Below are 55251 nucleotides of genomic sequence, written 5' to 3' on the forward strand. Positions count from 1 at the left end.
AATACTTCTCGAAATGGCCAGAGGCAGAAGCAATAGCAACAATCACAGCCAGAAAGATGATAGATTTCGTATGGGGGCATATCATCTGCAGATTTGGCATACCCAGAGTGCTTATCTCAGACAACGGCAGACAATTTGACTGTAACACTTTCAAAACCTTCACGACGAACGTGGGCATATGGCATAAGTTCTCCTCCGTGGCCCATCCTCAGACCAATGGTCAAACGGAAGTCACTAACAGAGCAATCCTCCAAGGATTAAAAAAGCGGCTGGATGGTGCAAAGGAAAATTGGGCAGAAGAACTCAATAGTATCCTATGGGCACTCCGAACTACTCCCAGAGCACCCACTAAGGAAACACCGTTCACACTCGCTTACGGTACAGAGGCCGTAGTTCCAGTTGAATTACAGATCCCCACTCATCGAGTTCAATTTCTCAGCGAAGACACTAATGGGGACAAGTTAAGAAGCAACCTGGATGCTCTTGAAGAAGTTAGGGAAGAAGCACAAGTCCGAACTGCTGCTTATCAACAACGAGCGGCAAGATATTATAATCAAAAGATCAGAGAAAGAAGCTTAAAGGTGGGAGACCTGACTTTAAGAAACTTGGAAGCTACAGGAAAAAGAGCAGCCGCAGGCAAGCTAGCACCGACCTGGGAAGGTCCATTCAAGGTGACAAAAGTGGTTAAGCCCGGGGTATACCGAATTGAAGATATGCAAGGAAACCCCGAGCCCCACGCCTGGAACATCCAGCACTTAAAAAGGTACTTCCCTTGAAATATATGTAAAGAAAAATATTGTACTCTGAAAGGCACAAATAAATAAAATAACGCCATTCTTTACGCAATGATGTTATCTCCATTAAGAATGTTACTTCTCTTTGAAAAAGAAAGAACAAAACTAGAAGACCAGGATCCCCAAGATCTCCTGGCAAAAGAAGACCTCCTTGAGACATAGAGACCTCCTGGAGGTAGAAGACCGGGATCCCCAAGATCTCCCGGATGCAAGACCAGGATCCCCAAGATCTCCTGGCACTAAGAAGACCTCCTTGAGACATAGAGACCTCCTGGAGGTAGAGGACCAAGGTCGTCCCGGAATTACAAGACCAGGATCCCCAAGATCTCCTGGCAAAAGAAGACCTCCTTGAGACATAGAGACCTCCTGGAGGTAGAAGACCGGGATCCCCAAGATCTCCCGGATGCAAGACCAGGATCCCCAAGATCTCCTGGCACTAAGAAGACCTCCTTGAGACATAGAGACCTCCTGGAGGTAGAGGACCAAGGTCGTCCCGGAATTACAAGACCAGGATCCCCAAGATCTCCTGGCAAAAGAAGACCTCCTTGAGACATAGAGACCTCCTGGAGGTAGAAGACCGGGATTCCCAAGATCTCCCGGATGCAAGACCAGGATCCCCAAGATCTCCTGGCACTAAGAAGACCTCCTTGAGACACAGAGACCTCCTGGAGATAGAAGACCGGGATCCCCAAGGTCGTCCCGGAATTACAAGACCGGGATCCCCAAGATCTCCTGGCAAAAGAAAACCTCCCTCAGACATAGAGACCTCAGTAAAGAAGAAGATCTGGATCCCGTAGAACTCCCGGAAAAACAAAATAAAGGATAGCCGGTGAGGCCCCAAGATCACCCCGGCACAGCCAGGATCTCGTAAGACCTCCGGAAGGTAAGAATAGTTGGTAAAGGACTTCAGGGCACCCTCAAAAAAAAAAAAAAAAAAAAAAAAAAAAAAAAGGGGGTCGAGCTCCCAGCTCGGACCGATAAGCCCAAGACCGAGCTCCTAGCTCGGATAGATTCATTTCTTCCAAAGCTCAAGATACGAAAGCCAAAAACAAAGGCCGAGCTCCCTCCATAGAAGAACTCATAAATCCTTAGGAGGATATTCAGGCTATAATCAAAAGCCTAAATCAGTTTATTTAAAATAAATATACAAAGTCACAACGAAGAAAAAAGGACTAGAAGTCAAAAACTAGCATGACAGTTGCCATCAAATGGGTACGAGATTTGATCTCTCAGACGACAGCTAAGAGCTGAACTCACAACTTAAGATTAATTTAGAGCTTCTGAATAAACATATGAAGTCTACATCACACATACGAAGAGTAAAGATAAATGTCAAAGAATATGAAAAACAAAAAGGAAAACTAATATTCCATTAATAATTATTACAATTTATTTCTCCGGTGAGGAAGGAGGATGAATAGTCCTTAAAGGACTTACATCAATAAACCCACCCTCACTATTTCTATTTACAGCCACCCCTGAAGGAAGCTCGGTGTCCTTCGGACCAGCGCTCTCAATAGTAGGGGCAATTTCTGACCCAGGGTGAAGGCCTTCTTTCACAGAATCAGGATCGTCCTCCTCCGACCCTAGCTCGGATCCCTTTGAAGAAGACTCAGCTGGCCGATCTCGGTCCCTCCGGCAATCTCCTCGGGGCAAAGGGAAATCATCCTCCCCGTATAGCACTGACTCGCCATCTGAGTCCACTTCGCGCCTACGAAGCTTGGCCAAAGGAATATCAGGAGCCTGTCTAGCTTCTCTTAAACCGCGATTGTAGCCAGTTACATACATGCGGTAGGCCTTATCAAAGATAGCCTGTTTCATTTCACTAGAAGCTTTATACTCATCAAGATGTTCTTCACAAGCCTCGGCTACAAATTCCTCAAACTCAGAAGAATCTTTGTAGTCCTGAAGATGAGCTTCACAGGCCTGATCAATTTTACCCTTTAGCTCATCAGACTCCTGATACTCCGCTATGTACTGATCGCGCTTCCGCTGAGCCTTCTCTTCGGCATACTTTACCACCTCAAGCAGGGCTAAACATTTACGTTCCAAAACTCTGACTTCATTTTTCAGCTGTTGTTGGCGAAGGTCGAACTCTTCAGCCGAGGAAGTCAAGTCTCTGATACGGTCAGAGCTTGTGCCCAACTCCTGCTCAAGGACCTGCACCCGAGCTAAGGCCATCTCTCTCTGAGCCTTTACTTCCTCCAGATGAGTCTGAAGTCCTTCGAAATCAACCTTTAAGGCATCAAATTGGCGCTGGACTTCAGCTTTCTGGCTAACGGCCTCATCCCTCTCCTTGAGAGCCTCTGTCATAGAGGACAGCTGCTCTAGCACTCCTCTACAGCGAACCTCCAAGGTAGCTGCCCTCTCATCAGCCTCCTGGAGAACATTGCGAGTCCGAGACAACTCATCTTCTAAGGACGAGGTATGCTTGGCCGTCTCGGCTGTTTTCTCTTCAGCCTTTTTGAGGGCCTCCAACGCAGAATGTAATTCCACCTGGAGGGACTGGATCTGCTCCCGAGCAGCTACCAAATTGCCCCTCGCATCACTGGTGGCAGATATATTCTCCTCCAGACGTGCCTCTTCAATTCGGCGATCTACGGACTCCCGGAGGGAGCGATCACGGATATCCACCTCCACAAAGAGGCCCGTCACCTAACATGAAAACGCAACCATCAAGAAAAAGAAACAAAGCAAACTGAAAGGAGGGGGAAAAATGACTTACCATTAGAAGCATCTCCCTAATGGACGATCCGAGCTCCTCACGAGAGCGAGACTGGAAGGATGCTTGCTCCTTGGTAAAGCTGGATAAAAGGCCGGTCAGAGCAAGAAGGCGTGGATCCGAGGCCTCTGTGGCTCCACCAAACATTTGCTCCCTAAGAAGGTCGGCAACAGCACTGGCCGGAGACTCGGATGTAATACCTGACGTCTTTAGAGAATTGCCAGGAGAAGGCAATGACGGGTCAGCAGCAACACCTTTCCCTTTCCCAATGGGAGGAAGAGCTGGAGAAGATCCTGTTGCAACCCTGGACTTCTTCCGGACAGGAGAAGAGGCAGATTTTCCAGAAGAGGCTGGGCGCTTGCCTCCAATCTTTGCTGGAAAGCCCTCAGAACCCTCAGGTTCAGTCCTCACAGGGACAGGGGCACTTTCACCAGAAACCTCTGGACTTTGATCCCCTAGGAGGATGATCTCCATCCCCGTCCCAGAGGTCTCCTTGTCTTCAGCAAGGGACTTAAACTTTCCCCTTGACACCTCCTCAGTAGATTGGGCAGCACCCTGTCCCACTTGTTCAGTAGACTTTGAGCTCAACCCACCACGGCTAGATGGCTGAGCTGATTTAGTGCTGTGAGAGCTCGGCTTGGAAGCTCGAGAAGAAGCTTTACCAGACGGCCGGCTGACCTTCTCGGAGGAAGCGACCTGAGCTAGCTCTATAGCAATCTCAGTCACAGAACGCCCATCCCCAAAGGCGTCAAAAATTGCGTGCATGTTCTCCCGAGACAGGTCAAGGTTCTTGGGGAATTTGATGCCGTCCATTTTAACCTCAGAAGCTGCAAAAAATAAGAAATTATACAGAATCAGCATATTATCTGATATTCTTAACAACGAAGAAACAGAATAGCCGGACAAAGCACTATACCTGTGTCCTGGATATCCCTAAGGTTGGCCGCAAACATACACTTCTCGACATCATACTTCCTCTCAACGGAAGTCAGTCGAAGCAGCCCAACCTGCTCAATAAGACTCAATTCGGGCAGATCATTACAGCCCGGAAAGATCTCCCCCCAACTTAGGCCCACATCCCACGATCGGCAGGACCCTAGTTTCAGCTCCGCCACAAGGAAATTCTCTATCCACCCCTTTATAGAATCCTTGTAGCCCGTAAGAAGAGATAGCCCATTGCGGGGGGAAAAGTAATAGAAGTTTTGCTTCGCCCTAACCAGGCGGAAAAAAGTAACAAACAGACAGGCCGTAGGTGTGAAACCCCAACACAGACAGATAGACTCGAAACAGGACATAAATAAAATGGAATTTGGGGATAACATTCGAGGAGTTACCCCAAAGTGTTCAAAGACCTCAACAAAGAAAGGGGAAAAAGGAAATGGTAGACCAAATTCTCTCTGCTTTAGGAAAAACACTATGCTACGACCCTCTTGGGGATCCACTAAACCAGGAGGGGGAGGGTAGGGAAGAACTATCCTCTCATTTGGACGAGGTGCTCGAATAAAATACAACGGAGTATCTAGAAGCCTCCGGGAGATGTGATCAGTTATATTGGAAGAAGTAATACGTGACTCAAGGTTAACAACATCAGGAAGCTTTGAACTTGCCATTGAAGAACAAGGGAGCGTACCTGAGAACACAATAAGATGAAAAACGCAAAAGGAGTCGCAGGAAGCCAGAGAGCAGAAGAGAGCTAATTTCTTCGGAAGACAGAAGGAATTCGAAATGAAAGGCAATGATGAGACGGAACGTTGATCTGAACAGTTTTGTCTTGGAGCGGCGCGATCATTAATTGCTCTCGAAGTTTACCCTCTCAACGGTTAAGTAATAACCGGAGAGAAGGTAAAGGGGCAAAAGGATGATCGCTGGGCTTGTCTACATCTATCAAGAGCCAGGTCCATAATGATAGCCCATCACTTAAAGGCCCAGGCAAGCCCAACTTGTTCAGACCTGATCTCCAGCCAAGACAACGTAACCCACAAGATTCATCACTTCACCACATCCACGGCAAGTATCAAGGAAATGGAAAGAAAAACTCAAAGATGCAAGCAGATGAAAGCATGATAAAGGTTAGACCTACTCATCACATAGAATATATAAGATTTGACTTGTTAAAACAAGGGTACCTCGGATCTATACTGAGCTGAGAGCTTAGAGTTCGACTTATCAGAAGCCGAGCTCATAGGTCGGAATAGTCCAGCTCGGACAACATGACCTGAGAGCTCGGCCAGCTAACCCAGAGCTCATTTCACTAAGCGAAAGACAGAGCTCTCAGGTCGGCTAGTCCAGCTCGGACAACGCACCTAAGAGCCCGGATGAAGGAGACTCAAAGCTCAATTCATCTAAGTAGAGACCGAGCTCATAGATCGGTCAGACAACCCAGTTTGGAAATATGAAAGCCCAGTTGGCTAAATGGGTCCGAAGTCCGGCTCACGAGTACAGTTAGTTCAGCTCAGAAAAAACAAATTTCAGTTAAAGCTACGAAGAAAAGCAGTTTCAGTACTCCATCCATGGTAGAGAAAGAACAACTCAAGTATGAACGAAAACGAGAACTTCATTAAAAGAAAAGCACATTACAGCACGTTACAAAGGCCTACACTACGGGACGAAAGACTATCCTTAAAGGATTTACATAGCCACATGCATCATCATCAACAATTACATCGTTATCACCTATCCTACTACTTCGGCCTTCGGTTCGGAGAAACTCTCGCAGCTCGATATGTGAGTTTGGCAGAAAGAGCTGCAGAAAGCCAAGAAGTTAATCCTCATAAGCGTTTCCCATGGATCCTCTGTAGGACGGCATTCGGTCGCCCAAGTGTGATACGCGTGACAAACTCACATGTCATATGCTGTGTGTATATCACGCATAAAAAAACACGGGCTTCAGATTACGACCTCAGGAGGATCGCCGGGCTAACGTGTGAAGGTACCAGCAGAAGCTTGACTGAGTGTAGCAGATCTCAGTCTCGCGTAATACTGGTACTTCACATCAAAGAGACTAATAATACTGGTGCTTCACATCAAAGAAAACAACAAACCGAGCACTCGAGCCCCTTCCATTTATATCCAAAGAAGGCAGCAACGGGGGAGGTCGGCCAGAAGATCTGGGCAAAATAATTTCAGCAACTTGCCGACTGGTCCCACCCATCAACCGCCCTACCAGACGGATCCCCAAAGCAACATTCAAACTCCTTAGAGGTAACATCCACTCCTCTGAAATTTTGAATTGACTCATCTTCATCTCAGGTACTACGAAAAAGTCCCAAAACAGAGATAAGTTAGCACAATTTTCCATCGAGATGATAAAAGTAAGATTAAAACAAATTCCTGGGGCAACACAGCAATGTAATATCAAGCTCGCCTTCGCCCGCTTGAAGAAGGCACCAAATGGATCCTTCACAGATAAAACAAGAAAATCTCTCTGTTCCAACAAAGTGCCTGGGAATGGTAAAGAGGTGAGGTTAACATATATATCCAAAAGTTTATGTTTTGCAGGACAAGGTAGAGCCGAATTCTCAATTAATGCTGTCAGAATCCTTCAAAGATATTCATGAGAAAGGAAAGAAAAGACATGTCCAGATAACAATGACAGGAAAGCAAAAATAACCGAGAACGCGGAGAATAAAGAAAAGTCCGAAAGAGGAAAGAGCAGATAGGATTCAGAAACTGCGCAAAGATAAAAAAATGAAAGAGTATTATAAAGACACCTGGACACGAACAGGCGCGGCCATGATGGTTCTTGATATTCACCCCCTCGGCAGTTGGAGCAATAACTCCCGAGAAGGTGAAGGGGCAATTGATGACCGCTGGATTTCTTCACCCCAGAACAGGGGCTTGACCCCAGCCAAAGGCCCATGACACAGAGGCCCACGTACTTGATACCCCCCAACAAGCCTGGCTCATCCCAGCTTCCGGGCCGGGCTCGACCAAGCTTCCTCACTCAGTCCAGCCTGATCCCTGACCAGCAGACCCCTCTCAGGCCCAGCGTCCAGCCCAACTCTCGGCCCAGCCCGGGGTCCAGAACAATATTCACCCGACAGCCTGGCAGATCCGCTCGAACGTACGCACGAGGAGAATCAGAGGCCGTTACGCATGGAGCAGGCGGCTGATACCCTAGTACCTCCGAATCCGCATGGCAGAGACGCGTGGCCCAATCCTGGAGAGACCTTTACACGTCACCAGCAAGCAAGACAATGTATAAAAGAGGGGTCCCCTCCTCAGAAAGCTTAAGCCTTATTCAGTAATACAAAACCCTTGTAAAACCCTATTCAATTGGATCTCAGATCATCAGTGGTTATGCGTCACCAGAGAATAAGGGAAAAAGGAATAAAAGAGGGAAAGGTGACCCTCCAGACTAATCTTACACTCACTCTCAGGAACCCTATTTTCTCTGAATCTCATAACATAAAAAATGAACCTTAGGGGTTATTCATGTGATTTACGAACATGTTATCAATAAAACTATGATGTATTCTTCAGCCTTTTTGTTATATGTAAATCAGAAATGATGGATGGACGTAAGCATAAAGATAAGAATAATGCCACAAGGCAGGTATCTGCCAGGCGAGCCACAAAGTGAGAATCTGCCGGGTACATTTCCGAATATTAGTTTCAATTGACTAAGACATTTTATGTCAACGCCACAAGGCGAGTATACTCCGGGTGAGTCATAAGGCGGGAATCCGCACATATTTGGGTGTTAGTCCTAATTAACTAAGGTATTTTATACTAACGCCATAAGGTGGATATCCGCCAGGCGAGTCAAAGACGAAAATCTACCAGGCACATATCCAGATGTTAGTCCCAATTAACTAAGGCATTTTATATCAACGCCACAAGGCGGGTATCCGCCAGGTAAGCCACAAGGCGGGAATCCTCCAGGCACATATTCTGGTGTTAGTCCCGATTAATTAAGGCATTTGATTCCAAGCTACAAGGCGGATCTCCACCAGACCATAATCCGGGTGTTAGTCCCGCTAAATTAGGCATTCTATGCCAAGCCACAAGGTGGATTCCACCATGCCATAATCCGGGTGTTAGTCCCGCTAAACAAAGCATTTGATTCCAGCCCACAAGTCGAGTCTCTGCCAACCTTTAATCTAGGTGTTAGTCCCGCTAACAAGGCATTCGATACTAGGCCACAAGGTGGATCTCCGCTAGGCCATAATCCGGATGTTAGTCCTGCTAATCAAGTCATTTCATGCCAGACTACAAGGTAAGCTCCGCCAGGCCATAATTCGGGTGTTAGTCCTGCTAAACAAGGCAATTGATGCCAAACCATAAGGCAGGTTCCGCTAGGCCCTAATTCGGGTATAGTCCCACTAAATAAGGCATTCGATGCTACGCCATAATTCAAATATTAGTCCCGCTAAACATGGCATTTGATACCACCATAATCTGAATGTTAGTCTAGCTTCACAAAAAAGTTTATAAGGCATTCTTTGTCAGTCCACAAGGTAGGTATCCGTCAGGCTACGCGACCGGGTGTTAGTCCCGCTTCACAAAAAAATTTATAAGACATTTTATGTCAGATCACAAGACGGGTAACTACTAAGCAAGTCTTCGGGTGCTAGTTCCAAAAGATAAAGGCAAGTTTTTGTCAAAAAAGTACCACAAGGCGGGTAACTGCCAGACGAGTCTTCAGGTGTTAGTCTCAAATGACAAAAGCTAAATTTTTGCTAAAAAAATGACACGATGCGGGTAACCGCCAGGTGAGTTTTTGCGCATTCGTCCCAAAAGATGAAATCAAATTTCTGCCAAAAAGCGCCACAAGGCGAATTTCTACCAGGCTAAATGACCAGGTGTTGGTCCCGATCGAGTGTTAAGTTCATTTTATTATTCTTTTCCAATTTATCCCATAGTCACAAGGCGGGTGTCCGCCAGACGAATCACAATACGAGTGTTAAGTTTCATTAAAAAACTTAAGTTATTTTATGATTAGGAGCAAGCAGAGTAACGCGAGTGTGAAAAGCCAATCTAGATATACTAAGTGCCCAAAATTGTGAAGATAGTTGTCACATTCGAATCTGAAAAATCGAATACCAGCGAGGGATCTTTAATGTAACATAACAATCTTTCAAAGTAAGTCATGAGTTATCACCATAAGACAGGGTTATATGGCAAAAGTCTAATAAGTCAATACGCGGTCCCACCTATGAGAAAGAAGATTTGGACACTGTAGTACTCAATTTTTCATCAAGACTTGCCCTCTCTTGAATAGGTCGAGTCTTTACATAAAGTCACCGTTAGCATTTATTATTCAGTAGATCCTTATTACGTCTGTAATTACTGGATATCCTATCAATTAGTCGACACCGGTTGGATGAAAATATTATAATTAACTCCATCTTCTTAGAATATAAAAACTAATGATCGCAGAGATAAAGATATGTTTTTTTTTTATACAACTACTCTTGAATTTTAAACAATATCTAATAATCTCTCTATTTTTAATTTACTGACTTGAGTGTGGAAGTAGCTGTTATAGATGCCAACCACCTCACATTCTCTTTCTTATAGGATTGACCAAACGCATCAAACTTTATCTTGGCCACATCAATGACAAAACTCACTAGTTGATCCATTTATTTTGAAAAATACATTGAAATATTTATAACATTTTAAAAAGCTTCCTAAATAGTCACTCCGTTAATTTTAACCATTAAATATTATAAAAACTATAAAATACTTTAATGCGAATGGACTAATTAATAATTTTTTTTAAATCGAAGAGGGTAATTAATAAATTTTTTAAAATTATAAAAATTAAACAATAAAATATTAATGACTAAAATTAATGAATAAATTAAATAGTAGATTTTTGAAAATATAAATATATTTTAATATATTTTTTTATCATAGTTTAAAAATAAATAGTAATTTTTTCTTACATATATCACGATACCCTAAATAATAAAATATATTGATATGAACGAGAAATATATTTATTAATTATATCATTGTCTGAATCATTTAGTCATAATTTATTATTACAATTAAATTGAAATATTTTTTATATTTGTATTTATCATTTTTAACATGGTAAAACACTAAACACGTTATAACAATTCGCAAATGAAATTACTAAAATAGAGGAAAAAAAAAAAAAAAAAAAAGAAGAACAACTTAATTTCAAGAACTGAAAATTAGTTTTTTTTTTTTGGGAAAAATTAGTTTGTTGAGGATTGTAAAGGACAAAGACACTGCCAATAACTAACCCGGAAAAATATGCTTTTCAGGAAGTAGTAAATTAAAATAATGAAGAATTTATTATTTAATAATTTTTTTAAATATTAATAATATTTTATTATGTTTTTTAATATTAAAAAATTAATTAACGAATTTATATACTAAATAGCAATTTTCTCAACTGGATCCAGATATATGAAGGGAAGCACGTGACACCGCTTGACACACACGTGTGCTAACAACCTAATTGCAAAGTCTAACTATCTATCTTAGGTCAGATGAAGAAAGAAAATAGAAAAGAAGAAACTCGTATTATTAACAACATCGTAATCATGCAATAAACAGCCTGCAACAAAATAATAATAATAATAAATAAAACTAACTCTTATATTACACCAGACAGATGGAGACACAGACAAAACAAACCTCTGATCGTTGGATCATGGATGTCCTTAACAATAACTTCCATCTCTACCTGCAACTCTATGTTCCTCTCTTATTTATATTCCCACTCTTTCTCTCTGTGACCATCAACCTCTTGTTGATTGAAAGCTAAGTTTCTTGTCTCTGATGCAAAGCCACAAACACCAAGTGTGCATTTCAAGAAAATGCACGCAGCAACATCCATGAGTGCAGTGTTTTTCTTCTATCATCATTTTGGCTTCTTCTGTGATCTGTGTATGAAGAGCTGATTTCTGGAGCTGTTTTTTTGCTGCAATATTGTAGCTTCAGTTGGTGCATTTCCGGGTCTTCTTCTGGTTTCTTTTTTCTTTTGGATGGATATGGCTCTTTTTAGGAAGTTCTTCTATCGAAAGGCACCTGACGGGCTTTTGGAAATATCTGATAGGGTTTATGGTACGATTCTCTAGAATCAGGTTGCTTACTCTGGAGTTTAAGTTTAGTAGTTTATGGTTATTTTCTTCTTCTTTCATTTGATTTTTAGCTTTTTCGATGAACAAAAATGGTTCATATTTTTTGCTAGCGTCCTAATAATTGCCTTATTTTTGTTTTATTTCATCTGCATGCCTTGAGTTTTCTTGCATTGTTATTGATAGTTGAGTAGTTTTTAACTTCTCTACCTTTGAAATACTGGATGAATTCTGACATTCACCTTATGTTGAATTGACCATTTGGACATAGCTCAGACTCTGTTCAAACTAGATTTTGTCTGTAGTATTGTAATCTCCAGCTATTAAATTATATTGGTTTGCCACATTTATACGGTTGCATTTTAAAGCCCAATAAGTTATAATATTTATCTGGAACTGAGTGCAAGTAATTCATTTCATATGTTTTAGTTTTTTTTTTTTTTATATGATCCTCTGATATCAGGGTTATGGTTTAATATATTGTATGCATTTAATTGTAATCAAAATCAGTTAGTATTTTTACGTTGAAGTTTGAAGATTATTTCATTTTCCCTTTTTGTTTGGGTCGACGGATGAGTTCTTCTTAAGCCATAATGCAAGTAGCTTCTCTGTTCATTTCAGTATTGATTATGCAATGACACTTGTCATTTTGATTGGTTCCACAGTCTTTGGTTGCTGCTTCAAGACGGATATTTTGGATGATGATGATGAATATAAAGACTATATAGGAAGCATAGCGAGTGAACTCCATGACTACTTCCCGGATTCTTCATTCATGGTCTTCAACTTTAAAGAGGGAGAGAATCAAAGCCAGATTGGGAGCAAATTATCTGAAAATGATATGACTGTAATGGATTATCCTCTTCACTACGAAGGATGCCCATTGCTCACCTTGGATATGATCCACCACTTTCTCAGATCAAGTGAAAGCTGGCTGTCCCTTCAGCAACAAAATATGCTCCTGATGCATTGTGAACGAGGTGGCTGGCCAATTTTGGCTTTCATGCTTGCTGCTCTCTTGATACATAGGAAACAGTTCACGGGTGAGCAGAAAACCCTAGAAATGATTTATAAGCAAGCACCTAGAGAGCTTTTGCAGCTGATGTCACCCCTCAATCCATTGCCTTCACAACTAAGGTACCTGCAGTATGTATCAAGAAGCAATACAGGCTCACATTGGCCTCCGATGGATAGGGCACTTACACTGGACTGTGTTATTCTTAGAGTTATTCCCAACATGAATAGAGAGGGGGGTTGCCGTCCAATATTTAGGATTTATGGTCAGGACCCTCTAATGGTTGCTGATCGAACTCCCAAAGTTCTTTTCTCAAGACCAAAAAGGAGCAAACTTGTTCGGCATTACAAGCAGGTAGCTCAAGTGTCTCTGTATGTCTTTAAGTATCTATACAACTGCTTTATGTTTTGATCCAAAATTTGTTCTTGCTTGCTGAGTGAAAGGCTATGTTTTCATTTTTTAGTTGTTTCTAATTACTTAAAACTAGATGCTCTTGCAAGACTTTTCTTACGCGGAAGCAATTTTAATGTAACTGAATTTCCTGATAAGAGTCTTGTGCATTCATTTTTCTTCGTCTCAATTATCTTTTGCAGATAGTACTGCTACTTCCTTTTCTATAAATATGATGGTTTTTCATTGAAGGGGTCTTCTTCCTAACTTTAAAGGCTATATTGGTGATGCATATCAAAATTCCTATTCTAAATTGGATGTTACATTGTTCACTCATTCCCGTCATTTGCAATTTGTGGTTCTTGGTTGTTGATTTACCATTTGATAACAATGAATATGACGAATAAAGTTGTAAGCGTTCTAAAAATTCTTCAGTTGTTGCAGCAGGAATTTCGTGATTTAATTAAAATAGACATTCTTTGTCATCTTCAAGATGATGTTGATGATGGAGTATACTAGTGTGGAGAGTGATCTTCTATTTTTAGTTCTTTCTAAATACTTAAAAAACTAGATGTTATTGTAAGTTTAATGTAATTGAATGTCGTGATAAGAGTCATATGCATTCCTTTATCTTTGTCTCAATGATCTGTTCAGATATTACTGCTACTTCATTTCTGTATTATGATGCTTGTTAGTGAAGGGGTCTTCTTCCTTAATTCTATTGTTATATTGGTGATACTTGTGAAAGTTTTGATGCTAATTTGGATTGTGTGGTTCATTAATTCCTTAAAAAGTGCCTCATTTGCATTTTGTGATTCTTAATTAGGGTGTTTTTAATTGTTTTTTCTAATTACAATGAATATGATAACTAAAATTATAGACTTATAGGTTCTCAAATTCTTCATTAATTGCTGCAGGAATTCTGTGATTTGATAAAAATAGACATCCATTGTCATATTCAAGGTGATGTTGTGATGGAGTGTATCAGCGTTGAGAGTGATCTTGAAAGGGAACAGCTGATGTTCCGGGTCGTGTTCAATACAGCCTTTATAAACTCAAATATCTTAATGCTTAACCGTGATGAAATTGACACATTATGGAATGTTAAAGATAAATTTCCAAAAGACTTCAGAGCAGAGGTATCCACTTGTATTCCTTCTTCTTTATGTGTTCAATGCTATGTCAAATTTCATATGGTCTGAGTCAACTTACTGTTTTTCCTTTTCCAATTCTATAATTGAAGGTTCTTTTTTCAGAGATGGATTCGACTTCATCTCGTACTTCAATTGATTTGCCGGTTTTGGAGGGGAAAGGTGGCCTTCGCAAGGAGACATTTGCTAAAGTTCAAGAGGTTTTCAGCAATGTGGGCTGGCTAGATACAAGACCTGATGTGGCATTAAATGTGCTTCAACATATCACTGCACTCCAAGAAGATTTGGAGGCTGTTTCTCCGCAGAAAGCAAAAAAAGGCAGCAATATGCCAGAATCAAATGTTGAAAAAGTTCAAGATGAATCATTCTCAGCTCCCCATCCCCCTCCCCCTCCTCCACCACCTTCGTTTTCAGGACCATCTCCATTATCCGCAATCAAGAAATCACATGCAACTCTCCTTCCTCCACCACCTACTGAGGTTGCTTCATTAGTTGCTATCTCAGTTTCTTCCCCACAGCTTGTAACAAACTCAGCAGTCATTTCTGGGTCTCCTCCACCTTCTCCTCCTCCATTTTCTGGGTCTGCATCAGGCTCTTTCTTTTCTGTTAAAGTACCACCACCACCTCCTCCTCCTAGTTCTGCTCGAAATTCATCCAACAATTCTGCACGTATTCTTCCTGTTCCACCACCTCCTGCTCCTTTTTCCGAAGAGTTGTCAAAGCAGTGTGCTGCTTCTTTGCCATCTTCTCGAGTTAGCAAAGGAATTGTGCCCTCTGTTCCTGGACCACCTTCTGGTCCTCCATTTAGTGTAAAGGGGCGAGGCCTTTCACGTCCAAATCCAAGAAGTCAGGTCCAACCTAAAAAGGCCAACCTGAGGCCTTATCATTGGTTGAAATTAACTAGAGTCATGCAAGGAAGTCTTTGGGCTGAGACACAAAAATCTGATGAAGCTTCCAAGTATACATCTTTTTTGTCACCTGTTTTTTAAGAAATGTTTTTAAGTTACAATTATTCTTTCTGCTTTTTTTCATCCTTACCCTGTTTTTTCTATGCTAGGGCTCCGGAATTTGACATGGCAGAACTTGAGAGTCTTTTCTCAGCAGCTGCACCTACTGGTCAAGGAGGCATGGAGGGGAAATCAAATCGTCGCACCTTGGGACGTAAATCTGATAAAGTTCAGCTGGTAAATAGTGTGTTTTTGTAGGAAAGGACTTGATTGTTTTGATGTCATCTAACCTTTTTTTTTCCCTTTTCATCTTCAAAAGCAATCTTCTTTGGTTCTTTTGTTTGTTTTCTGAACTAGAGCCTTTCTTTTTCTTTTACTTCTCTTTTTGCAGCAAGTTTGCATGTTTAGTGCATGATCATTTTTATTTGTCTTATTTTTGTGGGTGTATTCTTGGTGTACACTTAATAATTATTAAAACATCTATTATTTCTTTTCTCACAAGGTATTTCCTGATTCTGCAGATTGAGCTTAGACGGGCATATAATTGTGAAATCATGCTTTCAAAAGTTAAGGTTCCTCTGTCTGACCTAATGGTATGCTTAACCTTTTTTGCTTTTTTTTTTTTTTAAGTTAATGCATCTCAAAATGATTTGAGTTAAAAAAGTGAGGTTGAACAAATTTATACTATAGATCATAGTTCATGAAGTAAAAAAGCAGAAAAAACATCATTATCATTTTCTGTATAAAGGTTCAGTAAATTCGTATGAGACTACTTCTATGTATGTGAGTGATTTCATGATGGTCATTGATTAAATTTTTTTTACATGACATGCTTAAATGTTTCTGCTTATGCCATGTACCTTTTTTCTTTCTCTGTGCTTCATCCAGAAATTCCATACTATAGTGCTTAAGGCTTTTATTGCCATTCAACTGAAATTTAATAATTATTAATGGTGATTTGTAATTTCTTTTATATTTCATAACAATCCTGGAGCATTATTATTCTTGAGAACAAATTGAATATGAATGGTTGCAGATTTTATTTTTCCACCTGAGTGTGCCTTGTGTGCCCTGTTTTCTTGTGGTGATTGAAATATTACTTCATATATTTTCCTTTTCATTTGACAATCTGAGGACATGTTAATTCTTGTAAATTTGACTAGCCCCTGATCCATGTTCCATTTCTCCCCTTTTTCTTCTGGAACTAGTTATTTGAAGTCCTGTAGCTTTGTATGGATCAAGGATAAGGATTCTAACCTATTTCATGATTTATTATTGGCCTCTTAACATTTTGCACTGCTGCCAATGTCTTGCAGATTTCAGTCCTTGCCATGGATGATTCAGCCCTTGATGTTGATCAGATTGATAACCTTATCAAGTTCTGTCCAACAAAAGAAGAGACGGCATTGCTAAAGGTATTGAAAAATTGTTTTCATATAAAATATTTCGCATCTTCATTAATATAGTTAGAACTTTAATATGTTGTGACCAGTTTATTTCATTTCTAGCTGGTCATACAGAAAAAACTGTATCAGTTCAAGATGCAAGTGCATTCTTCTGTACCTATTTGAGTAATAACTAGATTTTTTATTATAAATATTCAGGGTTATAATGGAGATAAGGAGAACTTGGGAAAGTGTGAACAGGTGTGGCATAGTCATTTTCATTTTAAGTTTCTCTTTTACATTTATGTTAACTTATAGCCCTTACACCTAATGCCAGAAATTCAAATTGTTAATGGAAAAAAAAAAAACATCCTTTTCATGTGGATTGATTTCCTTTAATCTCTCTAATGAACCAATTGTGCAATTGGGAATGTACTTCATATATATGGTCTTCTGTCTGTTTCCTTTTTTAATTACTCCTCAATTAAATGACTTACGTATTTTTATGGCAGTTCTTCTTGGAAATGATGAAAGTGCCACGGGTAGAGTCAAAGCTAAGAGTCTTTTCATTTAAGCTACAATTCAATCACCAGGTTAGAGGACAAAACTTACCTTAGTATGCTGATTTTCTGATGCTTCCTATTGTTATTATTTTTAATTTTGCCTTGTTTTACACCTTTTTCAGGTCTCTGACCTCAGAAGAAATTTGAACGTTGTAAATTCAGCTGCTGAAGAGGCAAGTCTTATATTCTTTTTATTGCTCTGTCTACTTCTATTGAAATTTTTCTCTGTATTTTTCATTTCTTGCACCATTTTCAATATGTTCATCAGATCAGGAGCTCAGTCAAGTTGAAACGGGTCATGCAAACTATTCTTTCCCTGGGTAATGCTTTGAACCACGGAACTGCAAGGGGTGAGTTGCAAATTCATTGGTTAGATTTTGTTGTGACTTCCATCAAAAACATTTGGAATTTGCATAACAGTAGATTAAGCAAATTAGGAAACTCAAACAAATAAAATTTTGTGCCAAGTTAGAGATGGAGCCATTCCATCTTTGGATATATATGTCTAATTATCAATAATTTCTTTTTTCTTTTTAATTCATTATGTGCGTCACGTGACTTTTTAAGAGAGGACCGCAGTATAATTCTGAACTTTCATGTTACATATATAAAATGCCAAACTTCATTCCTACTCCTAAAATCCTTTCCTTTTAGAATCTTGAACCTTTCACCGTAAGATCCAAATTTTGCTCTATAAAGTAGAATCCCAAATCTTCTTATTGTAAAATACCAAGCTTTTCCTGTAAATCATTCTTATTAAAATATGTTGCAGAAGTGATAAAGCCTGATGATCTATGGTATCCATAGCAAATATTAATTGTGTTCATCCAGGTGATTGTTGTATCAGAAGCGATAAGGCCTAATGATGTATGGTATTCATGGTTTCATACTCTTTGATGCAGTCAAACTCAGTATAGAAGGATGACCCAGGGGATTATTACCCTGCACTTGATCAGACCTAGTGAAAATGATGTGGAGAGGTCTTACACCATGCTATAGTTAAACTCAACAAACTAGGTTATTCAAGGGGTTTTGACCAGGAAAATGATCATTTTAATTTTATGGTTACTATTCCCATGAGGAATATTGTTATTGATAATGGATAGACCAAATCCATTCTTAAACAAAGTCCAAATCTTGAAGAAGTTTATCAACTAAGACTAGATTTTATCTGCAATAAATAGATTGCATTTATCTAGTAGTTTCTTATCTCTATATCCATTATCCATAACAAATATTGCATTTGTTTCATTGTCAGTATTCACATTTTACACATTGTTTGTATTAAACTGGATGCTGTGTGCAACTGAGTAATCCTCAGATTTTTCTACCTTCTGATGGAATACTAGCATAAGCAACGATGTCTCTCTGAGACTGAATGTTTTCTCGTTTGATGAGATTAAATTCAATATTTTTTGGGTTACCATCTTTATCCTGTTTTCCACTGAATCTTTTATAGAGTTTTGATGCGACTCCCTTGGGACGCTGGGATTAACAATTTATAATTATACTGTTTTAGGTTCTGCTGTTGGATTTCGGTTGGACAGTCTCCTCAAACTCACAGATACACGAGCTCGGAATAACAAGATGACGCTCATGCATTATCTCTGCAAAGTAAAATGTTAACCCTTTCTTACTGCTCCCTAGAATGAATTTACTGATTCCAAATCTTCATCTTGTGCATATTGAAAATAAGAGGAGCAACAAAACAAAATGGAAAACTGAATTAGGGCTAAAAACTGTTGTTTGGGTTCGGTATTACATTCTTTTCAGTGAATAATAGCGGAACGTGGTAAATGAACATCTTCATGCATTGGCAGAAAGTTATGTGTCATTAAATTATTTTTGTGGGCTTTTGACCTGTAGATGCTTGATGAAAAGCGTCCGGAGCTGCTGGAGTTTCCAAAGGACCTCACAAGTTTGGAGGCTGCAACCAAAGTGCTCTTCTTCTTCTTCTTCTTTGTTATTGCGTTTATTTTGTGAAAATATCCCATATCTGTTTTATTAATCAATGCTTTATTAAATGTTTTGATGTATAAGCAGATACAGTTGAAATATTTGGCAGAGGAAATGCAAGCCATTAGTAAAGGGCTGGAGAAAGTTGCACAGGAATTGATTGCTTCAGAGAATGATGTTGAAGTGTCAGAAAATTTTGGCAAGGTTAAGTCTTACATATCGACAACTGTGGTTCATATGCATGGATTAGGCTTTTCAGGATTATGTTTGTTGGAAGTTCCTATTTGGAATTGAAGCTTGCAAGCATACAATCATTTTCTCACACTTTCTTTTATTTGCTTAAAGTTGATACCATAGCAGATTAATATTTGTGAGTTAGATTTATGCTTGATCTAGCATCAGACAGACAGGATGCGTCTTTTTATTGATGGAGAGAACTTAATGTCAATTCAAGTGTCTGATTATGAGAGGGGAGAACCTTTTTTTCTTGGGTGCACTCACCATTTCACCTAAGAGTCAAAATTTAAGTTGAGTGGTTCTTTCATGTCAAAGCCTTTTTAGGACCTAGTTGTCTAAATACAATTTCTGACTCTCCTATTCTTATGATAAAATTGCAATACGAGGTAAGCATGGACAATACACTTTACCCAATAGGCTTATGGTTGAAGGTGCATGTTATGTTTAGCACTTCAGGTTCCATAGCAAGGCTAGCAGATTCCTCAATTCTTTATTATTATAAAGTTGGACTACAGCTGATTTTGGTTATATTTCACGTATTTTCAATTTATAAATATAAGAAGTGTACTGACATTTTTTTTTTTTTTTTTCCGTTTAGTACCATGTCCAGATTCTAAGGGCATTTCTAGATTCTGCTGAACGTGAAGTGAGATCTTTGGCGCCACTTTTTGTTACTGCGGTAATGCCTAAGTTGCTTCTTCATGCTTTTAATATTTAAGGAACCTGCTTTTCAATATCCACAGACTACAGAGTGCTCCGGCATTAGATATTCTCGGTATTAAGACTTATTCTGGATTTGAATGTTTTCAGGGTAGAAATGCAGATGCGTTGGCAGTTTATTTTGGAGAAGATCCTGCCCGGTTCTCATTTGAGCAAGGTACTTAGAAAGTTTGAGATCTTATTGTTCTTAATCGAGTAACATAGTGTAAATGCTAAAAAATCAAAAGGATGTGTTTGTTTTAAGATGTTTTACTCTGTGTATTCATTCTACAGTTGTGTCTACGCTGCGTAATTTCGTGAAGATGTTTGTCCGGGCCCGTGAGGAAAACTACAAGCAACTTGAATTTGAAAAGAGAAAGGCAGAGAGGGAAGAGAAAATGAGAAGTTGAAGATAGGTTCTTACAAAATAGAGTCTGAAAACTTGATGCCAAATACTATCAAGAGTGGGAATATCAAATGATCAAGTGCTATAAATGTTAATCTATCGATCAAATCAGAAAGCGGTTCCCATGTAGATAAGCCGCATTATACTAACGGATGAACATCCATTTGAGGACAAGACGCAACCAGAAACAGGGAATGAACAACGGAAAAAGGAAAGCATTTTGCCTTGCAGCAAGAAATGCAGGAGAAGATATGCAGGCGCGTATTATGGGTACAAAATCTGCATCCGAAGCTGCAAGAGAACTAATACCTATTATGGTTTGTGTTTTTCTTCTGCTCTTCTAGTGAACCCATGATCTGATATTTTGTTTGTCCATTGTTTTAACAAATCTCTATTTGCTTTAATTTGGAGCAGAGATGGTGGTGAGACGGCGTCTCGTTGGAGGAACCACTTGCAAGATATGTCGAGAATTTTGTCGTAAAAATATTTTCTTACACCCTTTCTTTTCATAATTCATATAGGAGATATATATTTGATTAAAAGGGTTGTATATTTCTTCTGTATATTTTTAGTCATAGTGATGTAAATATTTAAATCTAGTCAATCAATGTTAGCATACATTGTGTAATTTCATGATGGAAATCGAAGAAAGCTTCACTTCCACTTCCCTTCATACTTCTCTTCTCAGCTTTCTTTGTACACAATTCTAGTTGATACAATAATGAAAATCATTTTCTTTATTTTTTTATTATCTTTTGTTAGTTTTTGCATTAAAGTTTAAATTCAACTTGAAATCTTTTAGTCATGTCATTATACTGAAATAACAAATAAGCCGTTAGAGAATTCCACATACGTATAAGATGAATATAAATAATTGAAACTTGTAATAATTCCACATACGTATAAAGTAAATATAAATAATTGAAATTTGATATTACAAAGTAAGTAATTGGATTATAATATTAAATTAATTAGTTATTTTGATATATTAAGTAATTCAATCGCTTATATAAGTCTGTATAAAATGAATCAACATTTAATATGTTCAACACTTTCTCTAAATTTAACATGGTATTTTAAAGTTCAATTCGTGTGGGATTCAATATTGGACTAGATATTTAACTAGTTAGAATTTAGTTTGTCTTAAAATATTTTTATTACGGTTAGTACATGGTGAAGGATTTTTTTTAATTTGCTTTGATTAATATTAGCGAGAGTTCTTTACTCAATAATCCAAATTACTTGTTTTATCTTAAAAATTGATTCAACTTATTAAGTATAAATTTGTGACATTAATTTAATTTTTATTATTTTGTTTATACTCTTTGTTATCAATTCTTACTCTTTGGGATGAAGAGTTTTGTTAGATATAAATATTTTTTTTAATTTATTTTATTAATATTATTGAGAGTTTTTTTCAAAATAATCTAAATTGTTTATTTTACCTTAAAAATTGATATAACTTATTAAATAAATATAAACTTATTGCATTAATTTAATTCTTATTACTTTGCTATTAATTCTTTGCTAATTTGGGAGAAGAGTTTTATTAGATTGATCGAATTTAAATTTGGTAACATTTATTAAAATGGAAGTGATTTTTGCTTGATAAACATATAAGAATGTTAAGGTGAATGATCGACTTATATAAACTCGAATAAAATAATTAATATTTAATATGCTCAACACACTCCCCATATATTTAACATAAGCTAATTCTTGTGCTGAGTAAGCCGGTAACTCTAGCATTTTTGAAGTACTAACATTCCATTTTGGAAGAATAGATTCCTGACTCATGTACAGCAGAAGCACAAGGATAAGAGAATGAGAAGAACTACTAGTAGCTAACAAATTACCAATTCCCTTTACGTTTAAAGTGGAGACATTTCACAATACTCTTGGTGTAGATAAAGAGCGAGCTACAGCTGCAGCCAAAGCAACCGTAAAGCTTGGATCTTTGGCGAGGGATGCCACATACTCTTCAACCTTGTTAGTGTTGCTGCTGATGTTGTCTTCCAAAGAAGTTTGACGAGGTTTTTCCTTGTGATCGTGTGTGGGACTTGAAAGGGTAAGATCAAGGGCTACCTCTGTTTGAAAAGGACTACTTGTGACTGGGCAAGAAACTGTGCTACTTCTCGAGCTTCTTGATAAGCTATCCGGAGAGTACATAGAGTGTCCAGGAGATCCATTGGGATCATGGTTGTGCTCTCCTTCATAAGTAGCAACCAGAAATGTCTTGTCCTCCGCACATCTTTGAACCTTCAAAAACCCAAGAAATTAACACTTAGCTACTCATGTATATGTATATATATTTGTGTACAGTGTTTGAGTATGCAGTGTAGGAGTTCAGGCGGCCTAAAAAAAAAAGAAAAACGTCACTGCTACATAATGGATGTAAGACAGCGGCTGCAAATTGCTATGATATATACTTAAGTTACAAACACAGTAACACAGTTTAAGCACCATTACATATGCTTTTATTGTCCTAATATAAAGAAGCGGTTTGATATTTTTTTTAATAATATTTAAATAATAGTTTTATATTGTTGCTAACAAACTATTACCTCTCTAAAATGTAGTAGAGCGTCTCCTAATACAATTAAAGAAGAGATTGATTGGCGAAAAAGAGAACTTGAGATCAATGTATATGTGAGTCTATACCTTCTTTTTGACGGGGCAACTTGGAGCCATGGAACATCTGAAGTAAGCTCTAGGTGATGGATTATCTTTAGTAACCTTCTGCCCATACTTTCTCCATTGGTATCCATCTTTTAGATTCTAAAATATTCACATTTCCCCCCTGATAAGTACTGATATATAAATATATACGCACACAAACACTTGATCCATGCACAAACGTGATCTACACTTACTAGGCTCTTGTCTTTGGGGTCGGTTTTGACTAAGATTTGCGAAGGTTTGGACATGGGAATCTCAATCCTCGGTCTCTTGTTTAAGCCATAGAGCTCATAGGGTGAGACACCACTCAGTGGCGAGTTGCTGCCAATTTCTTGAACATTTGATCGAAGGGCACTGAGCTTACCGCTCATAACTTCAACCATAACCTTAAGAGTTTCATTCTCTTTTCGGCTACGTTCCAATTCATCTTGAAGAGCTTCCACCTGAATTAAATAACCATATATATGAACAAAATCATGTCATAAAAGAAAAACCCATCAATGGCATAAAATCTAGCTGATGATGCCAGTTTGGCAATAAATCATGCAGGTTGGCTTCACCCTTCAGTGCAAAGAAGAAGCAGAAGCTGAGGTGATCAAACGCATGCAGTTTCTCAAGAAAGCTAAAGCTAAAGCTCTCTTGAGTGCAAATCCCACAACCTGCAGTGCCAAACTGGGCTTTAATTTCAACTCGATTTGAAGCCCCAGATGATGAAAACTCTAGTGAAAGAAGAAAGCAAGATGAAGAGGGTAACTTTACCTTGACTTTGCAGAAGGAGTGAGCAATGGAATCCATGGGAATGGATTGAAGAAGGTTTCTGAGATGATGAGCAAAGAGTGTTATTAGAAAAGCAAGATGTGAGGGAGAAGCAATTATTTATAGCCAAACAAGCCACCAACTAGTCAGCTACCCTTTATGGAAATGTTAGAAATTTTTCTAGGCCGTATTGTTCACGCAGCCACCCACCATTTATGAGAAATTATACAGCAGACTGACACGTCAATAAAAGTATTTATATATATATATTTTTAAAAACTACGAGGTAATTATAAATTTCTTGGAACACACTCATACATGCATGTCATGCGTGATTCGGTATAATCTAATTCACTTGAATCGAATTTTAAAAATTTTAATTTTAATTTATTAAAATTTTTTTTAATTTAAATTGAATTCAAATTTTATTTATTTCGAATTCTCAGCCGATTATTAAGAAGTTTAAATTTTACTTATTTAACAAATGAATTTAGACAAGTTGAATTTTTATCGAGTTTAATTTCAAATAATTTACGAATAGTTTGATTTATTTATATATATCTAATGAGTTTTAAATTAAAATTAATAAATTTTTAAAAAAATAATTTTATAAATTAGTTCATAAATTTATAAATATGAGTTTTTAAATATTAATTATATATTAGTGTAATTAAATTATATAAAACTGAATTTTAAAAAATTTTAAATTTAGCTCATGAAAGTATATATTTTCATATATAATTTAAATTTATTTTTCTTATGATAATAATTTCAGCTTATTTAACGAGTCTGTTGATGAGCATATTCGTGAGTCTGTTCATAAATTTAAAAATAAATTAAATTCATAAATTTTAACGAGCTGAATATTATAAAATTTAATCTTGACTCGTTTATTAAATAAATTTAAAAATTAAATTTGAATTTAATTTATTTAAAAATCAAATTCGAACTCCATCAAAATTTTATCTAATGGAATCTCAAAATGACTCACAAATAATTTGATGTATTTATTTCCATAGTTTAATAAGCGGATGACCAAGGGAAACCAGCGGCGGCTTCCTAGTGAATTTGTGGAAAATAATGGATTGTTGAATTATAAATTAATTAAAAATTAAAAAACCTTTTGAATTGGGTCTGAAGTTAATTATTTGTCCAAAACCACTGACCTAAGCTTTATTACATCAACCGTATGATGTAATAAACTTTTGTTTTTCTTTTTTTAATTATTGTTATCTATCTTCTTAATTAATTTTCTTTTATTATTTTATTTTCTTTCATGGGTCCACAATTGTATACGTCACGCTGCACTGCTTACAACAAAGACAAACATCCTCGTAAGTCTCCTTTTGCTTCATTAAAATTAACATCATATAATATATGAATTAATTAAAATTATTTTAATAATTAATTATAATTATAAAAATATTAAAAACTGTAATTATAATTATCATTGAATTTGCAGATTTAAATTTAATAACTTTAATTATAATTATAAAAACTTTAATTATAAAAATATTTTTGGATCACCGTCTTCCTAGCCTTTGGCTTTTGAATTTGGACTATTACGTGTGTGTTTCTCTGTCTTTGCATGCATGGTCGTCGTCCTTTCTCATTGTTGCCTGTCGATGTTGTTAAAAGAAGATGGAACAGTAGATTCATTCCTGGAAGTCTCTCTGTGTTGAGCTTTGTTTGTTCAGGTTCTTGAACTGGGTTCTTTGGGCTACTTTCTTTTTGGACCGTATCGATCTTGCAACTGGGTGCCTTTTTTTATATCAATGAATTATTTAAAATTATAAAATACAATAATAAATTAAATATACAATAAATAATAATAAAATTATATGCATAATTCATATTTATATTTTTATATTTATTTTACTAATATAATAAATTATTTATACTCTTATTAATTATTTTATATATTTACAATAATAATTAAACATAATTTATCATAGTCATTAATTATAATTAATTACTCACTATCAGTAATCATTATAAATTATATCCAACACTTAAATTAAATAAAATTTTAATAAAAATTGACTTTATAACAAACTAAATTTGTCATGTGAGTTATGATTCAAATCAAACCAAACTTTTTGGAGTTAAAAAAATTTCAACTAGATTTCAAAAAACTAACTGATAATTGAAATAAAAGTTTGATTTTCACCATTGATTTCCCTCTACTATTAGTCCAATGTTGTTGTTTTTTTTGGCACTCATTAAGGGACACTGTTCTAATAAAAAAATATAAATTAAATAAATAATAAAACTGTTAAAATTAATGAAATAATTAATTAATAATTTTTTTTAATATTTTAATATATTTTTTAAAATTGTATAAGTATTGATGTAATTTAAAAAAGGTAAGAAAGGAAAAATATTAAGGAAAAATATATTTTCATGGACATTGTATAACACGTGAGGTGACTAAAAGGACAAGGAAGAAAAATTAGTTAATGTGGAAACCTTAATTTCTCCTTTGACGGCTCAAATCTTGGACTACTCACACTATCAATAAATTTTATTTATTTATTTATTTATTTATTTATTTATTAATTATCATCATTATTACTATGATGTTCCTAGTTTTTGCCACTATTCTCTTACAAGTTTAAAGCAAAACCAAAGTTCATTTAAATTATTCATAATTTTATTTTATTTTAAAATATATTTTTTTATAAAACATTAATTCTTTCCTATAAATAAATAAATTTAAATTTAATTTTTATGAGAATTTTAAATTTAAATAATAATCAAAATCAAAATAAATAAAACATAGGGAGGAGGCGGGCGTACGGCAGCATAGAAGTCTTTGTTTAAAAGTAGGAGTCAACGGTACGTTGAAGTCAAAAATCAAATCCTACTCATGCACGGAATCTCCCTTGTCTTTTTTTCTTCGCCTCATCAGCCGCGTGTCATCCACGTTCCTTTTTTCTTCATATTTTTTTACAATAATTTCTTAATATTTCTTCACGTTTGTTTCTTTTAGGTTATATTTATTAATTTTCTTGTATCATATTTCAAGTATTATAATTACTATTTCATTTTTTTAATAAATACAAAATTACATCTCATATTTGTTTAGTGCTATTTATAACAAGTAATTAAATTAGTTTTTCAATAAAATCAAATCATAATTAACGAAAAATTAAATTTTAAATTTTAATATTTCCATTCTTTCTAAGGTTTTTTGAAGCACCAACAAAATCCTTTCATTATAAGATTTCAGGTTTTTTTTTATAATTTTTTGAACTCAACATATAAATATAGTTATATTAAAATATCTTTTAATTACAATCATAAAGACAAACTTTAAAAAAATAAACTAAGATGATAGCCGCTACAAACCCAATAACTCATGTGTGGAAAAATAAATTATTATATAATAAAATCTGATGACTACCGTTAGACTCTAGCATTCGAGTTGAAATCGAGTTTCACAAAAGGAAATAGTTTTAAAATTCATTAGAGCCTACTAAACGTCATTTAATTCGCGTCTAAAGTAGGCCGGACTGACTAAAAGCTCGAATCTGTCAGAGAAAAGTCTAACTCATTTGATATGAGAAAGAATAGGAGAATAGATTCAGCTACGTTATGAGTTTATCAGCACGAATGTTAAAGGAGAATTAAATGATCATCTGATGAGGATAAACAGATAAACACACTCATATATATAATTTTATATGATAAAAATAGATGACATTATAATAGAGCGATAATTATATTTTATTAAAAAATAAAAAGAATAAAAAAAGAAAATAATATTTTTAAATTAAAATTTTTTATATACACTGAAACCTTATTTTCTCTTAATATTATAATATTAAAATTCAATCAAAAAATATTAGATAAGCTTAGTCTAATAGATCTTGATTAATAAATCTGAAGTTTGGTTTTAGATAATATATGAGATGTTACATGAAAAAAACAAAGTGTTATATTATTGATTTTGAGCTAGAATTGTGCTTATTATTTGGTGTATATATAGTATTTAAAAAAAAAAAAAAGTTAATTTGAATGGCATGACGTAGGGAACGTGGGCCCTTTGGACTTTAGAGGATAAAGGACAAAGAAAAGGAAGAGAGAGGCAGAAGAAAGAAAAGAAGACTTGCACAAGTCTAGTCGACGTGCTATAGTCAATATCTACGGCTACTACGCGTATGAGATTGATCATGACAATGACAACACCTGTTTAAAAGAGAAAATTATTATTAATTTTTTAAAAAATTTAAATTTTTTTATAATATTTTAATATATTTTTCAAAATAAATAATTTTTTTAATATTCACGACCACCTTTCACTGTCCCACGACCAACCGACCCTGCCGTTTTGGTTTCCAATCTCTTTAGCTTTCAGTATTTAATAATTTATTTTAATAAATTATTATGAGGCATTGAGGTTTTTAAATTTTATTTTACTGCTACATATTTTGATAATTGCAATACTTTTCATTCTTAATAATTATGCCAAAGGCATCCACACCCTTAAATTAATAGTTAAACTTCAAGGCATAATTTGATTTTAAAAAATTAAATTAAAAAATTAAATTTTAATTTAATATGAATCCTAAAATCCTTAAAAAAAAAAACAGCAAAGTCCTATTAGGATTGGCGGACTGATTGACGTAGTGAAGTGAAGCTGGAAATTTTTGCAATCGTTGACTGACCAGCTTTTCTTTTATGTACTTTTGGCATATTTTGTTTCTACTTCTGCTGCTCCCGATCTAGAATTTGAGGAAACCGCGTCGAATTTGAATTTTTTTCTCTCTTTTTTTTAAAAAAAATTCAAATATCCAATTAAAATCTTTAAAAATTAAGTTAGAAAAAAAAATCATCCTAAAATGTTCCATCTATTAATATACTATAACTAATATTAACCTAGCTACATTTTTTAAGTTTTATTTGATAATAATATTTACTGTATTGAGAAAATATCCATTAAAGGCTATTCTCTCTAATTTTTAGCAAATTATTGCTAAAAAATCAAAACTTATTTGAATAATTAATAGCTATTATTATATCAGATAGTATTATTGAATATAGTCATTAATTTAATGAGTTTAAATTTAGTATGAAAATTGTGATTTTAGAATTAGTTTTAGTCTTTTTTTTTTAATTTTTAATTCAAAATTAGAATAGATGGTTTAATTAACTTTGCAATCTAACTTAATTGTTTTTAAGACTCTTAAAAAAATTTAATCATATATAAGTCAAGTTGAATTAAAACCCTTTTACAAGATATCAAAACAAAACAGTTGGTTCCAAATCATATTAAATCGGATATATTTAGTTTAACTTAAAATCTCTAAATTATTAAAATTAAATTATTTTTTTAATTTAAAATCAAATTAAAATTAATTTAAATTGAAATCAATTCATTTTCATAAATTAATATACTAGTATATTTTGAGTTTAGATAATGATATTTTGAATATTCTCTAAACATTATTAAAGTAACAAATCATAGTTGCACTCCTAGATGGTGAGAAGTATATCTGATTAAATCTAAGAGATTTCAAGTTTTGCTCTCCCAATTTTCAATTTTTAATTTAAAAAAAAAAACAAACCATAATTTAATAACAATAAATATGATTGCAAATAAAAATTAAAATTATTTTATATTTAATAAAATTATAAATTTTAAAGTAATATTTATATTATGACAATTAAATAGATGGTGTACTTTTTAAATTGTTATTATTGATGCAAATCCCTTTCTCAAATCGAATATTTAGAGATTCATACGATCAAATAAGAAAAAAATTAGATTTATCAAGTGGAATAAAAGGAAAATAAGATCTATCATGGAGTAAAAGGAAAACTAGATCTACGAAATATTTGATACTATAAATTTAAAATGTAAGAATATTACCAATCACTAACGACCAGTTAATTATCATATATCGAATGGTTAAACATTTAAATAGAAGGGTTTTGAGTGTAACATATGATGTCCATTCCAAGCCATATAGATCCCATACCGAGTCTAAACTCGTTTTGAGTCTAATAACATTATTCAAAATCTTTATTCTGAGCCTTGAAATACCTGAGTGAGGCTTCACACTTAGGTCTAAACAAGAAGAACATAAGCTAAGAAAGCCATGTGGCAATGGCACGTGGCTAATCATCAAGGAACCCATTACCTTTTTTCAAGGATTTATCAAGATATCCCGTTGATATTTTTTAGGTTTATTTTTGTCCTTCCATTCTCCCTTCAAAGAAAGCTTATGAAGTTTATATATATATATATTGGTATTAGTCGTCTATGTACATCAGTAGTGCTCTCTGATTAACTTACAAAAGTAAACATTCAAGAGAAATTCCTAATAGACCTAATTACCACGTCGTTTATATACTAAGCTGATAAAAATCAATTTATGGTGACGTGGTTGACTAAGTCTACCTGAAAATTTCATTCAAATATAAACTCTTAATTCCTCATGAAGATATTTCTAACTTCACAGTTTCTCAATCCGGGTCTGGTTGAGTCTTCCTGAAATGGCAGCTGCAAGTGCTGCTGTGAAATTTGGATCTCTTGTCAAGGAAGAAGCCATTTGTTGTGCTAAAATCTTCTGGATTGCTGGAGCTTCAGTATCTTCAACTTCATTTTTAGCAGGAGTTACAGTGGCAGCAGTGCCTGCAGAAGCTCTTAACGGTGTCGCAATGGGAATCGAACCGCGGTTGGTCGAGCCTAAAGACAGTTCAGTTTGTGAAAGGTTGGTGTGGTTATGATCTCCTTCATAAGTTGCTATCAAGATTGAAGGATCTTCTGCACTTCTTTGAACCTGAAAATCACATATATAAAACTTTTAAAAACAAATTGATTTCAAGATGGTATAAGCACTCATCATTTGAAGCAGTTGTTACCTTCTTCTTCACAGGGCAGCTTGGGGCAAATGAACACTTAAAGTAAGCCCTAGGAGAAGGGTTGTCTCTTGTAACTTTTTGGCCATATTTCCTCCATTGATATCCATCCTTCACGACCTAATGAATATATATATAGTTGTTAAGAAAATAAATCACTTGCTGCAACAGGAAAATTAAAGATATGTTTCCATTGATAGTTTTACTTACTAGGCTTGTATCCGATGGATCGGTTCGAAGAACTCTTGAAATCTTTGTTTTGATGGTTTCTTTTGGCTTTTTAGTTGAATCTAGTTCATCACTAGAGCTGCTTTCTGTAGTTCCATTGTTATTGATTGTGATCATATTACTATAATCTTCACTCTCAGCCTTTCTCTTCCTAGATGAAGGGAGGAGCTCTTTCTCAGCTTTCTTCCGCATCAAATCGACAAAGTTTTTTTGCAAAGAATTGTAATTTTCGCAGAGAACAGTAAGCATGTCTGTTAGCTTCTTGTTCTCAGTGCTTATACGAGCCAACTCTTCAACCAAAACGCTATTCTGTGAATATATAACACAACATGTTCTGATTTAGAACTTGGATTTCGGAGAATTTCCATGGAATTCAAAGAAACTAACCTCTTCTTTAACAGGTTGCCTTCCAAACCCAGCAATGAAATCTCCTTCTTTGGATTCTTTCTTCTGATGCAAGAAAAAAATCTTGAGTGTGACAATTCAAGACAGAAAATATTAGAAACTGAATTCTGGGCTACACTCACCGGAGTTGTTGCATTGAGAGGATTGATGTTGAGGTCAAGAGAAGTGTTCACCCAAGTGGAGTCCATTAGAATTAAAAGAAAGCTTCTGTTTCTGTGGATACGTTCAAGAAATTAAGCAAATAAATAAAGAAATTGAACTGAAGAATGAAGTAAAGTCTGGAGATGGTCAAGCGAATGAAAGAAAAACAAGAAGAAATGTTGAATATATAGAAGAGAGGTGAAGAAGAGAAGGAAGGAGGCAATAGGAAAGTGAGTGGAAATAGCGTTTGAGATAGAACAGTAAACATGAAGGAGACATCATCTTGGAATCGTCAGCTTCACACGGAAAAAGCGTGTCGACATTCCTTAATTTTAAGAAAATTTAACACTCTAGTGTATATATAAAAATTTTCTACCCGTATGATGTTTGTAATTTTTTGAATGATTATATACGTGTCAATATATGGTTGATTTACTATTTGATGTAAGACAATTTTACATAGAATCATGGGTTTTATTTTATAATTTTGAGAGAGAAAAAGTCATATACGTTTGGTAATGGTGTGATATTTAATATGCAAGAGAAGATTGAATTCCTTGGGATGTCAAGGGTCAAGGGAAAGGAAGGATCCCACTAATGAACAAAGAAAAAAAAGGATACAGCTTGGACAAAGTTGCTGCTTGTTGACCTTTTTTATATTATCTTCTTTGTTTCCACGTTCTTTCTTTCATTTATTTATTAATCCTACTATGAATGATCGTCTGTTCTTCTTGCCTCCTCACTTTTTCTCATTTTTAATTTTTATATATGATATTCTAATTGGGAATACATGATTTGATTTACTGTAGTTGAATAAGTTTAGATAAAAAAATATTCATCCCTTTTATTTTTTTTTTATTTATTGGTGATATCTACAGTATCATCTGTCATCTATCTTTATTGTTTAGATCTATGCGTACGGACGCGTCAAAATATTTTTCCACTGCAGACCGCCATTTAATTTTTTTCGGTATATATGCGGACAGAATTACGTGCGTGTCTAGTCCGGTTTCATATCTCTGAATCGGAACGCTCCACATGAACTGATTTGTTCATGAAAAAAAGCTTAATGAATTTTGAACTAACATTTTTCTCTTAAATTCGGACGAAAAAAAGCTTAATGAATTTTGAACTAACATTTTTCTATTAAACTCGATCTTGCCCAGGACGAAAAAGTCAGCGATCATCAATATTATATTAATAATTTATTATAATTACAAAATATCAGTGGATGCCTTTGTAATAAAAATATGCCCACTTGCTTAATTAAAATTTAATTATGGGTGTATCTAAGGTAAGCTCAATCTATGGGGGAACAAGTTTAATAATTATTTCATCAATTTTTTTATATTAAAATTTGATTGAAAAAAAAAAAGCAGGAGGCATTCATATCCACACGGGTTTGAATAATAGGCTTTGCCATAATTTATTTAAAGACTTTTTGGCTTGTGTTTACTATTGAGAGAATATAATTGACATTTTGAAAATGCCTGATTTCTATAATTTTTAGATATTTTTAAAAGAAAAGAAAAATCAAATGTTGGGTTTAAAAAAACCAAATTCCTTTGGAAATAAAAAGAAAAAAATCAAATGGAGTTGCTTGTAAGTTATGGCAGGTTTTTAAATAATAACTAGAAAATAAAAGTCAAGCTAGCAACCAACTAATTAATATTAAATTAATTGAGCAAATTATAATAGATCATACTTATAAATGTATTGTGATATTCTAAGATCAAAAAACTAGGGTTTACAGTGTATGAGAAGATAATGCCTCTTTCCTTTAATCGTCACTCTATTACAGTGCCACCTATTTCTGTTACCCAGACCCATGCGTACGAATATGTCCGCGTACTCTTTTCTGTCAGACAGTCATTTAATTTTTTCGGCGTGCATGTTGAAAGAGTTGCGAAGTGACTGAGTCTATTCTCCTATCCCTTATCACGTGATCGAACTAGGCTATCATCTGGTCGACCTACGCGTGTAATCGATCCAACCTGTTTTGGGCACAAGCTGAGACATGTGATGTTGGGCCGATATGCTTTAGAGCGGTTGAATGGACTTTGACCCTATACTTTTCTCCAGATATTTACCTCATTTCGAAATGTAGAAAGTTAGATTGGTCATTATATATATTAATCATTTTTTATTTATTAATTTTATAAATAACTGATGTGAATAAGAATTTTTCATTATGTATTATAGAAAAATAATTAAGTCTCTAAAATTTACCAAGCTCGTACAAGAGTATGAAACACATTCTACTCGGAGGAAAAAATTTTTGAAAAACATGGAATAGTCCCTATCATTTGACCTAATCCAGATATATCCCTTAATGACTTTCTTGCCTTGAATAATTGACTTATTTTTCTTTATTTATATCCAATTAGCTATCGGCATTTGGCATAATGAAGAATATTCAAACAGAAAATTGTGAGAAAATTAATTTAATTGCTTATGTGCTCGTGGAAACTTCTTATATAAATTATTAAATAAGGATGGACATTATTATATATATACAGATTTTAATATAATATAATTTTTTTAATTTCTTATTAATTGAATATATGCACCTGAGAATTTATGATTAAAGACAAAAAAAAAACTTTTAAATTATACATATTTCAAGAATATCATTGCTTAGAATTAAAAAAAAATCTCGAATTGATTAAAATGAATTTAACCGATCGAAAATCAGAATTTTATAAAAGTTAAATTTAATTTGACTAATTTATTTAAAATGATATAATTCAATTGTTTAATTTAAAATTTTATTTTTTAAAATAAAAATAATTTTATAATTGTGTGAGAATTCAATTGACTAAATATTTTTCTTAAATGAAACCTGTACATAAATTGGCATAAGGATTCAAATATCAATTTTATATTTATTATTTTGAGTTCACAATAAATAAAATTAAAAAAAAATTCTTTTAAATGGATATTTTAAATTTTTTAAAAAACTTAATTTTGATAATACCAAAATTATTTAACTATCTTTAATATTAAAAGTGAATATCTGAAAAATATTAAAAATTCAAGAAAAGTTTACGCATGTATGAACACAAAATGAATAAAAAAAAAAAGTATAAAGAGGCATTTTAAAGATTTATTGTAAAAGAGTAAGCGAATCTAAAAGGTTAAAATTAAATCTCTAATTTTAGAAACAATTTAAATTTAAATATCTAATTTATGTCTGTACTCCTTTTTAATTAATTAGACAGCAAAAGTAACTAATTTTAGTCTATATAAATTTTTAGTGGTCTAACGGTTAATTTTTTTAAAATTATTATCGTTAAATTATCTCTGCAGTCTTGAAAGAAAAAAATTTTAGATATCTATTTAAAATATTAAAAACTCTTTATAAATTAGTAATGAAAGTATAGAATTATCGAGAGTATTTTGATACCTTTACATTAAAAACTTTTCATTTTCATAACTGTTTTTCATTGGTAAATTTACTCTCTTTTTAATAACATTTCTGATAATGTACTTATTGTTAAACATATCTTAAAATCTTTTAAGAAAATTTTCAAAAAATTCACTTGAATTAATAATCTTTTACACTCAAAATTAATAATCATAATTTTTCAATTAAATTTTGAGTAAGGCTGAAAAATTAGTAAAGTGACTCATTCATCCCTCTTAATCACTTTTTTGGGACAACAACCGATCACAATTTCATACGGAGATTGGGGACCATTTTGAAAATAGATGCGAAATTAATTATGAAAAATATGAAATAGAGAAAAAAATGTACATCAAAACTTGTCAAATGATAACGTGTTTAACATTAGTCTCCTTTTTAATTTTTTTTTTAAATTTATAAATTCATCATTTATAATTATTTCCACGAATTTATTAAAATCATTACATAACTCATAAAAAGAAAATATCCTTTCTTCATCCTCTCGCCATTTTCTCTCTTTCACACCTTCTCCGACATCCCTCTCATTTCTATCATTATTTCACTTAATTTTTTTTAAAAAAAGAATGATTACTAAATATATTAATTATTTAAATAGCAGTTAACTAATTTAATTATTATTAGCTGTTTTACTAATGGTTAATGATTAATTATTTATATAATAATTAATCATAAATTATAAAATATTTAGAAAATAAAAGGATTTAAATATAAAAAAAATATAAACACTATTACCCAATAAGGACTTCATAAAAAAAAATACATAAATAAATAAAGCAATTAAATATAGATCTATGTTCACGAACAATGTTAGAACTCCAAAATATAATAATGTTAATAAATTTTCAAAGTATAGAATTTTCTTTTTAAAGTAATTTAATTTTTAAGAATATATTTTTTCTTAATAGTTGTAAATACCCAAAAAAACGTGTGTGTATATACATTTTTTAAAAAACTTTACAAATTAGATAGGAAATTTAAATAAAATATAATTTGTGTCTACGAGGGTGAGCATTCGATCGGTTCGGTTTAAAACCGAACCGAACAAACTGAAAACTGAAATTTTAGTGTTTATAAAAACCGAATCGATTTTGGTCAGAAACCGAATCGAACCGAACCGGTCTGATTCGGTTCGATTCGGTTCGATTTAATCAGTTTCGATTTTTAATAATTTTTTTATTTTTTACACTTTATTTTTAGTATTTTAAAATTTAATTAAAATATTTTAATTTTAATATAATTTAATTTCTCTATATTATTGAAAAAATATATTATTATCACTAATCAGTTCGGTTCGATTTTTTCGATTTTTTTCTGATCAAAACTGAACCGAACTGAAATAACCGAAATTTCTGAAATTAAAAATTAAACCAAACCAAAATGTATAAAAAACTGAACTAAATTTTTAAATTAATTCAATTCAGTCAATTTTTTCGATTTGAACCGAATATTGCTCACCTCTACTACTAATTAAATAAATTAATTAAATAAGTATAAAAATTCATAAATAATTAGAGTCCGAGTTCTCTTTCTCTTCTCCTAAATATCTTCATATAAAAAAATAGATATAATTACTTGTAAACTAAGAAATGGGAAGATTCGAAGTCGGCAAAATATATAGAAATACTATTTTTGAGTTGAATTTAAAATCAATTCAAATTAAATAAATTAAAAATTAAAATTTTAATATTTTAAAAAATTGAATCGAATTAATTTTGATTAAAAATTAAATTGAATTGAATTGATTTAATTCAAATTAGTTTGATTTAATAATTTGAATTTTTAATAAAAATTTTTATTTTTTATATTTTAATTTTATTATTTTAAAATTTAATTAAAATATTTTAACCTTAATATAATCTAATATCTATATATTATTAAAAATAATATATTATTATCACTAATCACTTCAATCTATTTTTTTTTTTTTAATTAAAATCGAATCAAATAAAAATAATAAAAAATTTTAAATTAAAAATTAAATCGAATTAAATTTTTAAATTAATTTAATTCGATTGATTTTTTCAATTTGAATCGAATATATATTTTACCTAACTGTGAGTAGTGTGAACTAGTTGGGATTTTAGGACCACCATTTATGCAAATGGGTCCATTGTGCATTTACTCATCAAAGTTCAAACCAATACTTTTCACATTTTCAATAATTATATGTTTTTTCTCGATTTATTATTTATTTTTAATATAATTTTTAAAATAAATTAAATCTGATATATTATTTATATGAAATCATAAAGCTTTGGCAAATGTGTTTGATTGGATATTTGTAAAATATCTTGATTTAGAAACGGAAAGTATAAAGTTGAATGCGAAAAAGGAGATTTTGGTACGTCCTCATTTACGGTCTTTCTTCCTCCTTTGCCTCGTGTCTTTGTATGATATTTTAATATTTTTATTTAAATTTTGTTCCGCAACTTATTTTTTTAGATAAAATTTAATTAAAATATTAATATTAAAAAATTAAATGGGTGAATTATAAAAAATTATTCTCATTATTTTTAGTTAATTATTATTAACTGCTATTAAAATATTAAAAAAATTAAGAAAATAAAAAGTGTAAAGTTTAAAAGTTTTATGAGTACTTAGATTTTTAAAATATTATAATTAAACAATGAAAAAAATATTTTGCATATATAATTTATGTGATTATCTGGGTCTGGCCTCCAAAATTTCCCATATGTATAATAATTGGGTAACCTAATATGATTAGCAATAATGAAATTAAATTAAATTAACCTAACCTAACCTGTGGAATTAGGAAAAGTCTGTAAAAAAAATTGTGGGGGTGGATGGTGAAGTGAGCAAAATTGCATCATACTCTGTCATCAATCAATCGTCATCTTTGTAGACCTTTGGAAAACTTTTCTTTTTTCCATTAACAAATTAACTTCTATGGTGGTGACTGGTGAAGTCTTCGAATGAATCTTCACGAAATTATGAGTCTTTGTCCGCTTCAATTTCCTCTCTCAAATCCTCACCATACCAGTTAAATTCCGCTAATTCTTTTATCGATCGGATCGGTATTAGAACGAGCGATTCAATATTTTTTTTTTTAAATAAATTTTAAAATTTTAAATAAAAATATTTTATTTATTAATATATCAACTCGTACAGATATTATTATTAATTTTAATTTCTAGTGAGAAAGAAGAATCATGGATAGAGATGAGACAACAATGCAAGGTGCAATCTCTCCCATGGGGACCCTTTTCTAATAAAGAGAGACTGAGTCCACCCATGATTTACATATTCTTTTTAACTTTTCCAAGTCAAGAGTCATCAAACCTACCACTTAGTACAAAAATGGTGAGGTTATCCATGAGATCACCACCCCATACGTCGCTGCTGATGCTCCATTCCATGCAATGTGTATATATATATATATATAAATTATTAATTAATATTTTAATTTTAAAAAATTATTAATTAAACTTTACATTAAGAGAATTTATTCAATGTGAATTATATATTTTGATTGAGATTGTTTTTAATTAATGATAAAATATTTTATATACCAAATTGTGTGTGGTTCAGACTGTTTCCACCCAAAAACACAAAGCTTTTGTAGCAGTTGTTTGCAAGCCAATTTATCAAGTCCAAGAGAAGAATGGCCCTGGAGTTGTTAGCCCATTTTTCTTGGCTCATCTATTGAGACCTGGCCGAGTTTGGTTTCTTCTGCAGGACAGGAGGCAAGCTAGGCTATGGCCTCTTACTCATTTCACTGAACTTTTAGCCTTATATGGGGCGGCCCTGCAAATAGCCTCTGTCCAATTAATCCATCTTTAATCATTTAATCCATTAGTTGCATGTCTCTACAATTTTAAAATATTTTATCATTTAATAGACTGATCTTAAAGAAATAAAATTTAATTTCAATTCGATAAATTTAAAATACTTGAATTAAAATTTTATTTTAAATATTAAAATTGACTTTATTGTCTGTCTATCGAATAAGAGAGTTGATTTTTTAAAGTAATTGAATCAAAATTATAATTTTACAATTTAAAATTAACATTTTAACCATAAATTTCAAGTCAAGGATATTGAATTTGTTTTGAGAATTGCGAGATTCAAATTTAAAGCTTATTATTAAAAAATATTTAACTTTTTATTTATCAACAAAATATAATTATACACTAATAAATTTAGTCTGATAATAAGTGTATCCGAGTAAATTTGAGAGGTGTCATATTTTATTATTTTAAACTCTAAATTTTATTTTAAAAAAAATAAAACCTGATTATAATATTTAGAAGGAATAAAATTATAAAACAATTAATTTATTAATAATATGGATTCAAATTTAATTATTTATAATCCATTTTGCAAAATTTTCATGCAACTGAGCCACGTAGGAAGTCAGAACCAATTGGATTCTAGGAAATTTTTAATTTGTAATAAAAAAAATTATTATAATTGTGATCTTATCCAATGTGTTTGAATTATTCATTTGACTTACTGTAACAATTCTACTTGATGGTGACTGAGACCTACTTCATCAGACTGAAAAAGTCTTCAAAATATATCAATTAGTCTTACCTCAGAGATAAATTGTCTATTTTAACTTTCAATAATTATACACAAAATTAAACGCACCGTTTTAATTATTAAAATAACGTAATTAAACATTTTAAATTTTATTTTAGTAATAATTGTTTAATAAATAAAATTAATAAATAGATACCAATATTTGAAATTGATAATTAAATATAACTTTAGCATACAATTAATAAATTGTGCTATTTTTACCTACTAAAACCTTTTTAGAATTAATTCTAAATAATAATATTCCTCATCTTTATTTATAAGCTTAATTTAAAATTAGTAATATTCGGTTCAAATTAAAAAAAATCGATTCAATTTAATTAATTTAAAATTTTAATTTGATTTTTTATTCATTTCAGTTCGATTCGATTTTTAATTTTAAAAATTTTGATTATTTCAGTTTGATTCGGTTTTAGTAAAAAAAAATCGAATCAAACTGATTAGTGATAATAGTATATTATTTTTAATAATATATAGAGATTAGATTATATTAAAGTTAAAATATTCTAATTAAAATTTAAAATATTAAAATTAAAGTATAAAAAATAAAAAAAAATTATTAAAAATTTAAATTGATAAAATCAAATCGAATCAAATTGAATTAGACTGATTCGATTCAATTTGATTTTTTATTAAAATGATTCTGATTTAATTTTTATAAATATTAAAATTTTAATTTTTAATTTATTCAATTCGATTAGATTTTAAAATGAACTGATCAAATATTTACTACTAATTTAATTAATGTATATATTAATCGAATAGATTAATTTTTATCAATTTTAAATTTTATATTTTAAATTATTCTATCTAACCACAAGGTTACATTACTCTAAAAATTTAAAAAAAAAAAACAGATCAATTGAATTTCAAAAATAATAAAAAGACAAAGAAAAAAGATCGTTGTTTAAACTCTTCTCGAAAATAATATAATTCAATCTAAATGTATTTAATTGTAAAATATAAAATAATAAATTTTCAAAATTGATTTTTAATGACAATATTTAAAATATTTTAAAAAATAATTTATTCAAATAGCCTTAAAGTCAACAATTGTGTTAGTGTTTTATTAAGTCAACAAGATTTATAATATAATTTTTAATATTTAAAATAAAATTATAATTAATATATAAAATAAAAAATAATCCAACTATTTTTTTCCCGGAAATCCAAGTAGTTGTTGTGAACCGAAACCGAAAAGCACATCCCCTGTTTGTTTGCCTGGTGAAGTTCAGAAAGTGTTTGGTAGTTAGACACGTGTCACTGAAATGCGACAGCAGACATGGATAGCAGACAATGAAAAGATAGAGAAGAGGCATCAGGTAGGGATTCTTAGCTTTTTGTGCTGTTGCAATTTGATTGGCTAGAATTAGAAATTATTGTTTATTGATCTTCTTAAAGGATAGAAAATATTTTAAACGGTCATTCAACTACTACTATTACCTTTAGCGACATGTTGTCTTTAATTAGGTTTCCAACTACCAGCTCTTCTTGTTCAGGAAATCAATTTCTTATTTATATATTTTATGAAATTAATATAATTACAAATAAAGAAATATTTTTCTTTAAAATTAATTAAAAATAATAATTTAATTATTTAGCCTCCCATTCCATATGAAAAAGATATACCCATTTGCCTGTTAATTCCTTTAATTGGATACATTGATTGCTGATTACCTTTCCTAATAATTTTATCTTAAATTTCGTGATCATTTTTTTTTCATAAATTTATTCTAATAATAAGTGTATCTGAATAAATATGAGAAATTTTAAATTTTATTTCTCTAATTTTTAATTTATTTAAAAAAATATATATATTAATTTTTTCGTTATGAGAAAAAAAAATTGAAGTGATACATTTTTATTTTGATGTTTATAATTATTAAATTTATAAATTAATTTAATTAAAATAAATTACTATATAATTTTATTTAATTTTAAAATTTTATTAAATATTTTGTTTAATATTAATTTAGTAATTTTAACAATAAATATATTTATAATTTATTAATAAGCATGTCAACTATTTATCGATGATTTATAAATATTTTAAAAAATATATAATTATTTAAAATTTTAAATTACATGACTTTAATTTTACCATACATATATTTCACAATTAAATTACATGCAAAATTCATGGAATTTGTGAAATGTCAAATTTGAATTCCTATAATGATTGGTGTGATCGAAAATTTTTAAATAGATTCAGTATATCTGTAACGACCCGGAAACCGGTACCCCTCAGTAACGGTCCGAACCATCACTGGCACTAGGATCCAGATCGGCTTAAGGCCGCCGGGACCCGTAGTCAGCCAACTATACTCTCTGTGTACCTGATAAATCCCATTCATAATATAAAACAATACTCACAATCCTGTAAAACTCTGTAGGCTTAACCACTGCTACTCAGAAATGTCAATCTGAAATGGCCCTCAGGGCCTGTACCAGGGACTACTATCTGCTGTGGTCCAGGGAGTAACACAATCTGTAACACATCCCACTGGTATCTCATCGAAGCCATACATTAAGCCTAACTCACACATTTCTCATCAAGAAATGTAAAACAGGATTGTGTACAAGGGATGAATCACACATCACACTATAGCAGTGACACTAGGGAAAGCATAAGTCTATCCAGTATATGACAGTACATATCTATCTATTACATTACAACTAATCTTTCAATTACATCATGTCCACTATCCTATTACAACATACATTCATGCATAACTGTCCTCTGTACTCTTGCTGACTTTGACTTCTCCTAGCTCTCTCAGAACCTGCAAAACTGGGGTCAAGGGAGTGGGATGAGCTCTAGAGCCCAGTGAGGAGGAACAATAAAACAATTCATTAATTACATGTTCGCATGAAATGCATCACATCACAATCATATCAGCTCAAAGATGAACTTGTCACCAGTAGCCCTCAACTACATGTTAGAATACCAATCGTGCCAAGGAGACAATGTCATCACCTGGTCTTCCACTTATCTCTCTGATATCATAGCATGACTAACTGTGCCAAGGAGACGAGGTCTCACCTGGTCTACACTTCACTCTGATCTGACAGCCCAGCTGTCTGACAGCCCAGCTGTCTCACTCATAGTACCAGGAGCGACCTGGACTATCCAGGGGCGACCTGGTATGGCTATCTCATGCCATAAATCTGTATCTGCTCTCTGTCAAGGGCTAAGGATCATCCAACATTCATCCACAGGAATAACAACATATGCAATGCATCATATTCGTGAATTCTAATGCAACACAACCTAAAATATAACATGGCAATGTATGATGCATGGAGCATGCTAGAATCGTGTCATTTCTCAACATAAAATAGTTAGTTTAGTTCCACTCACCTCTGCTTCTCTGGCAGATACTGTACTGACTCTGATATCTCTAACTCTGATGACCTCCTCGAACTCTCGGGTCCAATCCTACACAAATGGACTCGAATGAGGTGTCACACATCCTTTGAATAACTCTTAAACAATTCCCCATAATCCCCTCTAAACCTCTGAAACTAATCACATAACTCATGCAAACGAAGGCTGGCCAGAACACATTCGGCAGCAGGTTCGGCGGCCGAATGTCTTCTCCAGAGCCGAAACTCATGCATGTTCGGCGGCACCTTCGGCGGCCGAATGTGCATGACAGATCCGCAAGTCCATTCTTTCGGAGGCACCCTTAGGCAGCCGAAACTACCTCCACAAGGGGTTCGGCGGCCGAATCTTCACTTCGGCGGCCGAAGCTGGGTTCTCCAGAAGGCAGAACCTTGCTTCCTCTCATGCACAACTTCTCCAACACACTCTAATATGCATAACTCAGCGTCTCAACTCACATATACTCTAGTATATGCACAAAGGGGTCCCAAACTACCTATTAACCCCAACAAAACAACGAACACAACACATCATCATGCGTTCACCATTAACACATCAAAACGAAACTCTAAAACCTAACCATGCAACGCTACCCTGAACCTCGTCAAAAGCTGTGAAAACCAGAAAACCATAAAACAAGTATACAGACCTCTCTTACCTCCTGAAACTAGCAGAGGAACACCTTGAACTCAACAAATCCCCTTCACACGCGTCAACCCACCAAAACCTCTCTTTTCTCTCAACACCTTCAAACCCTCTTGCAAACGAGCAACCCTCTGCATGAGCTGATTAAAAGCGTGCAGATGAGTCAAGGGAGACGTGGCCAAACCTCTGGTCATGATCTGGAGGTGAAACACCTGGCCAAACCACGGACTGAGGAGTGTGCACAACCAACCGACCACCTCAGTTTCGGCTGCCGAAACTGCATGCAAAACCATGCAACGTTCGGGGGCCGAACATAACCTTCGGGGGCCGAACATTGGGCACTTTCGGCGGCCGAACTTACCATTCGGGGGCCGAACATGACAGAAACTCCTTTGGCTAATTCTCCTCATGACTTAACTCTTTTCTGAATCACACCTTTGACACACTTAAAACCTTTTAGAAAACCTTCACTCTTACCCTTCTAGAACCTCTGACATCCCTGAATTCCACCTGACGGTAGGAATTCCGATATCGGATTTAGCCGGGTATTACAATAGTATAAATTTAAAAGATATTAAAATAAATTTTATATATTATATATTGAGAGTATTTTAATAAATTGCAACTGAATCTAAATAAATATTTCTCATCAAATTAAAAAGAATTCTATTAATAGTTTTAATATTTAAAAAATCTTAATCGAATTTAATTATTTATACTAAAAAAATAATAAAGAAGTTATATCAAATTTAATATTTAAAACAAATTTAATTAAATAATATAAAATCTATAAAAATATATATATGTTTTATTAATAAAAATTTAAAATAACTATTTTTTAATTTATTATTAAATTTTATTCTTATATATAAAATTAAAGTTTAATTTATGCTTGTATAATCACACAACCATTCGTTGATTCGGTTTAAAATCAAATTGAACCGAATAAATCAAAAATTAAAATTTTAATATTTATAAAAATCGAATCAAACTGATTTTGATTAAAAATTAAATTAAATCGAATCAATTTAATTCGATTCGATTTAATCGGTTTAAATTTTTAATAATTTTTTATTTTTTAAACTTTATTTTTAGTATTTTAAATTTAATTAAAATATTTTAATTTTAATATAATCTAATTTTTTTATATTATTGAAAATAATATACTATTATCATTAATTAATTGATTTGATTCGTTTTTTTAATTTTTTTAAAAATAAAATAAAATTAAATTAAAATAATTAAAAAATTAAATCAAATCGAAATAAATAAAATATTCAATTAAAATTTTAAATTAATTCAATTCGATCAATTTTTTTCGATTTAAATCGAATACTGATAACCTACTTACGAAATTTCTTATTAATCCATCCATTAAAACTTTGCTAATCACAACTTATTTACAGATCACATATCAAAATCCAAGAGCCTATCACCAGATAAGAGAAAAACAAAAAAGTGAATTGACAACAAAAAGTTTATTTAAGAAAAAAAACTATTTTTAATTATAATTAGGATTAGGATTAGGATTAGCCTTTCTATAATGAGGTTTGATTTTCATTTTCTCCGCTGTCGTTTCGGCTGCAAACGGTGTCACCTTGCCATGTCCAGACAATGTCTTTCAACGCAGGCCTGACATCCTCATCACAAAACTTGGCGTACTCCAGAGTATCGCCGGCAGATTTCGAGAACTCCACGACGGCGACATCCAAAGCTACCTCGAACACCTCCGCAGTGATCGAAAGTCGCCCTTTCCTTCCTTCCAACGGGCATTGCAATCTCATTTTGAAGTCTTTTACCTTTGATACCTTAAAATTCAAACCTTTTGCAACGGCTTCAATCTTGTTCATGATTGCACTCGCCGAGAATTTGGAAGTGAACATAGACCCTGTTTTCTTCTTGTTCTCAAAAAGATTCGACAAATCAAACCCAGAAGACATCGAAGAAATAAACTCAAAAGCGTTGAAGAATTTTGGCGAGGAAACTTTAGCCATGACTGCAGATAAAGCTTCGTCTTCTTCCTCCTCTGTTTTTTCTGGGTTTGAGATTGCTTGGAAAGAAAACGCTAGTGGTCTTGTGAATCCCTTGCGAAACCAGGGAACTCGCGTTATTGCTGGTATTGTGATTCTTCTTTCTGGGTCAGAAACCAGAAGTCTGGAAATCAAGCGTTTAGCTTCAGTGGAAATCCATGGCGGACACTCAAATTCTGCTTTGAATATTTGTCTGTACATTTTCATGACATTCTCATCCCGAAATGGCAAAAACCCAGCAAGAAGAACGTAAAGGATTACCCCACAAGACCAAATATCGGCTCTTGATCCATCGTATCCTTTCTTTCTCAAAACCTCCGGCGCTACATACGCCGGAGTACCACACTGCGTATGAAGAAGCCCGTCGATGCGTAAGTGTTCCGGCAAGGCTGATAGCCCAAAATCAGAGATTTTGAGATCTCCATTTTCATCTAATAACAGATTCTCCGGCTTCAAGTCTCGATGACAAACGCCTCTGCTATGGCAAAAGTCGACTGCGCTGGTGAGCTGTTGAAAATACTTACGAGCAACATCCTCTTTGAGCTTCCCCTTAGCTACCTTAGCGAAGAGCTCGCCGCCGCGGACGTATTCCATAACGAAGAAGATCTTGGATTTTGTAGCTAACACTTCTTTGAGCTCAACAATATTTGGGTGTCGAACTAATCTCATAACAGAGATTTCTCTTTTGATCTGCTCCATCATCCCTTCCTTCTTCACTTGATCTTTATTGATAACTTTGATAGCTACGCTTTCTCCAGTTGCGAGGTTTTTGCCATAGTACACCTTGGCAAAAGTCCCCATCCCCAATAGCCTTCCCATCTCATACTTGTCAAACAGAACATGCCTCTCTTCCATGGCTGAAACCAACTTCTTCTTCTTCTCCTTCTAAAATCAGAAATGAGACGTTTTGTGAATCAATATGGGAGCTGAGTGGGAGCTCAGTTTACAGAACTAGATGAAGAAGAAGAAGAAGAGAGGCTAAAGAGCTATTCATTTTTCAAGGGAGCTTGTGAGGCAGATCAATTAATTAAATATTTATAAAGTATAACTAACCTCTTTGCCTCGTTGGCGTTAGAGTCCCATCCAAGGCTCATAGTCGTCCAATTCAAATTTCAATCAAATTAATTTATATATAATTAAAAAGTAAATTTGCTTTAAACCTAAATTAATGTTTAGGTATTATATGATAACTTATTTAAAATATGAAAATTATTAGCAATAATTAAAGTTTTTGAAATTAATTAATTTATATATTGAAATTTATAATAAATTGTTGTATTCTTACTATTTTAATAATTGTAATAAAATATTATTATAAAATTACGGATAAATTTAAAAAAAAGAGTAAAAGCAGTACTTTATAATCAATTTAAACGTTAGAAGACAGTAATCTTTTTTTTTTTAGGCCTCTGCATGTGCTTACATGTGTCCCATCTTTAGGCAAATTTCTTTTCCCCCAAACAGAATTGGATTTTGATTTTTCAATCCTACGTTTGTGGAGATTCCATAATCTCCCATTTACAGACTGTTTGTTTGGATTTTTTTTTTAAACTTGTATTTATCATTTCCCACCATTCTAGATTTTCTTTTTGGTATATAGTATCTGAAACTTAGTTCGTCTAATTTAAATTAGCATCGGTAGGTCATTAAGCAGTAGAATTTAAAATTATAATAAAAATTATGATACCAAAAAGTTTGGTATCAATTTTATTATATTTAATAATAAAATTATAATAAAAAAAACAATCATTTGTTTTTTCTCAAAGTTAGTACTATCAACTACCTTTATATTGTTATTTGCTTAATCAACACTTCATAATTAAAGAACATAGTCTTATTTTGACCTTCTTAAAAAAAAAAAAAATTTGAAAAATAAAATAATACACGACAAAATAATAGCAAGGGAAACTAAACTGTGTAGAGGAGAATATTCTGGGTTAGGGTTAGGGTTAGGATGGTGACATCGTTCATATTTTTCGATTTCCATAAGTGCAACCTTGCAGATGAGTTGGAAAAGCAAGTGAACCTAATTTAGCAAAAATGGCATTTATCTTGGGACACATGGAACTCCCTAAATGGCAAAAGCTTATCCAATTATTTGATCGAAAAATATTATTTTTCTAAGGAAAAAGTTTAATTATTACATATTTTTTAATTTTGAAATAATTTCAAAATTCACGTGTATACTTTTGAAATAATCCATTGTTCATGTTACCCAGTATTAGATTCATATAATAAACAAATAAAATAATATTGTTTATATATCAGTACATAATTTCTTTTTTAAAAAAAAATTAGAAATCGAGAGAATAGGATCTAAAACTTTTAAATTTATTCAGATATATATACCATCCGACTAAATCTGCATATATTATTACATAATTTATTTATTATTTTATAAGATTATTCTTGTTCTTACCGGATTTATATAAAACGCTGAATTTATATATGAATTACATAATTGAGAAAGCCCAAAACAGTTTGGGCTACGCTCAAATTGAGAAAGCCCAAAACGGAGAATTTCAATTCGGAGAAGCGAAGCCCTAAAAATCACAAAGAAAAAGGGCGGAAAGGGAAGGTAGAGCATTTGGAATTCGAATAACTGGTTAGTCATCGGTTGAAGAGAAGAAGCAGATGGGCGAATAGCAAGTTGTGAAATTCATTGAAACTTAGTCGAAGAAGAAAGGTTTTAAGCAAGCGAAACTCGCTTTCCATGATGAAGTTCAGTACAACTCCAATGCCAACTCCGTTCCCGATCTCTCCCTCTCTCAGCTGTCTCTTTGTGTTCTATTTGTCTTCATTTCGTAATGTGCTCAACTGGGTATTTTTCTTTATTTACAGTGTATATGCTGTTCCCAGTGAAGGTCCAACTCCCTAAGAGATCATTTTAAATTTCATCAATAATAATAAGCATGGAGAATGCCAATAGATGAAAATTATTACTGTATGCGTGTAAAAGTTGGTGAATTAATTGGTTGAGCTGTTAGAAGACTCAAAATTTTAATGAGTTTAATTTAAAAGCGGGGAATCTGTGGACATTAATTGCTGAATTAGGAGAATTCCTTCTTCGGGGAATGCCAAATGCTCTTCTTTTTCGGTTACTTATATAAGTTTAATTATACTCTTCAATGGATGAATTTAATATATGTATGTAATTGTGCGTCTTTCAAAATGTGTTACTTCTTCAGGTCAGAGGATACTCCAGCAGGATAACCTGAAGCATATGGCAAATTAAGTTCATTGGCGCATAGTTCACTTGATTTGTACAAGGTATCTAGTTGTTGAGTTATTTACTCAATTGGAAAATGCTGATGTTGTTACATACTTCTAATTGACATTGACTGTATTTGAATTATGCAGCCTGAGTTGCTTTGTGTGCTTTATCCAGTATTTGTCCTTTGTTATATGGATCTCATAGCAAAAGGGGCATGCCCATGAGGGTAATATATTGAACTTCTAGTCTTTTATCCATCTAGTACTAAATTGAATATTTGTAAAGTGGTGCATCATCAAAATAATTACTGCATGTAATCTATTGCCATTTTGGCATGCCTTCCCGGCTAGAACTTTTTTCAATAGCTTTTGTGAAGATCACGTAATGATGCACTCACATGACCCTCAGAATTTGGAAGGAGGTCTTTCCTCTCATTTGGAGGTTGAACTGATTGCATTTCCAGTATATTATGCTTAAATCACTTGCATAAAAAGAAAGAAACTCATGATCTTATTCTTTAGGAGATTTTATTTGCTCATACTCTGAGTCAGACCAAAGTTAACTTAAAGATCAGTCAGGTAGTTTCTCAGTTTCTCTTTAGTTATTTCGTAAATATCCAGTTACACTATGAGTTGAAGACTTATGTATCTGATGTGCTTGTTTATTATGCCTGGATATGTTTAATGGCTCTGGAATTTGGCTGAGGGAAGGCACTATGTGGCTGTCTCAAGGTGAAAAGAATTGAGATAAATGCTAGTCCTGTTTGTGCCTCATGATTCAAATCCAATGCTTTTAGTTCTTTACTCACTGAAATATGCAGAAATGTTTACTTTATGTTTTGTGAATCATTGCTGTTAGTTTACTTAGATTGTTCAGGTGAATAGATGGTTGTCGATTAATTAATTAACATGATTGCAACTTGCTGAAAGCTGGATGTCAACAATTTGCCAGTATCCTGATGAAGTATCTACGCAATACAAAATCCACTATGATGCTTGGGATTGTTAATGAGCATATTACTTTCCAAGGTAAATCTGTTTACTATCCATTTAGTTCCATGTAAATGATTTTTCAGGATAGGATTTCCTTGCATATAATTTATGTTTGATTTGCTGGCAGTATCTCCTGGACAGGCCAGCTCAATTTCAGATGACGCTGAGGTTGTAACCATAATTGGAAGCTGCCAGGATGCAGCTAATCAGATAAAAAATAAAGATTTTGAGGTTCTTAATTCTTATTTCTGCATAAATATTGCATGGTTAAATGACAAATTTCATGGCGTTTACTTGGAGTTCGTAAAGCTTTTTCTTTGTTTCAAAAGCTATGGATCCTTTGATTTTGTCACTCAAGAATAATGCGAACTTAGAAATTGAAAGAGGTATTCTTATTTGCAAATTGGCTCTGAGCGCATGGCCAAGTCTCTTTGAATTGCTGAATTACTGCCTGCTTGATGGGATATCTTGAAGAATGTGATGCTTGTTTATTCTTTATGTTTATTATTCATACACAGATTTATCTTAGTTGCAAATAAGGGAGTTGTTTTCTATTGCATCTTTTTCTTCTTTCCCCTTTCTCCCCCATGCAGTTGATTTTGAGCTTTAACCATATATTTCTTGTATCTTCTTGAAGATTCTTTGGAGGAACACCTAGAGAAGGCAGGGGTTTGCTCTCAGCTTCTGAAAAGACTGAAGGAGAAGCCAAAGAGGGGGACCTGGATGAAACCAAGGTAAATATGCTTGTAAATGTGTGCGTCAACTGATTCTAGAACTATGTAGATTATAAGTTAGTCATAAAGCTGCAGTTTTGATTCTGTTATATATCATCTTATTCTCTGGTTCTTGTTCAGAAAAGATCAGTAGAAAGTGGAAAGCAAGGTGCTTCTGTTAAAAAGTTTAAAAAAGACAAAGCTGCTAGTGCAACTGCAAAGTGCGTCCTGAGGCTGATCCTGCATCAGCAGCACCACAAGTCAAATCAGAACTTCCCTTGCCCATAATGTATTTTCTAGAACTTTTTTTTCCTTCTTATATTAAATACATGGTATGGTTCTAGTAGTTAATACTTATGGCTTCCTGTGAAGGTAGATGTTGTGCATTGGTGTTAGGATCCAGCAAAAAGATTTAGCAACATGATATTAGTTTCATGTGTGAGGAAAAATGATATTTTTTAATGATTAAATACAGGTAATAGGAAATAGATTATAGATTTCACCTCATAATATGTACTATGTTATAATGTAAAAAAAATAAAGTAATATATTTATAGATTGGAGGCATTCTTTTAATTAATTTGTTTTAAGTTTCTTCAAATTACTCTGAGAACAAAACATTAGGAATTCTTTCCCTTAGAAGGCACGGAATATGAATGCTTGTTCTCATTTAGATTCAACTAAGATTTGATTAGATGATCAGTGAATTTCACTGGTGCTACTCACTGATCCTCTGAGGTCATTCATTTCTGTTTTTCGTTTTTCTTGCTTTCTTTATGTCTGTACCTTATCAATTGTGCTATGTCTTGACTGCTTTGGAAGAAATTTTGGTGAATGTTACGTTGTACTTGTATGTTAATCTGAATTTAGTCATGTTTCATTCTCTACAATCTACATAAATATAATATTTGCAATGTTTTCCAGGCAGGCAGGCTCTTGCATGATTCCCTGGTCAGGACCGAGGAATAACAAGTAAATGAAACTGATACTGCTAAGGCATTCTTTTGATTAACATTTTAATGATTCTTCAGCCCAACGGAGGTGGAGCAGTCTATTCTTGAAGACTTGAGAAACTGTGTACAGTTGAGTAGTGCTAATCTGTTAGCTTCTACACATTTATCTGCACACACAATGGGTAATACTTGTAACTTGTTCAATGACCTTTTCAAAAATAAGGCTTCAGTTGGTTCTTGATTTGTTATCTATTGCTTATATTCTTTCTGGGATTTCCCCAGTTTGAACTGTTCTTCAATATCCTGGGATCTTTGGTTGCTGGTGGATTCTTGGCTCCTCATTGAAGGTTTTTCCCTATCACATAACTTAGCCCAATATAATTATAGACCATGTTAGTCATTCTAACTTGTAAATTTGAGATGTGCTTCCACAGATATTGGATATGGCTAAAATTGGACAGCAATCTGGCAATTGTAAGTCTATGCAAATATGAGAGTTTTTTGAATAATATGTTGTTCTTTTCATTTGCACATACTAATGCGAGTACAAATAGCTAATGGCAACATTTTATGTGTCTATTTTATGTATTGATTACCAGGTAAGTGCATTTATTTAAAAAAAAAATTGCTATGTTACACAACTGAATTACAATACAGGAGGTGCATGAATGCGTTCTCATGAGAACTATTGTTTGCTGCAGTAAAGGGTTGTGCGGATATGAAAATTAAGATATCTCTGTGCATTTCTTTGTTATTTACTCTAAAACTCTCCTTCTAAACTCTGAAAATAGCTTTGTTGAATCATCATTTTCATTTTTAGCTCAAAGCTATCCTTATACTTCAGATATCCTGGGTCTCAAATATTCTGCCACTACAATTGCTAGATGCCATCTCTTCTGATATGGTTGTATGTACTTGGTCATGCTTACATATTAAAATATCTCATGCAATCACTAGATATTTCAAAGAGTAGATTTGGTGTTAAACAGTCTTGTTATCAGCTGTTTTGCAGAGTGAAAATGATACTGCTGCAAGTGAAATTAGTCATGCTTGTTGTTGACAGTAATTAATAATATTGTTGAGAGAAGGTAGATGGAAGTTGAGAGCGGGGCAGCTCATTTGACTTGGCTTAGAAGATATGAAACTCATTAATTGTGTAGTGGTACTTTGGAACAGGGTTACTGTCTATCTAAGTCGGATGCAATTATGATACTCATGCGTAGATGGTCTACTTTTAGTGATAACCTATAATTTCCAGCGTATGATGCTTCTATCTAGGGCAATACTCCTTTAATCTAGTATATCCTTTTTTATGCTTGATACCCTTCCTTTTTTCCTGCCATATCTGCTATTCTAATGACTTCAGTCTAACAAAACTGCATTTGGCTATCATTTCAGTTGTCCTGATGACAGCATTACCAACAGAAATACCTAGGCTGTTACAAAAAACTTGGTAATTTGATACAGGATAAGTTTACATTTGAAAAAAATAATAATAAACATGATGCAAAAGCTTGACTTGTTTTCAGCCTGTCAATTCTTTCACCTGATGTGACCTGGAAGAGTGATCTTGTTAATTACCTTGTCCATTTTATACAATCCCTCATCATCCATCCATGTGATTTCTTCTACTTTCCAGGCTATATCTGTTTCCATATGCTGCAAAGGTTGTCAAGTATCCCAGCCTGGATGCTGCATAATATTTTCAGTAGATTGAAAGTGATTTTCTAAGCTAAGAACCGAGAATTCTATTCTTTTGTATTATGCTTGATATGGTATTAGATAACAAAGATGTGTTCCTTTATGTCTTATAGTTACTGAACAATAAGTGACATTGAATTGGATGATTTATATCAGTGTGTTGTGCGTGCACTGGCATGCCAACTGCACTACATTGCCACTGGCTCCAGTAACAAAACGGTTCGACTGTGGGAGGTACAGAGCGGGGAATGTGTCAGGATTTTCATTGTCAATTAGGACTATGGTATCACTGGCAATGTCCCCTGATGGCAGGCATATGCCATCAGCAGATGAAGATGGCACAATTATGATGTGGGACCTCTCAAGTGGCCGCTGTGTTTCACCTTTGATGGGCCAAAATTCACGTGTGTGGACACTAGCTTTCAGGTGCAAATCCTTTGTTGCTCATGGATATGCTTGGAGAACTTGGTTTTTGTGTGAACAGTTCTAATTAATGATAGTTGAATTACCAAATAATTTATAACAATCCCTGCTGCTCTTTTCAGTTGCGAAGAAGGTTCAGTGCTTGCATCTGGTTCTGCTGATTGTACTGTGAAAATATGGAACGTAACCACAAGCACAAAAGTGACTAGTGTCAAAGAAAGGTAATCTGTTAGTTATCAAAGGAGGTCACATGTATAGCCTTGCGGACTTTTTTTTTCTCCTGTTTGCTGGTTGGTGGGGATTCCATCAGCAAAACTGGAGTGCAAACGGATTGAAGTGATTGAAAACTCTGCCTACAAAATCAACTCCAGTCTGTACATTGAGGTAATTGCCAATCTTTTACATGAATACCCTTCTCGAGTGCTTTGCTATGTTTGTCAAATAGCGTATAATCCCTTTATCTTATTTTGGTAAGCAGTTTTCTCGGAGGAATCTTGTTTTTGCTGCCGAAGTCCTCTCAAAAGATGCGTTAAGTAGCTCGAATTATTAAAGCATGACGTGACTGAAGATGTCGACCAACCAAAAAAGCTGTGCAGATAGGGTAGGACAAGGCCGTTAACATACTTTTGCTCGATGTGTTTGCTAACATTGGCCTATGAAAACAAGGCCACCGAAACTTTGGCGTAGATTAAGCTTCTTTTTGCAGAATCTAAATTTACTGTGTAACCCATGGAAAGCCCTTTTCTTTCTGCTGTGCTGGTTAACTGCTTGAATAATATTGTAGGTAGCCACTTCATTTTATTGCAGGATCCTCGACCCATCCTGAATTTACACTCTAGTTGCTTAGCAATTTTGTTTGTTATTGCCGATTTCAAAGTAATCAGTTATATGATTAGAGTTGCTATTTATTTTATTTTCGCTTTGCTTTGTTTACCAAAGAATTAAATTCATTTGTCTATTTAATCCTTGTAAAAAGTAAAATCATCTGTGAATAATGGGGGGAAAAAGGGTATTTTAGGTATACACGGAAACCCATTTTCTGGTTAACTAGTCGGTGAAATGGGTCATATTGAAAACTATATTCCACTGTTTGATGGCAAACAGTGCATTCAATTGAACCTTTGGTAGATATAAGATTTTTCATGATTTTTAAATCTTCCATTTCCTTGAAGAAAACTTCCTTCCAAACAGAGTCCAGTGTTTTTTTTAACGAATTCATTCACCGCTTTGATGGAGAACAACAAAACAAAAACAATGCATTCGATTGAAAATGTACCCTTTGATCCAGAAGCCTGCTTGCCTTAATAAATTATGACAAGTTTAATTTAAAATTAATCTGTGAAACATGATTCTTTTAAATAATAATTTAAAACACCCCCAGCATAATATTATATTCACTTGTACCTTTCAAAAAGTCGTACAGCAATCCAATTAATTTCTTTAATGGAAAGGAACAGAGAAATCATGAGGACCAAAATGCTTTGCAAACGAAAAGTTCAGTACTTTGCAGAAACAGTGATCAACGGTACCACCACCACTGCCACCACCTAGTCCTATCATATCGCCAAAGAAAAAAAAAACTTCTACTTAATTTTATTTCTTCCCCATTCTTTCCCGCCATTAGCAGTTTTGTCCCTTCTTTCTCCCAACCCCAACTGATCTCCATAACATACAAGCTCTGCCCACAGATTGCAAATTCCATAAATAACATCAGGTATGCAAGCAAGGATTTTCTTTTCCCATGTTTACTAAGTTAGCAGAGATTGTATTACTAATTATCTTTTCACCTTTTTTCCCAGTGTAAGAT

At 33.5% G+C, this 55251-nt stretch overlaps 4 protein-coding genes and 1 pseudogene across 4 annotated transcripts; 2 read left to right on the forward strand and 3 right to left on the reverse strand.

Moving 5' to 3' along the window:
• The first annotated feature begins 11099 nt into the window (after positions 1-11099).
• Positions 11100-20494, forward strand: LOC110611833 (formin-like protein 18). The gene is given in 18 exon segments (XM_021752347.2): positions 11100-11562; positions 12242-12945; positions 13899-14120; positions 14225-15090; positions 15190-15316; positions 15601-15672; positions 16396-16494; positions 16684-16725; positions 16977-17057; positions 17150-17200; positions 17296-17377; positions 18547-18641; positions 18894-18965; positions 19071-19187; positions 19819-19899; positions 20031-20097; positions 20214-20309; positions 20312-20494. Coding segments are annotated over 18 exon segments (3042 nt in total). The 5' UTR covers positions 11100-11483; the 3' UTR covers positions 20401-20494.
• A 1454-nt stretch (positions 20495-21948) lies between these two features.
• On the reverse strand, positions 21949-23924 carry LOC110610263 (WRKY transcription factor WRKY76). The gene is made up of 4 exons (XM_021750105.2): positions 23764-23924; positions 23199-23447; positions 22987-23103; positions 21949-22584 (listed from the first exon to the last, which is right to left on the reverse strand). Exons 1-4 carry the CDS (start codon positions 23797-23799, stop codon positions 22213-22215), a joined length of 774 nt encoding a protein of 257 aa, XP_021605797.1. The 5' UTR covers positions 23800-23924; the 3' UTR covers positions 21949-22212.
• A 5670-nt stretch (positions 23925-29594) lies between these two features.
• Positions 29595-31571, reverse strand: LOC110610262 (probable WRKY transcription factor 40). Its single transcript, XM_021750104.2, has 5 exons — positions 31383-31571; positions 31243-31305; positions 30838-31164; positions 30631-30747; positions 29595-30548 (listed from the first exon to the last, which is right to left on the reverse strand). The coding sequence occupies exons 1-5, from the start codon at positions 31446-31448 to the stop codon at positions 30222-30224; spliced, it is 900 nt and encodes a 299-aa protein (XP_021605796.1). The 5' UTR covers positions 31449-31571; the 3' UTR covers positions 29595-30221.
• Positions 31572-44883: 13312 nt separating this feature from the next.
• Positions 44884-46439, reverse strand: LOC110610940 (CBL-interacting serine/threonine-protein kinase 5). The gene has a single exon (XM_021751023.2). The coding sequence runs from the start codon at positions 46301-46303 to the stop codon at positions 44957-44959; it is 1347 nt and encodes a 448-aa protein (XP_021606715.1). The 5' UTR covers positions 46304-46439; the 3' UTR covers positions 44884-44956.
• Positions 46440-49620: 3181 nt separating this feature from the next.
• Positions 49621-54894, forward strand: LOC110610909 (annotated as a pseudogene).
• Positions 54895-55251: the final 357 nt, after the last annotated feature.

This window comes from Manihot esculenta, chromosome 3 (assembly GCF_001659605.2).
Source record: "Manihot esculenta cultivar AM560-2 chromosome 3, M.esculenta_v8, whole genome shotgun sequence".
Lineage (NCBI taxonomy): Eukaryota > Viridiplantae > Streptophyta > Magnoliopsida > Malpighiales > Euphorbiaceae > Manihot > Manihot esculenta.

Excerpts from the sequence above, each read along its gene's own strand:
- LOC110610263 (XM_021750105.2), bottom strand. The coding sequence starts at position 23,799 with ATGGATTCCATTGCTCACTCCTTCTGCAAAGTCAAG. Across the intron at positions 23,448-23,763 it reads ACTCCTTCTGCAAAGTCAAG|GTGGAAGCTCTTCAAGATGA; the intron begins GTAAAGTTACCC and ends TATTTAATTCAG. Across the intron at positions 23,104-23,198 it reads ACCCCAAAGACAAGAGCCTA|AATCTAAAAGATGGATACCA; the intron begins GTAAGTGTAGAT and ends TGAATATTTTAG.
- LOC110610262 (XM_021750104.2), bottom strand. The coding sequence starts at position 31,448 with ATGGACTCCACTTGGGTGAACACTTCTCTTGACCTCAACATCAATCCT. Across the intron at positions 31,165-31,242 it reads GGCAACCTGTTAAAGAAGAG|AATAGCGTTTTGGTTGAAGA; the intron begins GTTAGTTTCTTT and ends ATATATTCACAG. Across the intron at positions 30,748-30,837 it reads ATCCATCGGATACAAGCCTA|GTCGTGAAGGATGGATATCA; the intron begins GTAAGTAAAACT and ends TATATTCATTAG.
- LOC110610940 (XM_021751023.2), bottom strand. The coding sequence starts at position 46,303 with ATGGAAGAGAGGCATGTTCTGTTTGACAAGTATGAGATGGGAAGGCTA.